We start from the raw sequence: 67,512 nt of genomic DNA on the forward strand, positions 1-67,512 counted from the left end.
CTGATTTTTAGCTTGAGTTTACTAAAGTATAGGTGAGCTCAACAAACAGGAATGATACTGGTTTATATGAAAACGTGACTGTACGTATAAATCGTTAACCAATAGGAGCTGAGGGTCAAAATGTGCAAAGCCAAAGGGCAGCATTGTACATCAAACTGCACGTGAGTCTGTGCTTCATGGGAAACATGGAGCCTGTTAACATGTAATTAGCTGTTACTATTTTGATTCTGCATCGCCCTGAAGCGGCACAGTGTTGTTGGTTGTGTGCCTTTTGCCCGGAAAGTATGAGGCTGTCATATGGTTTTTCAGCCTCATAGTGTTCTGCCTCTCTTTATTATTGAAGAGAGGACCCTTTTCCTTAAATGAATGACTTCTATGACTTGTGAAAAAAAAACAATCCTGAATGAAAAGTAAGCCTTCTTAGGAAGTGTTTTTTAAGATTATTGGCAATTTCCTCAAAAAGCAAAGAAGCAAAGGGAACAGTCATGCGGTGCTCCTTAAACAGATGTTGTTTTCATTCTTCAATGAAAAAATAAAAAATATGGGACAGTTGATATGATGGGTTTTTAAAAGACTTTGGCCAACTCCTGTACAGTAAGTGGAAAGCAGGACTGTCCTCCTTAGGGACCTCTCAGTGACTGTGAGGATAAAAGCTCATTTTCCTCTTCCCTAAATCCTGCTGCACTGAACATCATCCAAACTGCAAGCTAATGCAAACTCCTGGCAGAACTTCAAAGCAGGGAGGGCTGGTGTCTGCCTCACTTCCTTTGCCCCTTTTCCTCCCCTGCCCTACCCCCCTCCAACTTCAGCAGAGTAACAGCAGACTTAAAGAAAGTCACAACTGAAATCAAACTGATCCCTGACCTAGAATAGAGGAAGTGACTCTGTTTGTATAGGGGGTCAGTCATGTTTGCTCTAAAAATACAACTGCACTTGAAGGGCAGAAAACCTGAGGTGGATTGATCGAGTCCATCAAAAAAAAATTGTTGTGGTTTTGAATATTAATGAGTTTAAAAAAAAAAAAAGACAGAAGGCAAGTTTGCTAAATGTGAATGTTGAGATGAACTTTATAGCTTTTTAGTATCATTAAGTTTTAATGGTGATAGTATATTTCATCAATAATTCAGAGGTATTTTAAGTATGAGTGTATTTTAAATGCAAACAGTATAAATCTTCTTCAGTCCAAAATCACATTAAACTAGAAAGGCATTCAGAGGGTGCAGCACTCCACCAAGGTCAGTGCAGTTAATATTTTAAACAAAGTTTAATGGTTTAATGGTTTAGCCAAGTCTCCATCTCTCCAAGAAGCTTTACGACATCCAGCCTAGTAGTTGTTATATAGACAGAAAAACAGACAAACCAACATCGTTGAAACAGCCCAGTGCTTTATCCCAAAATTACTTTTATAACCAAGAAAATGATCTAGAGAGTTTGCCAAGATTTTCCTCCTTGGCAGTGCTCCACATCTCCACCAAGATTCATGAACTTCAGCCAGTTCATTTTTCCATAATATTGCTGACAGACTGATAAATAGTACTTAAAAATCACCCCTGCTGTGGCTACGGAACAGAAACACACAATTTCATTATCAAATCATAAATGCTTTCATTACTTGTTACTAAAAACGGTCATCTCAAGTCACTAATCACAGATATATTAAGAACTTGATTCAGATTGGTTAGATGGCTTCCTTTAATGAATTGGAATAAAAGTAATTCAGTGGCTTCCATAATACTGGGATGTACCACATTATACTGCTATTTTTGGGCCCAGAGAGCATGCTCAGCATCATTCTTAATAGTCGAGTCCATAAAGAGCATGGACCAGTTGGCTGACTTCCTGTTGGCTCCACGTAAACACAAACAGCGCTTAAATAAAATAATCAGTGACTCTTCGTTTCCAGATAATTTTGAACCCCATGGATCAATTTAAAAAGGTTGCTGATCCTAGAATATTTAATATTGTTGATGATCTGGATCTGGAGCCCCAGTCACACAGGCATAGAGACTAGTTGGCAACCACTTGGCAAACACCTGTTGCTAGGGGAAAATATATAGTCCCAGACTGATTGTTGGGTGTTTCTGGTTAGCAGACAAGTTAGTCTTCCATGCAAAATAGGAGACCACAGCAATCTGATAGTGACCAAAACAATCACAAGGAGGAAGCACGTTCTATGGGACTGATTTCACCTGGTAACTACTTGCCAACCAGTCAGGGAATACACATTTTTCCCTAGTAACTGGATGCTACCAGGTTTTTCTAACCAATTTCTAGGCCTGTGTGAGTAAGGTCTAAACATATAAAATAAGCATCACTGACTTTTGTCAGGGCACTGTCACTGACTGACAGTTTGTAAAGATGTGGGAGGTGCTAGGTCACATTTGCAAACATACCAGTATACATGATGTCTGATGATTTAATTTAGTGGACAAATGTGATCAAAAGATAAAACAAAACAATTATAATATATGGTATTTTATTTCAGTTAAGAAATTGACAAGCACTCATCAGTCAACATATTAAAACATTTGTGCCACGTGTGCAAACTCACACGACGGCTCCTTAAAATAAATACTTTTAAGAGGAAATAATACAGACAGAATATGTGAGGCTCAAACCACACGGACGAACAAATTCTCCAAATGTCCAAGAGACGAAAGGGTCTGAAAGTTCCCAAAGTCACCCCGACTCTCCAATGAAAGGTGTTTGTATAAAACAGCTAGGTACTTTTAAAAATACAGAATCTTACAAAAAGTTTTATTTTTTCACTTCTTTAAATCACTGGAAAATATCAGCTGGTATTATGACAAGAAATCAGGAAATTTTTCCATGTATAATCATAAAAAGACAGAATGTGCTTCTGCATTTTTACATTAGTATTCACATACATCGTGAGTCAACTGCATCGAGAAAGTCCTCCACACCTCGGATGGTGCTGTGATGGAGAGTGATGTTTAGCGCAGGGCCGCTCCCCATTGTTGCATTATGCATCGATCTTGCCACCTTTTCAAAATAGCTGCAGTATACCCTCAACGCCCAGGCTACGTAAAACACACTTCACAGCCAAGTGTTCATTGTCTTTATAGGTTATATTAAAAACAGTGTTCACATTTCTGTATATAAAAACAAACCAAAAAAAGTAAAAAACAATATTCTTTTCCACAATTTGTCATCTTTCCAATGGTCCAAAAGAAAGAGAACAGCCATCAACAGGAGAGGATTTTACAAGTTACAGTACAAAAATGTGATCCCGGTGGTAGCACATGAAGCATGCATGTGTTTATGTCGCCCTGCTCAGCCCTAAAACCCTCATGCGAAGACATACTGTATAAAAAGGCCACATGGCTTTTCCTTCTTTTTTAAATGCACAGGTACTCCGACAGCTGACCTCTTTGCTCTGCTCATCCGAAGACCAACAGAAGGTGAGTTTGTTTTTATCTTATTTGGGACTCCACTGTAGATAGGAGGCCTCTAAGGGTCAGTACGAGTGTTTGTTTGGTTGAAGCTACTCACACCGGGGTGGGGGGGGTGGGGGGTCAAACTAGCTAAAAATACAAAGTCATGGAGAGGTCCTGTGATGGGAAGAAGAGACAGACCTGTAATTTCATTGTTGGCAGGTGAAAAAACGCTTTGAGAGATTTTGAAAGCAAACATCTCAACACTGAAAAACCTTTGACACACCATATTTTCTCAATGGAAAGAGAAAGTTGTACAGTCGACATGACTTTAATGTCCTGAATGTCCTTTTTGGACTTTATAGTGATGAAAGGTTTGTGAAGAAGAACCATTTCATAATATATTTTTAACATTTTTTTTTTATAAAACAATCATTCTTAACCCGTTGCACTGGAGGCCGTGGTTGGCCTGATGAGCTTCGATGCTGTGTGGTTAGCGGACCATAATCATTTCATAACCAAATATGTCATCAGTCAAATGTTTGTATGAACAAAATCCAGAGATACTTGTCTGCTCTTGATAATCAGATCAATAGTTCTTGCTTTGCAAGAGACGATCTGACTGAACAACTGTTGCACTGAAACAACATGAGCAGGTCTGACTGGGAAGATAACGTTAATGTTTCAACGGCTTGCTGGATATTTATTGTTTCAGTGGTTTAAGTCTAGCAGTTGATAACACTCGTATCTTTTGTTACAGCTGGTAGGTAGTTAGCTTATCAAGAGGAAAAGCAGTTAGAAAGCGATGTATGAGTGGTTTACAGTTTCTGTGAGCATGCTAGGACTAGCTTGGTCCAACTTTACAGTACACCATACATACAAGACACCACACTGTCTGGCATTAAGGTGGACTTCAAAGAAGTATAATATGAGTGACTACTCCTCTGTGTTGTCTAAAGCCATCCACAACTGAGTAATCCCCACATGACTGTTGGCTACAGTTGCTTGAAGGCTAGCAGGAAGGCTAGCTGTTAGCCACGCTAAGATTATAAGCTATAGCAGCTGTATCTTTTCCAAAGAATTTATTTTCTTATTCAAGCCTAATCAAGTTGAGTAAGCTGGATTGGTAGTTCAAAAGGCTAACCTAGAAACTGTGATCCACTCATGCTTGCATTCACAACTACGGCCAATTTAAACTCACCAGTTAACCTAACATGCAAGTCTTTGGACTGTGAGAGGACACCGGAGCACCTGGAGGAAAGCCATGCAGAACAGCCAGCCAGAAAGTTCAAATCCAGAACAGTCTTGAATCATTATTCCATTAAAACATGAAAATGATCAATATTTGAGCTGGAAGTTTCTCACCCGTGAACACTGACCTGTTTGTGTGTTCACAAATCTCACAAGCAGTTCTTACTGCGTATTCAGGGTTCATATATACTGTATGAGCACATGTACAAAAGGCAGTTGGGCTTGAGCTTGAGTTCTCTGCTCCCACTTCTTTAGATCATCCCAGATAAAAATGGGACATCTCTAAAACAGCTTCTTTTTTTCCTTTTTTCCTACTCTTAGTGTAGAGGCTAATGAAGCCCTTCAGCTTTATTTTATATCTGTTCCATAATCTTTTGTATGGTAAAAACAAAAACAACAAAAGCATAACTTAAGATAAACTCTTTAGGCACTGTTTGATTTCCAAGGCTTTCAGTTGTAGACTGTGATTAAAGGTCAACAAACGGAAATTGAAAAAAAAAAAAATTAATAATAAAAGAAACAACAGAGATTGATGGCTCTGCAGACGAAACACTTTCTCTTCTCTGATATATCAAGGTCCTCCAAGTCCACTTGCACAGCCAGACAGACTCACTACAAGCTCTGTGGTGGAGAAGTTATAAGGGCAGAAAGTGTCTAAAGCAGGGGTCCCCAATCCCAGTCCACGAGGGCCGGTGTCCCTGCAGGTTTTAGATGTGTCCTTGATCCATCACAGCTGATTTAAATGGATAAATTACCTTCTCAACATGTCTTGAAATTCTCCAGAGGCCTGGTAAAGAACTAATCATGTGATTCAGGTGTGTTGACCCAGGGTGAGATCTAAAACCTGCAGGGACACCGGCCCTCGTGAACAGGGATTGGGGACCCCTGGTCTAAAGGGTAAGTCTGTATAAGTTCTCATGGTTAAGTTTCAGTTCCAGTCTTTAACGAATCTTTCTCCTTCATAAACAGAAAACAAAGTTTGCATCTCAACCCATTATCTTCTGGGGAATCTCTATAGAAGCCTTGATGAAGATGCAGTTGTCCCGGATGTAGTTCCTCTTCTTGATCTCCTCGTGCGAGATGAACTTGGGGTAACCGAAGCCCAGCGTGCTCTCGTCCAGCGAGTTACGGCTGCTGCAGGGCTTCTGGAAGTTCTTCCAGTTAGGGTCGGGGTTGAAGGTCTCCGTGATGTGCTGGGGTTTTGAAAGCGACGGGTCGCTCTGGTCCAGAATGGAAAACGTCACCTTGTAGGAGAAGGGCCACTCCAGCAGGTTGTCATATTCTCCGGGCAGCACGCGGATATAGACAGAGAGGTGAGAGCCCTCACCACTCCCGTTACCATTGAGGAAGGCTGACACCTGCAGCTTGTAGCCATAGCGGTGAGTGTAGAAAGGCGGGCTGAAGAACTCATGGTTACTTCTGAGTTTGGCCTCTTGGAGTTTCCGTGAGTAGTCACTGAGTTTCCAGATGAGTACGCCATCGTGGCTTACAGACAACTCCTCCATCTCCCTCCGCAGCTCCAGGATCTCCTGCCGCTGACGACCCACCAGGTTACACATCATGGTCAGGTGGGACTTAGTGGTGTCTTCCAGGTGACGACCAATAGCCAGTTTGGGGCACTGCAGAGAACGGGGAATCTGATTATAAAAACAAAAATTGGCTTCCCATCAGTGTAAAAGAATGCTTTTGTGCTAATCCTAGTTATTTATAGTATTTCTCCCAGGTTTTATACAGTAGGGGACACTTAAAACATCCTGTGTATCAATTAATAATAAAACAAACAGTAATATGATGAAGATGAGCATGCTCAGACTGCAAAGTGAATCTGCACTCTGCTTTTGTGTTTGTACTTTCCATCAGGCCATCTTTAAATAGAACAAGTCAAGCTCTCCAGATGCTTTTTAAGTCTTAACAGAACACCAAGCCGGAGTTTGGTGCTCATCAGTCACTCTTCCTCGAGCATATCCACATTTCTCCAGATTGATGTGGGTTTTATAAATAGACAGAAATGCACTGTCAGAGTGTAGAAGTGTTGATCTCATTAAAATAGACCCTACAGCCACAGCAGTGCATGTCGGAGAAGAGGAAAGGCAATACTTTGGACACATTTACCAAGGACCAGAAGTTTCCTTCTTGGACAACAAAGGCAAAACATTTGGCAAGTCATCTCTTAAGGTCAAATGATGCAGGTCTTACCCTGTGTTTGCACCCGGCATCTTTAAAGGGGCAGAGAACGAGGGCGCTACCGCAGTTGTCCTTCATATGGTTAGCAAGGTCCTCTCGGGCAATGTTGGGTGTGCCGCATTGGTTTGGGCACTGGACAGGAAAGCGAGGGCAGTGGTACTGATGGTTCTGCAGAGGACAGACAGCATGACCAGTAAGAACACAGACTGCACACCAAGGCTCAGATTAATAGCTGTACAGGGGAAAAGAAGCCCTTGAAAGTACCCCCCAAAATACACTTGGGTTTAAAAATGAGGCTACAGACATAAAAAGCATAAAATTATTTTTATTTTAGCTTCAAAGAAAAGAAAAGAAGCTATTTGTTATAGTAAATACATTATGGTTTTAGATCTACAGCTGAATAAACCAAGTAAAGCAGTGGATCTGGTTAATTGTGATTAACATTTTTATACATTTTCATCCGTTTTATAAATGTCGGCTGATCATTTCATCAACTGATTTCATTAAAACTAGTCTATAAAATGTCTTCCATATCTTCATGTGACGTATTAGATTGCATATTATTGTAAATTAGTGTATGTTGTCATGGTAAAAACAGCAGCTGTTTGAGATACCCCATTATAGACTAGATGGTGACATGAGGAAGCAGGATAACACCTATCTTTGTAAACCAATTAAATGAGCAATACTGAGAAAAGCTCTGAATATCACGTGACAACGGAAAAAGCTCTTCAACTCTAGTGTGTGCTATGACCAAGATTGGATTATTACATCTTGGCCTGTCACGTGGGGGAGGGTGACACTGACTGCTCTGCCTCTGGCCAGATGTGTGCAGCAGGAGGTGCCTTCCCCATAACAAAAGCCCAGAAAGAAAAAAACAGCAGCTTCACACTAAAAATCCAGCTGCCACAAGACAGAGACACCATAAATGGAAACATCCTTCAGCTACAGCAGGTTTTCTCTTTGCCATCGGGCTCCAATAGGCTGAATTACAGACAGAAGATAAAATGTGTCTCTGCACTTCATTTTGCCAAACATAATTATTTCACTAATAAAAAATAAATACATTTAAAAAAAGAAATTAAGGAGCTTTTTGGGGAAAATCACAACATCTGGTCATAAACTTAATGTGAAACAGACCTGGATTGTGTCGAAGACGAACTCCTTGCCGCAGTACTTGCAGGGCTGCGTGCGTTTGGGGCACTCGGCCATGCTGTGTTGGGACAGCAGGCGACGCATCATCCTCGCCCCGCACTTGTTCTCGCAGTAAACGCTCTCTTGAGGACATACGCCCTGGTGATTCTGGAATGAGAAAAATTAAAAATTAGATCGGGGTTATGACAAAAATCTATGATTCAGACATGGAGGTGTGCATATTTGATGGTGTCTTTTATTTAAACTGCATTTTAATTAACAAAATAATGCCTGTTAAAATTGGGTTATACTGAATGTTATTGCAGCAATGAACACAGCTCTCCATCCATGCATAGCTACTCTATTCAGTAACGAATCATGGGGATCTAACTGGATCTTAATCTAATAACAAAATGTTCACCAATTATATCTAATGGTGTCCAGCACAGAAAGCAAAACCTTTTTTTTTTTTTACCCATTTTATATTGCTAGATTTGTGAGGCAATTTAGTTCCATTTATTACCACTGGGGATACTTTTCCAGTAGCCACGGGAACTGAACTGAATTAATTTAATAAAAATAAAAACTGTATATTCAGTTTTAAAAAATGACCTAAATAAAACAGTCAAACATTCAAACTTTTTTTTTTAAATTCAAATTAAAGTGTTTCTGCCACTGAACATTTGTTTTGGCATTTTGCTAACTTTCAAAACTTAAAATTTCACATTACACATGTCAGAATTTTGACTTTTTCCAAATTTATGCATCTTGAAATTTCAACTCATTCAGAAATAACTCCTCATTTTCAGATAATAACCTAAAATTATAAGATAGAATATAATATAATAATAATAATAATGAATAATGGATTGCATTTATATAGCGCTTTTCGGGGCCCTCAAAGCTAACAAATAGATAAAATAGAATTAGAGATAAATAAGTCATATTTAATAAATGACAAGTTGAATGCAGTTGCTAAGAGTAAATGGCAACCTCGAGCTAACATTAAACAATGTGAGAAACAGTGTTAATGAAGGAGTCTTGAGTCCAAGGCTGCAAGGGTAAGATATTTAGTTATTTTATAAGTATAACCAACTTTGTAAAAGCTTTAACAACCTATTTTTTTTGTCTTGTGAATAAATGAATTGTCTGAGTACTACTGTTAATCTCAGCATCTTAAAGGCACATCCATACAAATACTTACAATAGATATTAGGATTATTGGTAAAGGTCAAAAGTGTATTAATGTTCCTGTAATATTGGGCAAAGGGGAAAGCAGAGTAAACAGAGGAGGGGCAGGCTGGCAGTAATGACAGAGGTGCTAGTGAGAAGCCTGGATTACTTCAGCTGTGGAAAACACTTTCAGCATGAAAGACACGGTTATATATTCTTTCTTTCTGCCAACACACGTGTTATTTCAAAATAGACCTAGACTCTCTGAGGGCTCTGACACACGTGCATTCACTTTTCCTGCTGCTTTCAACAAAGACACCTTTCATATAACCATGGAAATCATGTGTCGTCACATGAAGTTGTTTACAATGAGAGAGAAACCAATAAAAATGATTAAAAAAAAAAAAAAAAAAAGTGTGAGGTGCTTACCTCATAGGCTTCGCCGGTGAACTCGCTGCCACAAAACTCACACTTGACCTTGCGCTTGGGGCAGTCGTGCTGCAGGTGGTCGGGCAAGTCGCGGCGCGTCAGCTTGACTGAGCAGCGATTGGGGCAGGGTATCACATTGAAGGCGCAGGTGGAGAAGTGGCCCTGAGAGACACACAACGGGTCATCAGAATCACCCCACATGCTGGGTGCAGCAGTGGAGGAAGGAGGCATGTATCAGAGGGCATGGCTTCTTACCTGCAGCTGCTTCATCTGGCCAGTCCAGCGACAGCCCTCCTCGCTGTGGATGCATCGGATGGGCAGAGCCAAGATCTGCTGCTCCAGCTCTGGGTCTGGGTAGATCTAAACAGAAAAGCAGGAGGAGGTTGGTGTAGCAGATCCCAGGATGTGTCTCCACTGGTTAAATGCATGTGGCTTTGACAAGTTTTTGCTACATTTTTAAGCTTTGTCATTACTTTGAGGGTAGGAAATATGGGATAAATGAGACACTGGTTAAGTGAATAATGGGAAATCATAAACCAGAATACAGACACTCAGTAGCTGCTCAGTTACACACACTGGAGATTTATATTGCAAAAAGGGTAAATGCAGCCCTCATCAGACTGCAGCACAGTGACTCGAGCCAAGCACTGCAGTGATAATGAGTAAGTCTGTCGTTTTATGGGACCTCTGAAAGAGTCAGAGAGGGGAGAAAAGAGGAAAAGATTTATTTATTCTTGGTCACAGAGCGATAGGGATGAGTCAGTTTTCTGCCCAAACACCCCAAATCCTTCCCTACAGTACGCTGTCCAGAGGATTTACGGCTCTTTCGCTGCATCCCTTGTGCTGTCACACGAAGCACGGGCAGAGCACTGATCAAACAAGAAAAGCCACTTCCTCAAAATGTCACAACAGCCCTCCGAACAAATAACGGCTCCCAGAAAGTGCCCGACTGCGCTCACGTGTCTCTGCCATCGCCAGCAAGTTAAAAATTCATTTGGAAAACGATCGGCAAGGAAACCCTCGTCGTCTCTCTCATTGTTTGCAGCAGCTTTGTTAGGAGATAGACGCCTTTTCAAGTGTTTTAAAGTACATCTCTGAAGTGAAATGACATCCACAGAAAGCGACTCCATTTACACTGAAGGAGCGGTTGAGATTTCAGTGCCATGATCACATTCTCTGAGGAGAAACAAAGAGCAGAAAAAAAAGTCCTCTAAAGCACACTGAAACACTCTCTCATTGTTACAGTCTTGGAATTTGCAGGAGGACGGCAATAATGACCTTTTAATAAGTTAGTCGCAGGCATATCGGGGGGGAGGGGGGGGGTAATCTCTTTGGAGCTCCAAGTTGGGGGTTTATTCTGTCTGCTGCAGCAATTGTTGGCCGTGCACTGCTGCTACAGCAGAAACAGTGCAATCCTTTAATGACTGCAACACTGTTGTTTCTGTGGGAGCGAGGTTGTGTTTGTGCACGTTTTCGAAGGACAGTGTTCAGCGAGCGTTACAACTACCCTGACAGGGACCACCAGGATGGGGTAATTTACAGGCGACTGGGAGCCTTGGCAAATAACAGCGTCTGACAGGTGTGCCATGAGCACATCCTTCCCGTGGGGAGTCCCTGCTATTACAGGCGCCTTCATCGCTCTGAGCACAGCATGCAGACCTGCACTGCTGCCCCGCTGAGCCTGCTGCAGCTCGAGGTTAAACCCTGATAATTTCCTTCGTTTTTTAATGAGTTTTAAGGTCACAAAAATCATCTTATTCCTCCCCGCCTGACGGTATCAGCTTTCATTAAATCTTAACGATGATGAACTTCTATTGAGTGCAGTCATCTTTTTCTTTTTCCAGTGGCTTTGATTAAATGAGCTTTGTGCACACAGAACAAGATCATAAAGAGTAAAGCTAACAAACTGCATGGGAGACTTATCAACTGAAGCCTAACGCTGCACTGAAAAGGAGATGATCCTTTCCTGCCCCTTATCCTTGTCTTCCAGTCTCTCATTTTGCAGTGGGGGTGTGGGTGTGTGAGAGCCAGCCGCCAACTCTGAATACAGTTAGTCATTATCTTTTCCCCCTGAGCACAATCTGATTAACTGCATTTATTGTTCAGCTGAAATTTCTTCTGGACATAAAGAGATGTATTAAAAGAGGCGAGGGTGGGGTGGTACTAGTTTTAATAGATTTTCCACTGACTCTGACTCTCAGTTAAAACAAGGATCTGTAAACTTGCTTTCAAAAATTCAGCTTTTATCACACCATTATAAAGTCAAAGCCATCATCCTAAAGCAGTTTTTCTGATAATTTGCATTTACATCCGGATTCATGACTCCATCTTTATCTAATCTTTGTACTCGTCAGACATCTGATTTGCATTCGTTCCTAGTCAGGCCAGTGTAGCCCAGTTTATTTACATCCTAAAGCAGATGAATGCAAACAAAACAAAAATGCTACAAAGCTAGCATTAATTATTCTAGCATCTAGTGGCATGTTGTTACATTGATCATCTTCAGTCTTATCTGTACTCTGTGTTTAGTGCTTTGGGCAAATGCTAGCGTGCAAAATTTCTCAACCACAAGGGTGATCACAGTTAATATATCTGCTTAAAATCTGGTTGCTAACGTGGTAGAAATTCTGTACAAATGGTCAATTCTTTGATGTGGTGCACATCAGCTTGGTCGCACAAGCATTTTAGCACACTCACGTTACCTCACTGTGAGCTGTATCATGGCTATTATCACCTTTGGCCTTGCCAAATAGAACTCTTTGAAAACTTCCAGTGTACAGACATCCATAAACAAGGCGTAACTGAGTTTAAACATGTTCTGTTAAGTGTTTTGTTTAACTTAGGTAATGTTGTTCAGTTTGCACATGACACAAAAGACTGAGGTTTCAGGAAGATCTTTTATGCTGTCCATGTCTCAAAGCAAGTCATTCCCCATCGGCTTTTGGCAGAGGGTATTTTTGGTCGCTCCCTTATTTCCCAAAGGAGGTCATCGGAGTGGATGGATCCACACCTTTTATCTGACACAGATTTTATACCAGGTGCTGCTTTTCTTTTTTTTTTTTTTTTACATAACCATCCCATTTATCCAGACTTGGGACCAGCACTTGGACTACCATATGCCCCTCCGAGCCTGGGTTCGCATCTGCCCCTGGGATCGGAACCATACAAACCAAATGCATTAACCACTACATTATGGGGTCATTTGTTCTCGATAGACTTCCATGTTAAAATACCCCACTTCACATCAATTAAAAAAGGTTTACAACCTAGAACTAAATATATTTGACCTCTATGGATATTTTCCTCCTTCAAACCAACTAAACAGGGTCTGTTTTTTCACATACTGCAGTAGGGGGTGTAGCTGGTTTGATTGACAGAAGTGTAACCACTCAGTGTTTGCTAGGCCACAGCTGCTAATTGGAGTCAGTGAAGTGAACCACTCAGCTGCGTTTGTGCTGTTATTGCCTTTTGGAGCATTTTCAATGGAAATTATCGGGACTTGCTCTTTGGTATAGCCCGTCCAAGATATATCCAATAATTAGCATTAATTAGCAACTCCAACCTCTCATCTAAAATATGCTAATTTGCCCCTCAAAAACAAACAAACCACAAAAAAAAAAAAAAAAACATGGCAGAGGACAAAACACATGTTGAGGCTTCCAAATGTGGTGGGTTTGGTTCATGTTGTTACCGTGCTGATTTTTCAACTAAGGAGGTGCTTTTAAAAATACTCCTGCATGTGTGGGTTTGGCTTTAGTTCGGGATTAGGAGTGTCAGTCGTACCTTGGCATAGTCTAAGGGCAGCTGATCCTCCGGACACTTGAAGACACCCTCACTGCAACAACAAAAAGAAAAAAAACAGAAACAAAGAAAAGTTTAGTATTGAATGAAAAGAAGACAGAGAAAACAAGTTTAAAAGCAGACATTTTAAAACCACACTGACCCTTGGACAGAGCTAAAAGGCTCTTCCATAATAGTCTGAAAGAGCAGCGTTGCTCTGCCCTTAGTGCTTCTCTGTCTCTTCACATACACTTTAAAGCTGAAAAGTTCTCTGACTGATCATGCTGCGTGACGCACTCTCATGCACAGTGATGTCAGATCTGTGAGCTGCTGACTTTAATGACATTGGCTCTTCTGTGTTTGAACCCTCAGAGGACACGTCTGCACAGATTTATATGACTGCAGAGGACAAAACTACACTGTAGAGCTTCATCTGTTTTTCTCTAAAACATAAAGAAATGATTGTGAACCCCACTGTTTAGCTTCTTTTTCCATTTCTCTTTTTGCTCTAGTACCACAGCCAACTTAACAAAGTTCTTGTTTTAACAGGCTTCAGTTTTTCTCAGTATACAAACTGAACCTCGCCTTCATGCTCGAGGCTCATCCTCGGGACGATTTGCCGATCTGCTCCCGTAACAGTGAGACGACTATTTTCTGCATTTTTCCCCTGCAGTAGTAAAACCCCAAATAAGACTTGAACACCCACTTTACTACATACCCCCTGTGCAGTTTTTGTGGCGCCACAGAAGTGCATTCAGCAGCCCGTTTAAGGTCCAAATGAGTGAGTGCCATGGCTCATTAGGGCAGCCGTCTCCCAAACTCCCAGCCCTGATGTTGTCATAAAATATTCACACTTCTAAATAATAGAGGCAGCAGCCACTAGGGGTGAGCTGCTATACAGCGCAGAGGCTCACAGCTGCACAGCAGACACTTCTACACACACAAACTTAAACAGACAAAAAAAATTTTGAAAAAAAGGAGGCAATCATTGCTCATCTCCTGAGATTTGAACCCTGTTATGACTGTCTGGAGCCTCCCTGTTATTTTTGAGTCACACATGTTATTGTTGAAAGTCAGGCCATTTAAAAGATGTCACCTTGTGAATCTGCTCATGACAAACATGATCACACGATCATGCTCAGGCTTCACACTGCTATAACGGTTTGTTTTCACACAGTTTTTCTACTCTTTTCTCTGTGTGTTGTCAAAAAGGGGTGACCTCCGTAAGTACACACGTGCTCCCCCCCCCCACCTGCTATGTAAACCTTGTATTTGTGAAGGTCAGCCAATCAGACCAAAGCTTAAAACAGCAAATTTCTTACATATGAAAAAAGTGAAGGGGTCAGGATGAAATTATTTATTTAACTGTAATATATGCAAAGCTACTGTAGCTGAAGCTAATATTAAAAATACAGAGCTGGAAATCACTATAACTGGTCCTAATTTCAGCAGTGGTTTTGCCTAAAACTACAAAGAAAACAAAACGGCAGGGGAAATGTGTTCTGCACAAAAGCCCTGAAGCTTCATCTGACCTGTGCAGAAGCCTCTTATAACCCCGACCACGGCCACATTATGCTTAAACTAATTAAGGGACAATCGTATGCAAACAGTAAGTGTATGCCTTTTGGTGCTTTAATTTGCTTGGCAGTGTCACCTGACTGTAGCTCCCAGAGGCACAGGGACATGTGACAGGGCGGGAGTGCATGTGCACCCCCCATCTAACCAGCTGCCGTGAAACCAGAGAGTGAGCAGAAAAGGGGGGCGGGTGGAGAAGGTTAGGCCTGAGATGGAGGATGGAGGGAGGGTTGATGAAAAAAAAAGGGGGGAGGTTAATGCATGACGAGACAGCAGTAATTCTCTTCCATTAGGGTCACTGTGTCAGCAGGGAGCTGGAGACCAATTAACAAACCCACAACGGGCTGTAAAAGGAGGTCAATCGATTAGAGGCTTCGAGAGCCCAGTCAGCATCTCGTGTGGTGTGAAATTATTTACAGTATTCGTGGCCATCGCAGATTTAGAAAGCGCTGCCTGTCCCACAACTGTAAAGCGAGAGGAGATGGGAGGCGACAGGCTCTCCGCTCTGGACAGGGGGTGATGTAGGCGCAGGCAAGGGTGGTGGGGGTTTACAGCCCGAGGCCCCATCCAACTCGGGCCATGCATCTGACACACAGAGAGGCAGACAGGCGAAAAGAGCCTAGTCACAGACTGTCAAGATAATTCCTTCCCCGGTCACAGAGAAGCTCCCACAGCTCCCACACATTCATGTGTTCGGCCCCACGAGCGATAACGCTGCCCGACTCTCTCGGGTCGCTCTCGAATCGAACTGGCTGTCGCTCCATGACAGCACATTAGCAGTGAACAGCGGGGCTGATGTGAGACACAGCTCCGGTTCAATTCATCCATCTTCTCTGCCAAACAATTTCTCTGGCTAGCGAGAGCTTTCTAGAAGAAATGAAATATAACCCACAGATTTGGGTACAGTACAGAATACTCTGCTACAGGACTGCTTCGAGCGACAAGTTTACTACAGCAAATGATTATTTGGATATTGATACAAATTCATTTTAAGCATTTATCTAAGAGCACAAAGAAAAGACTGGAAAACTGGTAGAAAGATCAATGGAAAGTTGAGCAGGTTCTTATATTGTGCATTTCTACTCACTTGGAACACTCCAACCACTCCAGGATCAAACTACCAACCTCTAAGTTAGCAGTTGACCCGATCTACCTACTAAACTATAGCCACCCTAAGGTGAGATTCGAACCCAGGACTCTACATTATCCTTGTGATACATCTTGCTCAATCCAGTGAGCTAAAAAAAGCAAAAAATAGTTTTTTCTAAATGCTTGATGGTTCCAAATGTGGACAATTTTCCGTTCAAACAATTTTCTCTCGTATAGTTACAAGCACTGCTTTGGACAGATGTTTAATCCGACAAGCAAAGCAATCTGAGGACGTCACCGTGGGCTGCGGGGAATTGTGCACTTCTACTGGACCTTGACATTTTATAGCACTTTACACAGTAAGCAATTAGCAGATCAGTAGTAAAAAAAAAAATTGCACAGGACAGCCGCAGCCTGACTAAAGCTACTATAGGGTAAACATTACTATTAAGCAAAGCCTTGAGGGTAAACTTGAACTGTGCATGTGAGAACTCGCACCCCACAAACTTCTTCTGAAACGAGTTCGTCATAAATGTGCATAACAGTCGAGATGCTGGTAAACAGCGTTTCGGGGCTGTGTCGGGGAGTCACGAGGGAGCAGCTTAAGAGCGTATAGCATGCAATTTAACACAATCACTTCATTAAAATTTGATCTCCTCCTTCTGTCCACTCAGCTGCTCTCAGGCATTTTTAATATCACCTTAATTTCACTGGCAGGCGACACCGTCACATCATTTTAGGGGGTAGAAAACACATTCCCCCCACTGCAGGTGAAATACACCCACCCACCAATTAGCCCTTAAATCCCTCTTCCCTCTAATTGCCCTCTCTTTCTCTCCGCTGTCCTTAAATCTTTTCAGGCCCAGATTAAACAGTCGTTCATTCATCCAGCTGATACCACGAGGACAGCCGTCACAACATGCTTCGTCACTCTGCGCGCAACTCCCGACAGGCAGACGGTGAGGAGTACAAATCCCTCAGGTTTAATCTCACCGGTGCAGAGCGGAGTGGTGTTTTTCCAAGAGACAGCGACCGGCCTGCAGGCCACACAGAGAGAACATGTTGGTGACAGTCTGCCTCAGAGTAACCTTGAAGCCTGCTCTGTATTGACTAAGAGAGAAACTCCTAAACAAACCCTTCTGTGTTTGCCATTGTGGCAGGCAAGGGCTGTCGAGACGCACAAAACAAACTAAATCAAAAGCACGAGAGCTTCGGAGAGCGCCAGTCTGTGGCACATTAACTCGCTGAGCAGACTTTTGTTATTGAGTCAGATAGCTTCGGGAGCCTTGACTGAACTGCCCACTTATCTCTCGCCGGAGCTCGCTGCCAGCTTTTATGTTCATCCTTATGCTAAACCCTTTTGTCTTTTCAAGATATAACCAGGATTAACTTTAATATGCACAAACAAAACCTTAAATTCCACCAGTGCGCTGCATGAAGGCTTTGGGTGTCACAGCTGAAAATCTTCTCGTTTCCTCTCAGGAAGTTGAGGGAAAACAAGACCTTTGTTTTATCTCATCTAAAGTTACGATAATCCCACAAATCCATCTGGTTTTGGGTTTATGTGTGCAAGAAGTCAGGACTTCCTTCGTCCAAGTCTCGCATTTTGAACAATAATGAGTACAGATTTCACAGAGACATCAGAGCATGAGTTTTATGGTTCAACTTCATTTAAATGATCTCCTTTTTTGCAAGTTTGGGATACTTGATACAAAACAAAACATGTACCTCGAGTTTCACACTGTACTTTCTAATATATATTTTTTTGTTTTCTGATGTTTCAGTTGCAGGATTAGGGTTTAAAATCACAATCAGTCTTTCTCAATACAGAAAGACACCTTTTCAATAACCATTAAGTAATTTGAGAAGATCCGTTTCAGCTAATGTCTCCAATTGTTCAGCAGGCCTGGCCAAAATGTGCCAGCGGTACTCAATGAGTCACTCTGTCAGTAGAGGCGCAACCCTCTGGGAGCTGCCGGTTGCTAACAAAGCCCCAGAGTTCAACCGCACGACCAGAACTGCAAGCGAGGCAGCAGCATTCTTCGTTTCCAGGGTGTGTCAAACTATATGTGAGGCGGGCATAGCGCTTACATGTTGAAGTAATGAAGATACAAAAGAGAAAGTAATAAGGAAAAGATTAGAGTTAAGGTAAATCATTTTAACCTGGGTTTTTTTTCCCATGTGAGGGAAATAAAACAATCCAGCATGGACTGTGGACTCTGCATCCAACAAACTAGATAAAAACAAAAGTGCTAGCAGATTAAAGGAAAGGAACAACCTCCAAAACGCAAAATACAGGCAAAGATCGGACTGTACTAGAACGTCTCAACCATTTTTACACGTGGACTCCAGTGCTGAGCCTTTTCATAGGTTAGATGTGAAAATGCAAATATCCCTGCACAAAGCCTGCGTGATATCCGAGCGTGGAGGAGGGAATAGTCTGGAGAATTCATAGCAAGCGAGTGCCTCCACCAAGTTTTACCCGTGAACTTCCCCTCACCCAAAGCAAACAGACTATTTCCAGGAATTAGAACAGGAAGGACAACTACCTGTTGTTCGTTACATGTGGGCAAGAGCAACTTGGGACGCTGCCAGGACCCGATAGTTGTCATCACAATATATGGAAAGCAGAAATCTACACACGCAAGACTATCAGGGAAATTACAAGTGTGACAGCTACTACCAGTTTAATGAGAACTTCACACAGAGAATTCTAACCGTTTTTCCAGAGATTTAACAGTTCGTTCTTATGTTTTTCCAGCTGCCTCTGAAGCTGTCTGACCACAAACCACAATCGTTGTAATGTCTTCCAAATAAGAGTGGAGGAGCAGCTTTGCAACAGAGCTTTTAGAACAATGGGATCAACATAAAATACAAAAACCAACGACAGTCAAAAGGTTACACTGACATCCTTCTGCACACCACAAACTCAAAGGTTACAATTAGTATTGTTAGTGCTGCAGCTCAGAGGTCTTCCTGAAAACATCCTGCCTCTAGCCGGGTGTTCTGTCCCTCTGCCTCACGATTAGCTGCGCATCCCCTGAATAAGCCGGGTGATGTTTCCACCTGTGGAACCTGATAGACTTCGCCCACAGCTCATTTGGCTTTCCGCCGAGCTCTCTGCGGCCCTCTCATTTGTCTGAAAGAGGAGGAGCAGCTCCTACTTTCACAGAGCGCGATGACACACCGGCCTACAGGTGGATTGACGGCTCCTTTGCAGACTTTCTGTGTGGCATATCCACACATGAATGACGCCGTGACAGCTGCTTGTGTAGCGCTTAATTCCTACAGGATAAGCTGTCCATACCTGTGGTTTGTTGGAGATTATATTGTGCATAAGCCCTCTGACGCTTCTGGAAGGCAAAACTATTGCCTACTAGGAAGCACGGTGACCTTTTCACATAGTATAGCAATAATTAAAAGAGGTTCACACTGAAACGTCTTGGTGTAGAAAGTTTAAACTGAGGCTGTAGAACATAAGTGTGAAATGACTAGTGAAGTAGTTATTTTATATAAAGTAAAAAACCCACACATTTCTTTGTTTACAATTTGTAAATGTGAAAGTTGTTTTTTTCTTTCATTTGACATTATCAGGTTTTGGACACCTGTCTGCATGATAAATAAAGGCTTTCAAAGAAAAATAGCAGCAGATTGACTCAATTTTTGTAGAGAAAAACTAAACTAAACTAAACTGGATACCAAACAGTAAAATCTAACATTTTACACAAATAGCATATAGTTTTTTCTACCACTATTGTTGTCCTTCAGTCTGTTATGCACCTGACATTTTAGTGTCCAATTTATAATGCTGCTATTATCGTCTGAGCTAAATTTGTACAGTTTTCTGTTCCGTCTTTACTCTGTAAAGTACAGATATTATTACTGAACCTCACGCTGAGGCCATCTAATCGCTGATAGCTCAGTGATATTTACTATTTATCAAAGGAGTTATAAGACAGTCAGTAAATTTTGGTCAAACACAGTTTCTTTATCATATGCCCCGAAAACTAAACTATAGAGAAGAATGGACGGACTATTACATTTTGCACTACTGTTTTTACCCTAAAATTATTCTTACAGTTTTTGACAGATCTCAGGAGGCTTTTTGTTGAGTTTAGCAGGATCCAGTCTGGAATATGACACCTGTAAAATCCTATCTGACTTCCTGTGTTGGTCACTAACAGCCACTGACAGCTGTTTAATATGAAGCAACAATGGCTGACAGTCTGTAGGTCATGGTCATCAGCAAGAGAGAAATAAACCCCATGTGACGCTGTGTCAGATGGCGCTTCAAATAAAGGCGGAAAATGTAACCGTTTTCAAAGATTTGTTGCATAATTCCCTGTAAATTGAACTTTCACACTTTCAGTTCTCCATGTTCCTTATCCAGAAAAGGACTATTTTTGTTGCGTTACTTTGCTGAAGCAGGAATAAAATGATGCAAGTGGAAGAAAGGCACTACTACTACTACCGGAGAGAGTGTGAGTGTGTGTGTGGGTGGATGTCTGGCCTCGTTCCCTGGCTTCATCTCCTGCACCCCATGCAACACACTCGCTGAGAACAAATGTGTACCAAGATAGAAAAACCATTAAAGGACGGTTTTACTACGAGCTACACAGACGCCACCTACAAAAACCTGAACAAAAGAAGAAAAGTGGATTTCGACGCTACTGGGAATTTGTTTCGTGCCTACACGCAATTTTCTGACCACACACAAAACAGTGGAGATCAGGACACCTGAGGCCATCCCTGCTCATGCCGTCATCGCTTATGCAATGTTATTAATTTCTCTGTGCAGTTCACCTCACCGCGTTGACATTTGTGAACACGGGCCATCTGTGAGAGAGTTCGCACATGTTCTCACAGCATCCAAAGGTTGACAAAAATCTGTTTTTTATTTTTTTTAAATGTCAGCTCGGCAGTAGCACCGGAAGCAGATAAAGGTGAATGTTGCCCTTGTCATCTAAGAGCTCTGACTGAGCGTACTCAAAGTGTGACCCAACAGTAAGAGAATATTTCCAGGGACTATCCTTTAAATTTCCAAAACACAACATCAGATGTGATGTTGTGTCCTGAGAAGGCCTGCAATAAATGATCATAAATATGCACCAATAACACGTGACCTATGTCGCCACTTCTTTATTTTTCAGCTGCTCCCTTAAGGCGTCGCCACATTGGATCATCTGTCTCCATCTCACACCATCCCTAGCATCCTCTTCTGTCCCACCAACCACCAACAATCTTTGTGGTTTTCCTCTTTGTCCTCATTCCCGGTGGCCCCAACATCCTTTGTCCAATAAATTTAACTATTCCTCCTAACGTGTATCAATAAGATACTTCATTATGCTATAAGCACCATGTTGGTTATGTCAACGCATGCATTTGAGCAGGATTACATTTTCTGTATGAATAAAGGGGATAAACTGAAGCTAACACAGGTTTGCCATTAACGGATGAACTTTCATTGAACATATTTTGCAGTTCATAACATAATTATTCTGCTAACTTCCTTAATTTTGATGTATTTCTACACACAAAGACCTGGTTGTACTTGTAGCATTACACAATAAAGCTCCATTGATGTGTTACTGGTTTCCAGAAAACACACACCTACATCTCCTGGACAGAATTAACCTTTTGTGCGATTATAAAAAGTAGAACTCAGTCGCTCGAGAGGTGAAACCTGGCGGTCGGTCTGAATTTGAGAGCAATTAGATGACGATGACTCATCTCATCATCCAGAGGTGTAGCTCAGACACACAGCCACGAGGAAAACACAAAGAAGAAGAAGAAAAAAAAAAAAGAAAAAAAAAAACACCTTTCAGAGGGCAAGCAGGAGAGGGGAGGAAGGAAGACCATATATGGAGGGCTGAAGGGAAGAGGAGGAGTAGTTTTCTGAAAGCTGAAGGCAAGCTTGTGTGATGCATAATCCATCCTTAAGTGTGTGAGGAGGGGAGACGGCACATACAAGTAGTTATAATCCCCCCCACACTGTCTCCTTCCATCAGCGTGATCAGGCTCTGACATGAGTCTTTAACAGAAAAAGGAGGGGGGGTATAACAGAAACTGAATTCCAGCTCCTCCACTGACACTATGAATTTATAGCAGTCATAAACTCAAGACGCCCTCCTAGGTGGCACCTTGGATATTATGAAAGGAGCAAGGGTTTAATGATTGATAGCACTCATTTCCAGGTTAAATATGAAGTTAGCTGCAGCAGCTTGTCAGTTTAGCTCCGGATCAAAAAATGAAAGAGCTATCTGAAGGTTTCTGCACAGTTAAATGATAAAAGGTAAATCAGGTTCAAGAGTTTCAGGAGCCTCGCCTCGCCGTCTGTTAAATACCTGCAGGCATGTGCACAACACCGATAACTTCAAAAACACTCAATTATAAATTACTCAAGACAAGATTGATTAGGATCTAATATTCTAGAGAGCAGTATCACTCCTCTATCTTGACAAAGAAGCCAATAAGTGCATTTCCCAAATGGTCCAACTCTTCCACTAAAATGCCTCAAGTCATATGGATGTCAGTGCCAGTTTTGCCAGTTTTATACCAACGCAGACTGTTTTCTAAGGAACTTGGCAGGCAATCAAAGACATAATATAACAGAATGCAGTAGGATCTTTTGTTTTCCTGGTCGATTTCATCCCCCAGATTAAACGTTGGATGCAGGAGGTACAGGAAAATCAATCCACTTTCATTAACTGCTGCTGATCTGGGAGCGGGGTGGTGGGGGAGTTGAGAGAGAGAGAAAAAAAGAGAGGTCCCATCAATTGTACCGGGAGCTGAGCTCATGCATGCATGAGTGCAGTCACCCTCACCCACTCAGTATACAGCAAAAGTGGAGGAAAAAAAAAAAAAAAAAAAGGAAACGAGAGAGACCACCATAACGGAGGCGTACCCGCACGAACAGAGCCCGCACTGCGTACATGAAAGGAAAGCAGAGCTTGAAAGGAGATGCTTTACGTTTGATCTGAAGGGCGGTTTATGGAGGGGCGGGGGCGGGTGGAGGACTGCATCTGGAGATCAATGAAAGTCCTGAGGTTTAACATGTCACACATGTGAGAAGGACTTACTGGCCATTGAAGAAGTGCTAAAAGCTGCATTTAAGGTTGCAGCAGGTGAGAAATACCCCACTCTCTGTTTTACTATCCACTGTCACCAATTTGTGAAGATTCAAAAGCTACAAAGGAGCTGGAGAGTGATCAGCTATAATTCAGCAACAAATGGAAGCAGCTACATGCTCTACATTTCTCCAGACGCGTGCGATATTTAGCAGTTTTAATCACAGATGGCTGGTCTAATTTTAGTTCAGAAGGCAGATTTCTGCTCAAAAGAGCAATATGCAGCGATGACGGCTGGCTTTGAGGAGCCGCAGTTAATCTCGTGGAGCGCCTACACCGGACGGGGAGGCAAAGCCTGGCCCACAAGCCAACTGTATGCATATGGCAGCGGAGACGCAGTAGCAGACAGAGTCACCTCATTTCCCCCCCTCAAAACAGCATTAATGAATCAGCTATTGGAGCCACAATCACGGAGAAGCACAACATGAAATCGCAGCACTAATGCAGATTAAGTGTGGAAGCAGCAGCGCGCTTTGAGCTATTGTGCAAGCCGCCTGTCAAAATAAGAGCATTTTCAATCAGTTTGTGACGTCTGCAATAATAAGGCATGAGGTGTGCTGCTCAAAAAAATAAAGAAAATGTTTTCATTCAGGTGTTTAGTTTGAGGCAGTCAGCTCAGTTTAAAGACTGGAAACAGGGAATCAGTCAGCCTGGCTCTTTAAAAGGTCTCTGTATCATTGTGGGTGGATTTTTCTTACTCTAGGACAGAGCTAGGCCAGCTCCATGGTCTCCCGTTGCAGCTTCATAGAACACATTAGTAGGCGCAAAACAGGAGGGGGGGCTCAGCTAGTCTGGCACAGTCCAAAATCTGCTTACTAACACCTCTAAAGCTCACTAACTAACCACTTTATATCTTGTTTGTTTAATCCGCACAAAAGCCTTCGCACAGATCGGCCTGTGCCCACTTCCACTATATTGAGCTGCTAGCTGCACATTCATATTCAGCAGAAATAGCATCCACACTCTTTTTCCTTTGCAAACCATTTCACATCTTCTCATAAATGTCTCTCTGAGCTGGGACACTGCCGCAGGTCAGCGTATCTGACAGATGGTTGACAGCGAGGTGAGGAGGTTAATGCCCAGTAAATCCAGAGATAAGCATATTCTGCATCATAAAGCATTTTACTTTGAACACAATTTCTCTGATTAGTTGGGACACTGGATGGGAAAAATCAGTCCTTCACACAAATACTGGATTAACTCAAGATTTAAATGCAAGGACAGTTCAGCGAGTAAGACGAACTGCGATTGGTCACGATGGAGCATCTCTGCTTCGCACACAGGAATAAAAAAAACCCATCAAAACACAAAACTACATTTCCACACAGAGGCGTAGGCTTCTATATTCTATTAGGCTAAACGCATGTGGTCAAAATGCCTTTAAAAAACAAACAAACAGATAAAAAAATCAAGACCTTTTTATCTTCTCTGGAAGAATGACGAGGAATATGCCAGTGATTTGTTAACTGGTCGAAGCAGAGCATTTTCCCTGCGTAATGACCTCGTTTTGCTCTCTGTGGGGTTTGTTTTATGACTTTAAGAACCGCCAAGATCTGTTTCGCCCAGACGCCAAGAAGGACATTTCAACTTTAAAGAGAATTTAGGACAGACCTGGCCACCAGAGGCACGGCATCAATCAAAAGCCACTTAGAGCTAAAATTTCACCATTTAGTACCTATAGGCGCATGAGCTCATGGCAGAAGAGGAGGAGAGGAGGAACTGCTGCTGCTGCTTTGCATGCTCTCAGCATAAATCACATTTTATAGCAATTCGTAAGGAGAGTGCTTCGGTTTGCTCGTTTATTATGGAGTCGACTTTCAATGCCAAGGCCCTCACCAGACAAAGAAGACTGTTGTTTTTACAGCAAGCAAATGAGCCGTATACCCTCAAGGAGAGAGCCTCAGAGAAACACAGAGCTCATCACTCATCAGTTAACGCTATTATTTACTGCAGACTGACTGACAATCGCTTTGGAAATATTTAGAGCAAAGAAAAGGAGCTCAGATTTTTTTTTAAAAAAGTGAACAAATTCAGACCACAGACAATCAATCAAGTTCAGGAAGCAAATGATCAGTCTGCAGATTATGTCAAAGAACTTCTCCATCACAACTCCACTGAGAGACTGCAGCAGGTGGGCAATGCAGATAGCCTCTCCCACTTGTAATAGCTTATGGATCGTAGCAGATCTTTTCACTGATGTGCACCTGTTAACCTTGGAAAAGCAGGTGGAGAAGCTATTATACCTTATTCTTAAAAACATCAAAAATGTGAAAGTAAATGTAATGAAAAAAAAAACGTTAAAATGAGTCAAAACATGAAAACAATCTCCTTCCGCTGTAATTCATATTTGGCAGTATGGCTCTGCTTTGAAAGAAGCAATGACAAGAGCATTGTTACAGGTGGAGGCAGCCTAGAACAGTGGGCTAAAGGATATCAGCTGATCCATCAGCTGATGTGCGTTAGTACTGAGATCGGTTAGTCTGCTGAGATAGTGGCTCGGAGGCCTGAACTATACGAGGCATCTAAATGTCACAGGTACAAAAATAGGAGGCTGGTACGAATCATAAATGCCATATTTGGCATATTTTCTGGTAGAAAAGCACCCCCAGCTGCTGATCCTGGATAGCATTAGTTAGCATTTTAGGAAAAAGAGTCTGACTTGTACACAGAGAATAAATAAGCACTGTTGTTTCCTCTCATCGGGTCAGTATAATGAGCAGCAACTTCCATTAAACAAACTAGATACACCAGAAAAAGAAGCCCTGTCTTCAATAAACAGCTGTCTGCTCTTCCCAGGCCTTCAAAGATAAGTACTCCACACACACTCCCTCACAGCTGGTCTGCTATGTGTGAGAGAGATAGGAAGAGATAGCAGGTGTGGGTAAACCATTATCAGCTTTGCTGTGTGTTATTTTGGTCCGACCCCACAGGAACAACACAGAGGAAGAAATGTGAATTGGCCTGAGGTGGACGAGTCTAATCCGAGATAAAGAAGTTTTTATGTCTGGACCCAATGAATTTCCACAGAATTTAGTTTTTAGATTGCAACTTTGCCACAGTGTGTCTGAGGTCACAGCGAACTGAAGACTGGGGCGAGGATAACGACTTGGATTTCCTCTTGTCAGAGTCTGCGATCTGCGTCGTTGTGATTCACTGTTATCGCAGCAGCAGAGCGCGGGAGGCACAGCCGCGAGTCTGATGTGTCATGAGTCACTTGTGTTCCTCTCAGGCAGAAAAACTGAAAACTTTTGCCTCTCAGCGCCGTCTTAACTCTCCTCCTCAATGCTGCTCACCTTAATGCCTCGCTTTACTGTCAGATATCGAAGAAATCAGCGTTACGTAACGCGAAACGTCTGCTTCCGGCTCGTTTGAATTTCCACTGAACAGCGAGCGGAAAAGCTCCTTTTTCCTGATGTGTCAGTAAGCTGATTTGGGCCTGAGAGGTGTGCACATCAACGGCAGGCAGTGACAATTTTAGGTCCTGTGCTTTTGTGTCCATGGTAACTGGAAGTAGGGGTGTGTGTGCGTGTATGGTTGACAGTGAGCACACACACACACAAACACGTGTGCACTAATTCGCAAAAAACACACACACACACACACACAATCCCTTCTCGCTGCCCTTATTATCAGCTACTGGAATCACACCTCAGACGGGCTGTGGCTCTGGCTTCTCCTTATCAGGCTCAGTCCCTACCAACCAACACAGAGAGCCCCCTCCCCACACCCCCTCCCACGTGCCTGATCTGTGAGGCACCTCAAAGCTGGGCCTCCTGCAGTTGTCCACTTCTCTGCCTGCTCTGTGGACGCGGTCTCTTTGTTCGGCGAGGCGAGGCGCTGACGTCAAATCGCCTCCTTTGTTTCAAAACGCCTCAGTTTGAATTGTTCCTCGAGCACCGAATCTTCAACCTGCCCCTGTTGCTGGGAGCAACAATGAGATAAATGACAAGATTTTTCAATCAGCGCATAAAAGAAGAGGGGGAGGAAAAATAGAGGAATTAGCAACAAATACAGATGTCATCCATTACTCATAATAAAATCTTGTTTTTTCAGCTGGAATATAAGCTGCACTGCTTGAGCTGCAGTATTAATTGGGGCGTCTGTATGGCACTTTCTGAAGCAAGACGTTAAATAAGTAGCCTTGTTACTGCAGGGCTTCTTGATTGTCAACAGTGAAATTAGCATCATTTGTTTGTCTGCTGCTTGTTGGAAACAAATAACTAATAATAATCTAAACCCACAATCAGCTGATCTAGTCTTCTTTCTATAGTCTCTGAGCTGAGGAAGTGAAGTAAACAAACGCTCTTTCATTCTGAACAGGGTGACTGACCCATCCGGAGGTGCACCTGATCGCTTCCTGCGCCACCCCATCGGGGGTTCAAAGTTGGCCCGTTCAGAAGGAGGAAGGAGGAGGCCAGGCACAATAATGCTGCGTTGACGCATCAGTAAATGAGTTGTGAGAAAGATCCTGAGGCAAAAACACAAGGGAGTCATTGAGCGGTTTGTTTAAAGGGCCACCACAGAAAAATAGATGAGAGGAAGATGTAGAGCCTTGGCAGGAAGGAAGCCCTCGTCACTGAAAAAAAAAAAAAGAGGGCAGGCGGAAAGGCTGAGGGCCAATGGACAGTGACCTTAACATTGACGGAGGGCCCTGTGAATAAATGACTATAATTCAGAGTGTGTTCACTTCAAGCGAGGGGCTTAACTGCTCTGCAGACACCTGTTCGGCTCGACAGAGGAGCCTTTCACTGAGGACAGGTGCCTCGGCAGCGAGCCGCCAACTTCCCGATCCCAGCTGCTCCGCTTTCAGACCTCGAACAGAGATTCCTCACATGCCTTCCTGTCAGCCCCGAAACCCTAAAGAGTACTCCCTGGTGTAAACAAGAGGCATTGAGTCGACAAAACAAGAGCATGTGGTTTAAGGCGCATAAGCTGCACGCAAAAAGCTGCATTAGTGCACATTTCTCACTCGGGCATAGATTACAGATGTTTTATCTAAAAGTATGTGCAAGTTTCACTTCCTTCATGAATAATGAGACGTCACCTTCAATACAAAGAAGTCTGACGAAGATTCAAGTAAAATAAACTCTGCTGGCAGATTACTTCACCGATTATTTGATGAAATTTTGGTGAGAACAGTCCAAACAGCCCACTGCTGACTGTTAAATATAAAAAACTAAATACCAGAGCCAGAAAACATCATAGTTCAGCTGCTGAAACTAGAAAATGTTCAGTATTTTTGCCTGAAAATGACTCGTTAATCAGCCCTAATTTGAGGTTTGATGGCGTCTGCTTGCACTCTCCAGATGCGATTTCAGCCTTACAGCTTCAAATGAGAAAGCGCCCTGCTGGAATAATCTGTGTGAGAATCGAAACACGTGTGTCGGTGCGCTGGGTCCGTCAGCTCGGTGACCTGTGCACAAGACAAACACGCTGAATGAGCGGCGAGTCGATTAGTGCGAGAGGGGAGCAGATGGAGCCGGGCTGAACACTCAAACCTTAAAGTATCTGCCGCTGAACCCTAAAATCAGCAGCAGGAACAGGCAGAGAGCATGTATGTGGTTTCATATACACATATTATTATCTGAGCCGCTTCACATAGTATGCATACTCGGGCACATGTAAGCACTAGTCACGCTTTTCAGATCTGGGCCAGTTGGCTGTGGTCCAGCATCAGGGCTGGGCTGAGCAGCTCGGTCCCAGCATGCTCGCTGTGCGAGGAGCAAGGTGCTTCAATGCATAGCAGGAATGTTTTCAGCCTTTGTTTGGGCGCAAAGGGCTGCGGGATTCATTTTAAAGGAGCTCTCATAGGCAAGGGCAAGTCGAGGCATGTCTATAACGGCCTCTTATTGGGCCTCACGAACACTCAGGAATATATTCACAGGCATATTCGCATGGTTACATGCAAACCAGGCATCTACTGGGAAACATTACATCCCATTTACACAGCCTTGGCTGCCACCTCTGTGGGTTAAGGTAAAAGCAAGCCAGTGGTTTTTCTGTTTGTTTGCCTTGTTTATCATGTTTTGGGTGAATAAATAAACAAATAAATAAATAACTCAACTCTTTACCCTTTAAAAGCCAGCTAGGACTAACCCTTGAAGCTCTCTTCTGAGCTGAACAGTTTCTGTCATATTTCAGGCCTGCATATAGACCAGATGACTCTGTGTGCATCACAAGTTAGTGAGGGTGGTCTCTGCTTGGATAACCCTGAAAACTATTGTTAATAAATCTTTATCGACATATGCCGAGGTTTCAAAACTCATCTCTAAGGGTACTGGGAACGTCATCGAATGTCGTCTTTATGAAGGAAATAACTAAACGCCAAAACCGGTCCATGCATGGTTGGATTTTGGGCTTCCCGTTGAGGATTTTATGCAGATCCTTAAGGGTATTAGCGCATAACAAAGCATAACATTCAGAAACCATAAATCAGTGTTATCTGAAAAAACACAGAAGATTGGTGAAATCAGTTTGATGTAGCAGGAAAATCAGCCAATTATATGGGAATTGAACAAATTTCTTCCGAAACATTTCTTCAGTTCTTTGGAGTTCTGTTGAGACAGCCTCGTTTGACCTGCTGTGACCATTAACTTGCAGTTGCTAATTTTCACTAAGCTTCACACCAACCTAGTATTGTTATTAATGAGTCATTTAGTTGAATTTGTATCTCCCTAAGCCTGTTAAATTACTTTAAACTACCGCCACATAACTGTCAGTTACAGCCACGATGTAAAAAATGTTTTCTAAAGAGCAACTAATCCGTTAATTATCACCTTTAGCCCTAATTTTACCTACAAATAATCGTCCTGTTCGCCCACCTTATCTGTTTTTAACCCTACTTACAGAGTCAGTGACTACAGTCTCATGACAGCCAATAAAAAACAACCACAACTGCGCAACAAAATCTATATTGTAACAAACTACCTCTTCATTGTAAGTACTATGAACCAAATCGGCACTTGTAATAAGCCGCAATTTGCTTTTATCCCAACAAACCTGTATTTCATTTTTAGGCTGTTATACCGGCACTTCATCAGGTAACATGAATCCATGATTTGAAGTCATTCAAGTGGATGGAAGTTGACTTACTTTCCCTAAACCACAAATTAACCTTCATCTAAACATTCTGACACAAACCACAAACAGCAGTGGAAACACTGTGTGTGGGGTCAGGTAGTCAGGCTTTATGGAGAAGTCTGTGAAAGCCTCCGAAGTCATTCAGGATGTGTTCCTGTCTGAGCTCGCATAATCGGTTCCAGGGGCCTTTCAGAAGAGAATTATTATTATTATTAAAAAAAAAACAAATAAAAAACACATCCAGATGACACAACCTGAATGCGAAACATCTCCATCAGAAAATCCACCCAAGAGCCCAAAGTGGCTCCGAGTTTCATCCGAACTCGAGCGCACGCTCTCGTTTCTTTACATCCGTCAAAATATGAATCTCATAATGACATCTTTTCTCTACTGGAGGGCCTCTGCAGCTGTGTGAACTGGCCGGGGCGCTTTCTCTCAGCAATGTCATCATCACAGCTGCATCTCTAAAGCCTCTCTCCGCTTCCTCCCAGGAGACAAGCGTCCTATCCTGAAACAGCCTCGGCTCACATCTATCCGTCAGTCTCAGGAGTGAACGACTTCCATAAACGTATTTTTGTTCTCCCTGCTGCACTTTTTTTTCCTTCTACTTTTCGTGGGGGGGAAGAAGTGGGTTCGCATGGTATGTAAGCAAAGTCACGTGAAGCCCGTTGTGGTCGCAGCCCAAAAACAACAAATTTAATCTGACTGTGTAATAATTCTGTCTGTTTGCTGTTTATAACAAGCAACATTAAAGTTGGCTGCAGATCATTTCATCCTCTCCTGTCTAAACATGGATAATTATGGGCTATTAGATGTCAACATCCATTTCCTTACACCCATGAGACATGGCAATTTGAGGTTGTTTTCTTTTATTTTTCGGGATTATATTCTCAGACTTAGATCTTCAGCTTATGTGCAGCTAAACTGAAATAACACTGGTTGCAACAGAAATGGGTGCTTGGTTCGTACAGACACAATTATGAATCAAGAACATGCGTGAAGCCACCGGGTGTAGTTCAAAAAGCACAAAATGAACCAAACTACACTGGTTGAGGATCTCCACTTTCATGTTGCGCTGCAGCTGAACTCGATTGCTCGGGCTGTAAACTTGGTCCACGTTAAACTTTAAACATCAGTGACTTTCCATGCAATCATTAATTTCAAAGTCCAGCCGTGTGGTGAGCTCAGGGACTTTCAGTGACTAACTTCCTTGTCAGTAATTGCTGCTAGAATTAGAAAGGTGTGGGTGTCACGCCTTCACAGCAGCTGGTGACTGCTGCTTGACTCTGCAGGTACATTTAGGTGGCATTCAGAGCACCAACTGCTCTTTTCCCAGACAAAAGCTGCAGTGTCCCGCACCGTGTTTTTTCTCTGCACGCCTCTTTATCCTCCGACTCCTTCTATGCATTGATGTGTTAAAGTTTATGGGACCCTTTCCAGCTCCATCACCCCGAGTGCAACAGCTGACAGCGGCTTGATTGCACAGCTCTGATAGGCCTTCACAGACCCCAAAGTGTAGAGCGGAGGCCTCGCCTGAACACAGCATCTCTCTGTGCGCTGCTTGCTGATCACTGTTGAGTCTCCGGATCTGGACCCAGGAAGTCTGTGCAGTGTTGGGACACCTGCAGGGGGACTGTGAATGTCTCTGTGACAGGAACACAGGATGGAAATGGCAGCGAACACGCAGTCATTCACCAGTCATCCATGGCTGTGCTCCCATTCAGACACAGACACCCACTGGGGCACAAAGACCCAGCTGCCTCAAGTGGCAGACTTACACACAACATTGAGCACTAATACAACACAGCTCCATTAAGCCCTTTAAGAAACGTCCTGTCACTGCAGCCAGAGTGCCCCTCTATACATCCCTTTGGACAGAAGGGAATTCATCACAAAGTTAAAAGGGGGACACATTTAGATCATCGTGTGCCAAACAGGCCAAACGCTCCGAGCTCAGATCACACCTGTTCAGTGTTTTGGTTAAATCCAGAACTAGTTTAAAATTGCACAATCCATCTGAATCGTGCCTCCAAGCTTAATAATGCTGGCATTGTGAATCTGACAGCTGTGCATTACAAAGGCAGACGTCAAACTCAAACAAGTGGAGCTTTTACACACCTGAGTCACATGCAAACTTTGTTTTTCTGCTCTGTTCCTACAGTCTGTTCAGGCTCTGATGATAAAACCTGCATGTACACTCAGAATATGGATGCAAAACCAACGAGGGACTCGATAAAGAATCAGACCTGTGAGGTGTATTTTAATCAATATCCATCCCTAGTCTTAGAATCACATCCTAACAAACCAGCTTCAGTAAAAGAGCAAATACAGTCTTTATAGAAACTTTATAAACCACTGATTAAACAGCTTTGAATGAGGAAATTTTATCAGTACAGAAATTGTTTTCTTTTTTGGGAAATTAGCTGAAAACTGAAAACTGAATGAGAATATCCGAGACTCACAGCCACACCTATGGCCTATTAAACTAACAAGCATGTCTTTGGGCTGTGGCAGGAAACCGGAGCACCTTCAGGAAACTTATTGAGCTCCACACAGAAAGATCCCAGGAACTCAGAACCTCTCAGCTATGAGGTGACAGTGAGGTAACCACTGTACCATAGTGCCGCCCACGACCCGACCAAGAAGTCATCTGGCAAATAACTCACTTCCATATAAAAGGGCTGGCTTACTTTTTTCACATAAAGACAAAGGAAAGTAATTTCATTATAGATTTATGTTTTGAAAATAAAGGGTTTGGCTTTTTAACAAAGTAATAAAAGAGTTGTTGACTGTAGTGTTAGAGCAATTCATTAATTTATTGAAAAAGTAGCCAATCTGACAATCATTATAGCAACAATTTAGCCGTTTCATTAATCATTTAAATAGTTTATTAAGCAAAAATGCTCATGCTAAGCTTTTAATAAGTCCACTTGGCTTCTTGGAAACACTTCCAATCGGGCGACTTATCAGTTTTTTTTACTACCACACTGCCCACATATTAGATTAGACAGATGCTAGAGGAAGGAGAGTGAGGTACGAGGTGTTCTGTGGCTGTGCATCAGGACATCCACAGTGTAAAAAACGTGGGAGAGCACAGCTGAAAAAGCGAGTATCACCTACATCAGTGAGGAGAGGGGAAAAATGCTGTGCTACAGACAGAGGACATGTCAAAGTTAAAACGAATCAAGGTCTGCTGCGAAAAACACTGGCCTGGCTTTCGGACAGTGAATAATCAAGCCGTGAAAAATTCTCACATTAGCCCACTTTGGAGCCACTCGTGACTCCGGGTAAGTCAGCAGTTGTGCTGTACGAATGCGCGGAGGGCCTGTAGGAAGAGATGCTCCCGAGCTGAACAAACCAATTACACCCCTGTCAAGGCCGTGGCGCTGCACTGCATCATCCCCACAGAGGCCCCACAGTTACACTGTGAGGCTTTACTCTGGCTCAGGAGTCCCGGCACTGCCGAGCCGTGAGGCCCGGCATGTGTGGCTCGATCATAAGCCCACCTATTAAGTGTTTATTCTCCTTTATTAGAGCCTCAGTGTGGCTAAAACAAAGTCTGCCCTGGTCAGTAGACACTGAGCAACTGAGGCATGTGACTCCTATTTGATTGCAGTGTGTTAAAGCTGTAGGGCAGGGCTGCTTTTACCCCATGACTCTCCCTTTAGAAGAGTGTGTGTTGGAGGGGGGGGGGGGGGGGGGGGGGGGGGGGGGGGGGGGGGGGGGGGGGGGGGGGGGGGGGGGGGGGGGGGGGGGGGGGGGGGGGAACCTCCAAGACTGCTGCTGCTGCACATTCCTCCCAAAGCGGAAACACAGGCCATTAGCATCACATGCTAACAGAGGCTGCTCAGACACAGTAGAGCCACAACGCTTCATGTGTTTCCTTGAGTGCCTCTCAGGGACGTTTCACTCCACTGTGACATTCTTTGAAGTGGAAATACAGGATTAGCCTCCTCGTGGTCCTTTAAATAACACTACATGGCATTTATAAGCTGCATATGAACAAATAAATGGTTTAAAAGGTGATAGAAAACTATCTGAACACGCATGGCTTATATCTGCGTAGAGGTATAATACAAAATATTTATATAACATATTAGCACTGTTGCCTCATAATAAGAATGTTCTAGGTACAAATCCTGCCCCGAGTGAAGGAGTCTCCCTGTGCCTGCGTTGGCTCTCTCCAGGTATTCCGGTTTGCTCCCACACTCCAAAGACAGGCTAATTGCTGATGCTCAATTAGCCCTAGGCGTGAATGTGAGCATGAACGGACCTGCGCAGGGTGTACTCCACATCTCACCCTGTGACAGCTGGGATAGGCTCCAGCCTAGGATGTCCTCACATCGGAGCTTATTACAGCTTGCACCTGACAAGTACTGTCACATTAGGACTAAAAGTGAAACCAGAACACGGAGGAGACATGGAGCATGACTAACAGAAGAAGGCATCGCATCGCGGTGCAGATCGGGATCAATTTCCTTAAAATTACAAAGATGGTGCATTAACCCTGGTAGTTGTTGCTCTCTGCATGCCCTCGTGCCATTACTGTCATTTGTGATCATCTTCGTTCTTCTCATGAGGAATTTGGTTATTAAGCACGTATCCCTCACCACATAGCGTGTTATAACCCAGTTATATTGCGCCTTATAAATTTCTAAATAAATCGGAGGGATTATTTCGTGAGAAAGGATGATTAACGCTCCAGCAATGTCATGCATTTGCTTACTTGCGGCTTATTGTGACAGAGCAGTGGGTCTCCGGAGATGATGACAGAGCCGTCCATGTGAAAGCGGGCATACTGGCCAAGCAAGCCTGGACTGGATGTGACATAGCCCTCAATAACTTCAGAGACAGGATCAGCTGAGTTGCACAATGGGCAATGCATTAGCTAACTACTGACTGTCAGCCTCAATAAACTTGAACCGTGCTCACAAAAGGCGCACACGCTCGACGGCCTCGACTGGCACACTTCGTTAATTAAAGAGGTGAGAACGAAGCCTGTCGGCTGTTTCATGACGGCGGAGGAGCTGCTAAAACACTATTTGCTGTTCACATAGATGTTTATTTACGCTTTAATCTACCTGGGAAGTGAAGCAGGAAATCTCCTTTGAAGCACGATCAGAGTTCCCACTGAGAAACAGTGTGACCTTGTACGTCATTTTGATTCTATTATTATAAATCTGAATGTGGAAACCGTTTATTTAGACATCTTAGTGCCACTATCACACATCTCTCTTCATGAAAAGCTCAGAAAATAGCTTTTTTTTTTTTAAGTGGCTCGTAACAAATTTGGAGACATCAGGATCAGAGGTGCAGTTTTAAAAGTTTATATACATGATTCTACAGTTTTTAGGCCATTAATAAAGAGATTTAATTATCTGGTGTAAGATCATATTTGTTAATAAGTTGGAAATAGAGTTTTAACCTTGTATACAATGGGTGCTAAAAAGTCTAACACCTAAGTTTACTGATCAGAGGTGTAAATACTTTTAAGTATTGAATGATGTTCTGATCAATGGCCAACAGATGACCAGTAAATATTGATAAAACGACCACCCACATTTTGGCTCCTTTACTCAGGATGTGTTGTTAAAGAGGAGATGCACTTCCAGTAAGGCTCTCCACTCACTTGATGTAGGTCATGTAAACTGTACAGGGAGGAATCATATTATGTGACATCTCTACCACGCAGGGGCACAATGTTACTCAATTCAAAACTTTAACAAGTTGAGAAACTTTAGTTAAATTCAGTGAGTCTGTGGGAGTTAAAGAAAAAAAAAAAAAAGAGCGTAAACTGGAGGACGAACATGGAGGCGGACGGGATGAGGCAGACAAAGCGTCGGGCCAAACTCATTGATCAGCAGCAACACTGTTCCTCCCGCGCTCCCTTTGTTCAGCACTCTTTCTGCTTTTCAACCAGATGCAATCTACTGCTGTTTAGTAATCCAGAGGAGGCTTCCCGATGACTCAAAACACTGCAAACCAGCAGCTCACGACAAACTAGCTAATATATTCATAGCGTCAATCCACCTCTGTGCTGTCAATGTGTTCTGACACAGGAAGCCTGACTGAATGATCACCAAAAAAGACATCAGTCTTTCCTGAAAGCAACTGGAGCTTACAGAGAAGTTATCCCAGTTTCCCTCGGGGTGTCTTCGTGTTTCATCAAGTAAAACCGAAGACTGGGCTCAGCTAAATAGCTGATTTTATAAGTGACGTTAAACTGCAGATCAGCTTGACAGGAAAAATGACAAACCAAGAAACCGCAGCATTTTTATGACTCATAAAACTACATTTGAACAATTATAATGTGACGTTTAACTATAGCAAAGCATCAGACACTGCAGACAGTCGTCTTCATTGTCTCAAACAAAAGCAACTTTGTGGTTTGTCTTTCTCGATTTATCTTTCCATTTAATCACTGCAGCTCAGATTTGAATCATCACAGCAGCTGTCACCCATATCCCATCCAGACTCCATAACATAAAAACAATAGAACAATAGTCTGAACGAAGAGACCAGATCTACTTTTATTCAAATCTGATGTGTGAATTTAGTTTTCAGCCTACACATGAAACAACTAATGATCATATTTCCAATAATTCAAATATTTAGCACAAAACACCACAAATGTTCTTCAGTCCCATTTCATTCACTTGAATCTATTACGCCAGCAAATTCTCAAATCGAGGAGGAATCAAGTTCTGATGGTACTTTTGCTCAAAAAAAGAAAAGAAAAATGTGGTAATCATAAGACAGCTTTTCCAAAACAGTGTGAGTCACATTTAGACCACACTGTACAGATTTAAAAAAAAAAAGAAGAAAAAAAAGAAGGAAATAAAAGCCAAGCTTATGAATGACAACTCCCACAATCAAGTCTTTAGACCTTCTAGTGTGGAAGGCAACGCAACTGTAATACACAGATCAGATCTTTTATTTAATCGGCTACTCTCTGTTCAAAAAACAAACAAACAAAAAGTTCACAGTGTCTCAAAGTCCACAACCAACAGGGAAGCAACACAAATGGAGTTAGTGTAAAATGAGATAACACAAAGAAAAGCAGGAAATTTTAAACCATTTAAAAACAGATATTTTGGTCAAAAATTAGATTTTTCCCTATCATCATCATTATTACTATTATTACAACTACAAATTGTACCTATCAGTGCACCAAAATATTTCAAGGTTAATTTTAACCTTTAAAATAATTTTTTTCAGCTTATAAAAAAAATATTTAAGTATTAACTAAATTTGTTAACCTGTTTGTTTCCTGTTTTAAATCTTTGTGATGTGGCTTTTAGGGCCATTAGCGCTTTTCTGCACACATTTTAATGCAACTAAACATCACATAAACACAAATCAGAAGTCAACAATCTGAACTCATCTACTACTTTACATGGTGACACTGCAGCCAATCAGGCTGGAGAAGAAGCTCCTGATGCAGGTGTGTGTGATCTGCAGGTAAGCTGTTGGGGGATTCTGTGTATTGCTTGAGAGTCCTGTAGGTGTAGTGGGATAATTAGCAACAGGGCCATCTTTAAAAGGAACAAAAAGACTCTGTTTGTAGGGATCTTAACACTGAGTCCAGTGTTGAACAGATTAAAAGGTGAGGAGGTCTGCCATCCTGCTGACCTCTCAGCGAAAGGTCCCTCAGCGGCCCCCAGATGCCCCCGACCAATGAACCACTGTCTAATCCTGGACTCAAGAACATACTCAAACGCACACATACACAACCCACGCAGACTCATCCACCCCAGCCCAGAAACACAGACAGGATGGGGATGCAGGGGCCCTCTGCAGGCCACAATCACCACAGCATGAAAAATTAATGTAAAAGGGGGGAAAAACCCCAAACTTTAACATAAAGATTACACTCGGAGAAAAAAGAAATCTGCGCATTAATGAGTCTAAGCGATAATTAACAATGACGAAATATTATTCCAGGCTAAAGCTGCACATGCAGAGAGAGAAAAAAAACACACCTGACATCAAGAGAAGGAGGGTTAAAGCCAGGCATTGTTTACCAGGCCTCATATTGTGTTATTGCTCTGGGCAGCAGCTACACAATAGATCAACATTAATGCAGACCCAGGCAAGACGGAAGAAAGGTGAGCAGGGCACACCTATGCTTTTATTTACTGCTGCTCGACCGAAACTACGCCAGTAATTTCCGGTGTCGCCTGCAAAGAGGTGGATCCCTGTGCACACAAACACACAGCATACCTCAGAAATTCTTGCAGGCAGGTGTCACAGAAGCGGTGTCCACAGGTGGACACTTGGACGGGCTCCCGCATCGCTTTGCTGCAGAGCGGACACTGGAAGCGTCTCTTTGGCTTCTCCAGGAACTTGTAATCAAACCCGGGCATGGCTGCAGGTTCTGTCGCTTTTGTCGGGCCTTCGGCTGCAGGTTAAAGGTACAAATGTCCTCTCGATCCCCCCGCAAACGGGGCTGTCTAGCTGCGCTGCCGTGAAGCCGATGAGGGGTTCATATCACGTCCCTTCCGCCGCCGACGGATCGGGCTCTGCAGCTTCGTCCTCCCGCAGTGCTCAGCTGTCTGACGGCAACAAAGGCTGGACGGTCCGAGACAGACTGGAGAAGCGGTTCTTCCTCCGCAGTGTTTACGTTGGCCGGCAGAGCTGCTACAGCTGTGCGGATGACTCCTCTGGTGATGCAGAACTGACACACTGAGAGCAAAGCAAGAGCCCTCCGTCTGTTTAGGTGCACCGAGTCCCGCCTCCTCCTCCTCCTCCTCCAGGCAGGAGGAGTCAAGGAGCTGAAACGCTCTGTTCACACCATTTTATCTCTGTGATCCCCTCTTTATGAGGCTTTAATCGAGCCTTTGTCCGGCTACAGTGGGCTCTCATCGTTCTTTCATTTCACATTTAATAATTATCAATGTTTATTTATCAGCTTAGACGCCATCAGGGGTCCACATAAAGTGTCGGAGAGTGATAATAAATAAATAAAAAATACTAAACATACACAGTGCCAGCTGGTGAAGTCACACGTGAGAGAGGTTTCGCAGTAAAGATGTAAATTAAATAAAGAAAAACTGAATCCAACTCAGACACCTACAGCACAGTCAGAGGGGAGAGGCGCCCCCTGGCGATGGAGCAGCACACCAGCCTGGTATTATTTCGTTTCGGGCTTAAATGTTTCATATAAATGCTTCATTAAAAATAACCCCTGACGTCTGGTGTTATACTCATTAAAAGAAATAAACATCCGGATGTCATTTCGTTCACGGGGTCACTAAAGCGCACAGCTTCACATCTGGATCGGTTTTCACCTGCTGTATTGCCACCGGATTACATCACCATTACATCATCACACAGGACAACAAAGGCAGCTGAGCCATGTCCCCAGAAAAGGTGAAGAAGTCTGGAATAATACTCACTGATTAAAAATAACTCTGTGTGTTTATAGTATTAAACTACATATTAATGACAGCGTAAAGATGAGGGTAGAGGAGGTTAATGTTACATTTTTTGCTCACTTGTAATAAAAAAAAGTCTGTCTTTTTAAATGTTCTCTACTGCAATAAAAGCCGTAACACAAGAAAATGTCACTGTGAGTCAAATTTAATGTGAATGTAAATATAAAAAACACATGCATATTTTTAAAAAAGCAGCAGTGGAAATGAGCATTTTGAGGTGCTTGTACTTGAAACTGTTTTCTGTGATTATTTTGGTTTGTTTATATGGATATATATATATATATATATATATATATATATATATATATGCATTAAAATCTTTATCAGAGGTGAGTCTTGGCACACACTTAGAAGCGACTACCTGCTTGAAGTGGAACTAACAGTTAGTTACAATAGATCAAGGAATTTTTGGAACGATATTTCAGCGCTGTGAGACATCTGGTGTCATCAGAAATACCTATCGAAGTAAAATCAGACATCACCTTGATGTTTACGAGAAAATATCACAAACTAATCCAGATGCAGATTAGTAAGTAAAATTGATTTATATAGCGCTTTCTAAGAAAAGGAGTCACAAAGTGCTTACAGAGATATCAGGAAAAAAACAAAAAGAAGAGCAAAATGCACACAATACAAAAACACCCAAATCTCTGTCTGAATAGAGAAGTTTAAAGCTTTCTAAAGAATGCCACAGAGTCAAGCGTGTGAAGAAAGAGTGGTAAGTTGTTCCACAGTTTTGGTTTTAAGAGACAGTACCCCCTTAGATTTTACACGGGTACGGAGAACCACAAGAAGACCTCTATCAGCCAGCCTAAGGATTTGAGTAGACAGGTGATGTAAGTGAGGGCCTCACCTCATAAAGCCATGAAAGTAAGAACCAAGATTTCAAGATGATACCTAAACCTGACTGGATGCCAGTGCAGATGCTGTAATGATGGGGTGATATGAGAGAATTTGAGAGCGAGTTACAATCCTTGAAGCAGCATTTTGGACAGATTGGAGGCGATTAATAAATGCTTTGGCGGACAAGAAAATAGAGCACTACAATAATCCAAGCAGGAGGTGATGACCTGAACGAGCATCTCTTGTTCACTTTTTGAGCATTTTTTCTTACAGTGAAAAAGCAAGAGCCTTGATGTGAATATCAAAAGTCAAACATCAAAAGTGATCTCAAGATTGTGTGTGTTAGCTTTTAGGGGGAAAGAGAAAGAAAACGGATATAGAGGTATATGCTTTCTGGAGCGGGAAATAGAGACATTTGTTTTGTCTGAGTTAAATTCAAAAATATTTATTTTTCATCCAATCATTAATTGAATTGAGACAGTCAATCTACCCCTCGTCTCAGCCTAAGCTGAGCTGTGCAGTCTCAGACTGCTCTCTGCCTAAATACAGAATATAATCATGTAACTGCAGATGATCTCTGGATTTACTATTGGAAATGAAGCCATGCAGCAGCATATAAAGCACTTCAAACTGACCCCACTTTGCATTATTAGGACTTCAGGTTCTGTGTGCAACTTTATTCAAATCGTTCATTATTACAGGTTCAGGTTTACACTGACTGGCCCAAAAAAGGTCCTCAGCTGTGACATTTATTTCCCAATATCTCATATTGATGAGGGGAGATCCGCACCGCTGTGCAACATGTTCTTCAGCACATCCCAAAGATTCTCAGTGGGGTTAGGATCTTACTGAACCTAGACCTTCAACCCAACGGAAGACCCTTATTTCTTTAGTTAAATTGAGGCGGTGTATTTGGTCTTTATTTACTACAATGGGGGCTTTTCAACATTGTGGTATTTTCATTTGTTGTTAACCCTTTTCAGCATGGTTGTGTCTGCATCAGAGTGAGGCATTGAATGAAATAGTTACTGTACTCTGAACACTTTGGCAGGTTTTGATTTTGGTCATCACATGAACAGTTTTCACACTGTTCTGTACAGCAACATGATTTCAATGAGTTACAAGGACAATAATGATAAAACTGTGAACTTCATCTGCTGTTCAGAGTCCGACACTGGAATGAAAACAGCCCAGCATGTGCACCACTTCCTGCTGCAGTCAGTAAACAGTCTGAAATCTCCTTTCACTCCTCTCATTGAACTGCTGTTTATCTTACAAAAGTGAATGAGCGAACAAGCGAGTGGTTTCAGACACAGCTCGGTCCGTCGTTATGTGGTTCGAACACCGCTGTAATCCAATAAATCGCAAAGTGACCACTGACGTGGTGCTGACTTCATTTGTCTGATGAACGCTCAAGTGGCTTCATTCTTTTCGTTTCATTCACCGGCTGCTTGAGAGAGCTCAAACCAGTTTGACCTTTTAATGGTCTTTCTTGTGCTGACGCTGCACATGAGAGCGCACAATAGCTCACTGCATGAGCCCAGCCTAATGACTTCCTGTAATCTAGCTACAGTATCTGTGTTGCAACATTCCTTTCACCGACCTGATGTGAGATAAAACCTGTAGCAAGGCTGTGACCTTTTTTTGTGCTTTGCACCATGAAATCAAACCATTGAATGAAACACCTGAAAGAAAAATAGAGAGAGAAAGGCTGAGGCTGCAGCTGGGGTTTGAAAGGAAATCTTTCTAAATTCGGCACAGATGGGTCTCTAGGAGGAAGCGGTCCTCCTCCACAGTCCGCTGTCGGGTCTCACGATGCCCGCAGAGTGGGTTATTTTTCAAGACAAGATCATCTGGAGATGGCCTCCTCGAGCAGAGCTGAAGCAGAAACAGAATGGCAATGTCAGTAGAGCTGAATCAGGTGCAAGTGTTTGACCTAATTGGGAACTGGTTCTATCTTCTCTCCTTTAAATATAACAGTAAGATAAACAGCTTTTGGTTTTTGTACTGAATTAATCATCCCACAAAGAAAACAGGTTAATCAATGAATGAATTGAACAGCAGCAAACAACTCATCTGTTGTTGCACAAAAAGTATTAACCCAATATATCAGTGGGCCAATAATGAGGCTGACAGTTAAATGAATATCAGTACGAGCTTGTCATGTTTTACAGGAGGTCTGGTAGTCCTGACTAGTCTAATGGAAATTTTAACACTGCAACAGAGTGATTCTTGCTGTCCAGATGTTCCGCTCTCTTCTTTCTCCATCTGCTTTTTCACTCATGACTAATAAAGGCAAAAATAGAACTTCAGGTCTTATTTGTTTTTAAATTTAGGATCAATATTACAAATTTTGGAGAAGTGGTCTGCAGTACTGCATTTTCTTTGGTATTGTTTAATCACAATTACTACTACTGGCTTACTGGACCAGAAAAACATGTTTGCTTTTCACAGTGACTCCACAGCTACATCTGCACACAAGTATCTACATTTTCTCTGTTCATTGTTTAAAGTAATTAATAATTAATTAATTCTGTCTTCAAGTAATTGTTGTGAAGACTTTTGCCTTCCACTCACAATTTAAAGCTCACATTAAGAATTTAAGTTCCTTTCAGAGGTTTGTGAACTAATTTTGTGTTCAATTAAATGAATTCTTTCCTCCTTAAGGAAAACTTGGTGATTTTGTACTTGTGTGTTTTAGCTTTTGGCCTTCACATGTGTGTTTCCTAATGTTCACCAGATTCTGATCACTGAAACACTGTTCAAGCATTTGTCACATCATCCACACACATCAGGTCACGTAGAGAAAACACTGACCTACATGACGAAACATTCTTGTTGTCCAAAAAAACTATACAAACAATTTTATCTCTCGACTCTTTTAAAAAAATAAATAAATAAATAAAAATAATAATAATAATAATAATCAGCTTTGCTTGATTCAGAGCTCAAAACAATCCTTTTTTATCTTTATACTGGACCTTTAGGACCACCCTCCGTTTCTTTCTATTTCTGTTGTTTAATGTTGAAGCGTTTGAGTTAGAAGGGTGAAACTCACTCACTTGGGCACTTGTGCAATGGTCTGTACTGTAATCTAAACCTCTCACAGTGGTTGGTCTCTATATATCTGCTGCTCAGCTCAGGCCTGAGAACCATTTAAACAGCAGCCCTGCAGCCTGTTGCTGGATTACCAGCATCTCTGTTACTTATTGAATTCTGATGCAGTTTAATCTTCTCTAATTCTGCAGCTGTTTTCAAATATAAAGTGGAATCCAAGCCCTCAGTTTTGCACCATCACTGTTTATACTGCCATTTTCTGTTCCACTCCGTAGACCTCTGTGACCTACAGTTACTTTTAGTGTGCAGATAAAAATTATGTTTGTAGCATAAAAACGAGTTTCTTGTGTAAACAAACCCCCTGGCACCCTGTCTGTAAAAGATGGAAGTACTCCACATTTTTGGCCACAGCTGAGCTTTCAAACTTACAAATGAGTCCTTTCACTATTGTACACAGACGAACATGCAACTCTGCCGATGTTATCGGGGGACCTTGTCTCGAGTTAAGCTTGTCTTTCATCTGGGGAGTAGTGATATTTCACCACATCCCAACATCTCACAGAGTTAGTTAACAGAGGGTAATGAGTGAAATATTACGTTTCACTGCTAGCAGGGTGTTGCCATGACAACAAGCCACCGATGTCACCGCGAACGGGTGACTTTCATCGAGCTGCACTGGCTTTGGTATCCCAGAATCCTCTTCTTTTCTTCCCAGGCGGCCACGGGCCCCCTTGCCCCACGTGTACACCTCCCCTTCTGCAGAGAACAGAAACAGATGAAGAAGAGGATGGTCACCAAATTGAGAGTCACAACCCCAGCATGCATTAATTCACACAGGTCTTCAGGCTCCGTCTCTCCTGCAGTGGCAGCACAATAGTTCGATCTGATGGAAATCAGAGTCGAACAAAGCCCGTATTCCACAAAGAAAGCACGGCTGGCTTCTTTCCAGGGAGCCAATCACTAATATGACATTTTACTGTTTTACCATCAGCTTTAAGAGCAACACACACAAAAAACTGTTACCTACCACTGTGTTTAAGTAACGCTACCAATATAATCTGTGTTTTTCTTAAATATTAAAGTTTTTCTTAGTACAACAATCAAGTATATCATGGGTTTATCTTTGGGATGGCGTGAAAATAATCCTGAAGAAATGTGAAACTTGCTGAAGAATCTACCGCAATGATCATCTTTATTGGCTTTATTTCGGAGTTGAAGCTATAAACCCACTTCTGACAAACTTGAGATGCTGTCCAAAGAGAATCCAATTATTTGCAAATCTCATAAAACCTATATTTTACTCATAATAGAGCATGGAAAACATATCAAATGTTTAAAGTGACAAAATGATGATATTAAGAAATATATTTTGAATATTTTTAATTTAATCATAGAAATGCATTTCAAAACAGTTGGCACTGGGCAAGAAGTGGCTGGAGAAAGTAAGTGGTACTAAATAGAAACGGCTGGAGGAACAGTACCGGTAGTTGTTTGCAAATCATTAGTTTAATCGGCAACAGGTCAGCAACTAACTGGGTATAAAAAGATCATCTTAGAAAGGCAGAGTTTGTCACAAGTAAAGATGACCAAAGGTTCACCAATCTGCAAAAAACCGCATATACAAATTGTAAAACAATTTCTGAACAAAGTTCCTCAAAATTAAATTGTGAATCTCTTGTAATCTGCTGTAAATAAATCATCAAAGATTTCAGAGAATTTAGAGAAATCAATACGGAATGTTTATGACTGTCGAGCTCTCAGGCTACCAACTCCTAGGTCCCAACTTTTTCAGAAATGGTGTTGTACATTATAACTGTGTGGTGACACAGCCAGTCAGAGTTAAACTGAGATATAATAAAATGCCCATTTAAAGCAGCTAAACAGCAGCTATCAATGAAATGTGGTCTCTATCAGATTAAATCTAATGTTATCCATTTCAAAATCCCAGGTGACTTCCTTCTCAAGTTATCGATTTGAAGTCACCTGTTTTTTTCGTTGTTGTTTTTTTATAGATATACCTATAGTATCAATTTGAAACGCCTATGTCAGTTACTGCATTCACAAACTTGGGACTCCACATCACCCACCCGGCAGGTTGATGATAATACCCCATCAGTCTTTTACAGCTGAGGGGTAAAAAGAAATTATATACATACAGTAATTGTCATGGTCCTGGGTCGGTGACCCAGCGCTTTGAGTTTGTGATTATTATTTTCTAGTTTATTCTGATTTTGTATTGGTTGTTGGGGTTTGGTTGTAGTTTATTTTCCCTACCTGTGTCTCCCTCTGTGCTCTGTACAGGTCCCCGAGTTTTGTGTTGTGAAACAGTCTGTGTGTTTCCTGTTTTACTTTGTAGGTCTGTGTGTCGTTATGCCCATTAGTTCCAGCTGTGTCCCCTCCTGTGTGCCATTTCCTGATTACCTGGTGTGTGTATTTATAGTTGGTGTCTGCCTGTGCTTCTCGTCGCGTCGTCTGTGTTCATTCCCTGTGTATCTGCCGTGTATTTAATGTTGTTCCGTGTTTCTCCGCGTCTCTCTGCTCCTCGCTCCATGTCCTCCTTTTGTATTAGCTTTTCCAGTTTAGGTTTATGTTCAGTTCTGCCCACACCTTGGTTTTGTGCACTGTAAATAAAACCCACTTGCACCTCCGCCATTGTCTGCTATTGGATCCTCCTTTCTCACCCTCCACACGACTGCCGCCCCAGCCGTGACAGTAATTTATAGTTTCGTTGACTAATATTATTAGACATGGTAGTTCTCACAGTTTATGTTTCTCTGGCATACCAAGCAACTCTCCCTTGCCAGAAAAACAGATTTGGCCTGATTGCAGCTTAAGCTATGTGTACACACACTTTTCTCCTTCTTATTAGTTCCAGTAATCCAGTCAACTCTCAAACTGTACTACATCCCCAGCCCATCTTCAACCTGAACGGCAGCCAGAAAAAACTGAAAGCCCCTTTGCAGGTGTGCAGGGTCTTCAAAAACTTCAAGACGTGATATTTACTCCTTTCTACTCATAAGTGTATTAACCTGATATCACACTTTACTTAAAACTATATTGTAGTTTTATCCTCTGTCAGCCATCCAACATATTTTGAGGATTCTTGTTCACAAAACTCAAGTCTCAAAAGAAACGTGGTTCAAAAAGAAATCTGTTGCAATGTTACAAACATAACTCAATAAATGCATCTACTCACCAGATCCTATGGCTAAGGTGAAGGCATCACCACAGGCAGCCATAGTGATGCCCTGCAGGCCAGACACTTTGCAGGGGGCACGGCTGCTACGTCGGGAGCTGGAGCCAATTTGACCGTGCTGGTTGCTGCCAAAGGTGAAACACTGACCATTTTCTGAACAACGAAAACGTGGAGACATAAACCAAGAAAAAATTTAGGAATTACACTAGTGGTGGAATTACTTTGTTTGCAGCTTTTCCCTTGTGCAGATAAGAAAAATTTACGTTTTTCATGAATTGTAGTAATATTAATTTTTGTACCGCAGTTGCCTGACAAGGGTCTGCGGGGAAAAAAAGAAAGAGGTCACAGACATTATTCAGGATTCTTTGTTGCATCCCACTAAACCCAATGCTGTCAAAAGCAAGGGAACTACTGCAATTTTGTCAGGGCTAATCTCTTCAATCTTTCTGGAAAGCTTTCTGGTTTCTGTTTTTCTAGTCAGCTTTAGTCTGGGTGCTAACCAATCACATTTGAGCAGGTTCGGGATGCAGATAAACAGACTGCGTAGATGCAAAAAGAGGAAAAGCATTTGCCGTTAAGCAATCTCTAACAACCACCTATTTAAAATATCTGCTCCTCTCTCTATTTAGTCTTTCTGTGTTCCCCTCAAATTAGTTCATTTATCCTTTAGTTATGTCCTTGATTAATTTCCTGCTTTATTCTGATACCTAGATTTCTCTTGTATCCTGCTTTGGATTTTATCCCTTGTTTGTTGATCATCTTGATAGTTTTCACCTTTGTCTGGTTTCCCTTCTGTTTCTCATTTCCAATCAGCCCTCTGTGTATAAGTAGTTCTGTCTTCCTCTTTGTCAACTCATCTGTTGTACCACCTGCTTCTCTCATAAGGTGCTGCTTCTAAGTCATGTGCTTGTTGGCAGTTTTTGTACTTTTGGATTAGTCACCCTTTTTTCCTCCCTGGAACTTATTGTCAGCATGAAAGTAAAGCTTGCTTTGTGTATTACTCTGTGTGCGCGTCTGTATTTGGGTCCACCTTTGGACTTAAACTTAACACACAAAGGCACTCACAAAGAAATGCTATAATAGCTACAAACGAGACTCTTTCCAAAAAAGAGAATAATATTGTGAATTTCTTGAACCTGTAACAGCGACAGAATGCGCCGTTCCAATGTCAATGTAAACAATCTTCTCAGTGTTGAGTGGGGCTGATTGGACTGGAGTGTAAGAATGAACTTCTTCCACTTGATTCAAGGGATTTGGTTCCTCTCCAGCTGTGATCGTATCCAGGCCAAGCTTGTTGAACCTGAGTACAATAAAACAACAAAACAAACATTTTTAACAGACACAATGCTGTAGTATTCGTCCAAATCTTTAGTGTTTGTTTAAGCATGCATACATTTGAGAATTTAAGACTGTTTGTTTCCTGTAAACAAACACATTACCAGCACTCGCTCATAAGTATCGTTTCTTTTTTGCCTTTTGGCCAAAAGCTGCAATCGGTGAAATCAAGAAAACAAATCTGACATTATGTAATATAGAAAAAATCCCAAGTGGGCGGACGTTCCAGTCTAGTTTGCTATCATGTGTATCAAGTTTCCATCCCGTTGGCTATGAAGTCTGTTAAGTTTCATGGTATATAAATAGTTCCACCTGCTATTTTTGGAACACTTTGATGAATATCGTGCAATAAAGTTCTTCTTACCCATCAATGAAGAATAATTATCATTTAATGCCAGTAATCTTTTAGTTTCATATTTATCAAGTATTCAATACATGTTTAAGGTCTGGAGCTGAGTTCACTGCTACTGTGTATGTATTTCATGTCTGTAAGCCACAGAAGTGTGAACAAAGCTGTTTACTACTCCTGCCCTCTCCTATTCACACATACATCCTCTCTGAGAGAGCGGGATTAGTGCTGAGTGAATGCAAAGGCTTTGTCATTTTAAGAGAATGCTGTCTCACAGGTTGTGCACTAGGAAAGTACCTCTCTGAACTTTTAACCTACAACCATCAACCCACATGATCGAGTTTATAGAGTGATAAAATGTTAGCATTTTCTACGGAAAACATGGAGTGAAAATGTCGTCTCAGCGTTATATAACGCCGCTCATCACTTCCTCATTTTTGTCACACTTTTGAATCAAGAACCAAAATAGTCACCTGTTGCTTCCACATGCCACAATGCTGTGCTGGTTGCTGATAATCATGGAGCAGTCAACTCCACACACCACCCTCTGGGCTTCAAAGTTGCCAGGTAAACACACTTGCTGCGGAGAGTTGTGGGTGTCCTGGGTGCCGAGCCCGAGGCGACCTTTCAGACAGAGACCCAACCATTAAGCTCTGTGTTGAGATGCAGCTGTCATAAACCACACAAGCAAACACCAAAAAGAAGAAAATAAAACTGGTTTGTTTACTATACCATTGTCTCCTCTTCCCCAGGCAAAAACTTCTCTTTCATTGGTCACAGCGAGAACATGGGAAGCACCGCAGGACACCTGAATGAGCTCGTAACCAAGCAGAGCCTCCACTATCTTGGGCTGAGAACAAAAACAGTGTCATCAATGAAATGAAAGCTTTTTATCAAAAATCTGTAGGGACGTTGCGCCCTCATAGCATTCATTTAACTGTATAAAATGAAACCGCATCATTCTTGGTTGAATTCACTCCTCTCTCTCCCTTTGTTTCCTGTCTGCTTCTGTACTATCAAGTGCCTAATAAATTTTAAAAATGTCTTTTTAACGACCATCTCTTTCTATAAAGTCTTTTAATTATTCATTCATCCATTATTATTTCATTGTTATCGATTCATTGTACATGTTAAGGCACGTCTGCTTTTAATGTGTGCTTTTCTGTAAAAATATGAGGGAGAGCACATCAAGCCATGAAAAAAAGACATTATTTTAACACTGTGAAATTGCAAAACACACACAAGCTTGTGTAGAAGAGTGTGGAATGAAGTCTAACCTGTCAGCTTTTTAGGACGACATCTGTATTTTTTTGCTCCATTGTTCCAACAACCCAGCTAATATTCCAGCACATTCACCACTAGCTAGTGGGCCTCATGTGCGCTGCCTCCTGCACACTAGCTCCCTCACCTAAACCACACAGTGTTTCCAGTAGTGCACTGCTGATTAAATGGTATTATAGACTAACTTCAGGGTCACAGAATTTCTACTGATTGAGAGATTTCTTTAACATGTAATCTACCTTTATTAATCTAAACAAGTTGATTTGAGTGGAATTTACAAAGAAGCTGTTGCCTTTAACTGTATTACTTTTATTAGGGTATACCTAATTTCTTACACTGGCAGCTATCATTGCATTTACTAAGGCATTCAAATAGTGTACCTGTGTTACATCATTGAAGTTCCCGTGTCCTAGACAGCCGTTGCTTCCACTACCAAACGTCATGATAATGCCCCTGTCTGCAAATTGGAAATGAAAAGAAGGGATTAACAGGACTATTAGTTGATGAGTGTAGGTGTATTCTTACAGAGGCCAACAGAATGCTTCTAATCCCCATCTAGGAAACACTAATCTGCAACACAACAGTGAAAACTGATGAAAGAGACATGAGCTAAGAGAAAAGAGTCTTTAATCCTGTGTTATTGGCTTTGTGATGTTGGATGGGTTGACAACACCCTTCAAAAGCATGCTGTGAGTGTACCACAGTGTGAGAATGAGAGAAACAACCATTCCTAACTGCCAGGCAAGCATGAGGGTTATGTTCAGGTAGATTCACAGTATGAAGATAAAGAGATGGCTGGCTGTATCCAAAGTTTGCACTCAAACGCCGGTTTAGTGTTTTAGGGGATGAGCATAAACAGATTTTCTACAGCACAGCTCCTAACTAAACTGACTGGCACGGCTGTGATCTCTCTGATGGGTATCTAAAGACAAATGGCCCACCTACCTGTCATGCAGGTGGTAAAGAGATCACCACAGGACACAGACTTGATGGTGACTCCAGACTGACCCTCGAGGAAGCGAGAAATAAACTGAGGCTGGATTTGCTCCACCACACCAGGAAGACTGGCCTCAGAGGACCCCACTGATGGAGCCTGTGACAAAAAATGTTATTAGACTAAAGTGAGCAGAGAGTCTCTTTATGGCAGTAACAGAATAAGAGGAAATCATGAGTCTGCAATATTCAAGCCTTCCAGATGTTACTTTTAAAGTATACAAAATACCCATGTAGAGAATTTATGCTTTTCCAAGAGTATCTTAAAACTCAAAATATGGATGAAAAAGTGTTAAAATCCTTCAATCTGATGTTGTCTGTTTAGTACTGTAGCTTCTCCAAGCAGCCATAACAATGCTGTCCTGTAATATTGCTATTTGAGTCTTTAAAACTTCCTGGGATTTTCTTGTTTGCTACAACAAGTACTGGCTCATAATTTCTTTCAGCTATATTTGGACGTTTAACAGTGGAAACATCAGCAAGGCTGAGGAGAGCATATCAGATCAAAGCTGCTCCTTTGCACTATGTCAGAGTTACAGGGAACATTTGTACTTCAGGAAAAGCAGTCAAAGTTAAAAAAAAAAGAAAAAAGAAAAGAAAAAACAAAGAACACACACACACACAGACCTCCCATGTAATCAAACGGCCAGTCTTGGTCACACCCATCTTTTGAGTGCGGCCCAGAGAGACCTGAAGCACTTCCGTGTTGAGCATCGGGAGGCGGAGAGGGGTCGAGAGACCACTTCCCCACGTATACACAGAAGACAGCGGGAGGGAATGCACCTTTCCTGGTCCTAAACCAACTGATCTGTCTGTTTCAGCCCAAAAAAAGCAAACAACAAGTTTTGTAACTGACGCTCTCAGTCTAGACCAGCCAGTACTATGGTCAAATAACTACATGCTTCACCTCTTGACCTGTTGGCAGGAACTCTCCCTCCTGGTCTACCTTGAGGACCAGTTTGCACCGTAGACAGAGGTTTCTCAATCCTGGAAGAAAAGAAGATATTGATAAAGATAGAAGTCATTACACAAAACATAATAAATCTCAATCTGACATCAAAACTCTTGTAGTTAAAATAATCTTATTTTATTATTAATTAAGCAAAAAGACTGTACCTGCGCATTTTTACATTTCCTATATCTGTGTAGAGGTTAAGCAGGGGCCTGATGCATATGGGGAGAGCCATTATTTCATTGAGTTGAGGCCGTTTGGATGGATCCAAATTGAGCATGTTGAGAATTAGCTGTCGGAGTTCTGGGCTGTAACGGTCTGAGATCGGCGCAAAGGTACCGCTCATGATCTTCAGAACAAGGGCGGGGAGATTCTGAGAGAAAAATGAAAGAGTGAAATCATAAGATGCATCACAGATTGATGTGAAAAGAATAATCTCTCATCATCTACCCTAAATCCTTGTCAAAACAAGAATCTTTCACAGCACTAAACCGCAGTGTAATCAGTAGTGAAAACAGACTTGAGCAAAAGAAAAAAAGATTTGAATGAATTATTGATCTGAGTGGATATCAGAAGCAGTAGCAATCTGTTTGTGCTTTAAAGTGGGACAACATGTAGGTGTTTTTATGAAATATTCTGAGAAATTTTAAGAATCCCCCATTGTGTAAACAGAGTAGCTCTAATGGTTTGAATGCCTTTGCACACAGCAAGAGTTTATAATTTATACATTTAAGGAGAAGAAGAGTAATGTAAAAACAATAATGCAGTATTATCATCACACCCAAAATGGGACACTATAAAGTATATGCTTTTATTACAGCAGCCTCAAAGGCTCTCTTGAGGCTTGCTAGCTCATACAGCACACAGCCCAAAGCCCAGATATCACTCTTCTGGTTATATGGCTTTCCCTCACACAGCTCTGGGGAGATGTAGCAAGGGGTCCCGACAACCTGTAACAGGAAATAAAGGAGGTTTTAATTCCATTTCGAAATGCAATTTAGAATTCTAAAAATTAAGGGAAAGAGGAAGATGATTCACCGTGTAAGCTTTGCTTTTGCTGACGAGGATCTTGGAGATGCCAAAGTCTCCGATTTTGACAATCATCTGGTGTTTGTCAAGTAGAATATTCTGAGTCTTGAGGTCCCTGTGCAGGATGAGCTTGTTGTGAACATGGTACAGGGCGAGCAAGATCTGCACAAAGAAGTGAAGAATGGTGTCTTCGTCCAGCAGGGAGTTACAGCGCTTCTGTATGTAGTCAGCCAGCGTCCCACCTGCATGGAGAAAACATGAAGGAAAGAATAAACAACACAGATGATTTTGGTTTGTTGGAACCATAATGGAAGTTACTATGTTGGTCTGAATAATGACCATAGTTAACATTGGATTTTAAAGGCTTTTTAAAGGCTTTAAAGGGCTTTAAGATCACAGCAGGTGATCTTGTTGCTCAAGTGAAATGTTACTGTAAGCATAAGAGAAAATAAGTAATCCAGCCATGTAAATAAATCACATCTACACTTTTATCTGCAACAAATAGACTTTTGGATGTTTACAGCCTCAAGATCTAAACTTTAACAAAAACTAAAGTCTATGTACTTTTTCAATAATTTTCTTTCATGTGAAAAAATATGACAATAAATCCAGGCAGCATATATTTACCAAAGAAATCAAACAAACTACTGCTAGAATAGTTGGAGCAATGACAAAGAAAAGATAATGAGTGAAAAATGCTCATAAAAACACCAAAATATGTAAGGCTTTATATCTGAATCAAAACAATGTACGTGCACCAATATCTGTAAGCTATGGCAGTTCCACTGGCAAAACAAGCTACTTAACCAATCACAAATTGAGAAAATGTCATTTTGAAATGCAATGCAGAACTTTAGAGGCCTTAGCAAAGTCCTCGTCTTTGAAGTATGAAAATATAAAGATCCAAAAGTAACTTGCCTCATGATTTTAGGTTTTTGTGTTGGTGCATTTTTGCAGAAGGCTGGCCTCACTGATGGCAATCTACATTTTTTACATTATAGATAAACAGATTTCTGAATTGTAATACTATCACACAGCCTCATGTGGTATTCCCAGGCCTAACATGGTGGGAACCAGCAAAGGTATGGAGCCCTGCAGGACTATATCATGGGAAAATAACATGCTGTACAATTAACAAAAGGGAGATGTGTAATAAGATATTATAGCGAGGTTACCTGGAGCATATTCCATCGCTATCATTAGGGCCTTGTCTTCCAGGAAGTTCTCATAGTACTCTATAATATTTGGGTGGTTGAGCAGTTTCAACACCTGACACTCGTTTTGTGCTGCCAGACGCTCGTCTCGTGACATTTGCTCCACCGGGATCTCCTTAAGGATGACATAGGCCGCGTCGCTGCGCCTGCGGCACAGGTGAACAATCCTGACAGCAGAGCAAAGTGAAGAAGAATGAGAGATACTGTTTCCTGAATAAATATGAGCAGGGTGATTTGCTGAAGTTTAGATTTGACATTGTTAAGCTTTGGCACTGATTTATTACACGTTACTCTCTGGGGAAGCGATAATGTGAACTAAATAAACACAGTAACACAGTAAAATAACCTCAGTATTTAACTTAAGATTTTTAAGCTAATGTGATACAAAGTTGTAAAAGAATAGAGAATCTGAAAAATCTGACCCTTTCACAGCATTCTGTACTAACCTTTAAGAACTACTCCCACACATGGCTGGTACAGAATAAGAAGAGAAATAAATGGAAGGGACACCAACACAGTGCATGTCTTCTTAGCATATAACCTGACTGGATTCTTTTATGTAGAAAAATGATAACACTTTATCAGCCGATTTAACATCTGGGCTCAAAAAATAATTCTGCCATGCTGTGGGATCAGCATTGTGTTCTATTCAAATAAAGTACTGACATAAAAGTACAGCTGTGCAGATCAGGACCTTGTGACTTCCCACCTCTGATGGATTATTTAAGTAGTTATAAATAAACTGCAAAATGAGCAGAGCAGCTCAGGCTCGGGATAAATCCACTTGATGTGCATTATTTATGAAATGTAAGCAGCACAATCCCATGTCTCATTGTGCAAACATCAAACAGGCCATCTTTTAATGACAGTTTTATCATTCAGATGTGAAGTATGACCAACACCAATTCAAAGTGATATGAATGTACAGGTATGGAAAGCAAGATTTCTTTTTCCTGCCTCTATGATATTTTGATCACAAGTTGGAATTCAGACAAATAGAATGAAAATAATAAATTTCAATGTTACAAATGAAATTTCTGCTATATTTTGGATAGATTAGTTGATTTTGTTTCAGAAGACATCAGAAGCTTTCTCTATCTGTGTACCTGAAAAGTATATTTGATTTGTGTTACAGTCCTGAGGTTTCTGAGATGTTACTGAAAATTGATTTTTTGGAATTTGTTGAGTTTCGGTTCCTGTTTTGATTGGATTGTTATTCTAGTCTGCCCCGTGTTTCAGTCTTTGTGTGCCCCTGTCTCTATGATCATCTTAATTGTGAGTCTTTTTGTCTGGCTTTATTTATTATATTTTGAATGTTCAATTATTTTCAGTTTTGCTTTGACAGTCAGATTACTCATCTTGATTCAGTTTTTTACCTCCTGTCTGTCTTTACTTGTGTTTGATTACCTTCAGCTACGCTTTGTTCCCACTGCCCTCTCATCTCCAATCAATATATATATATATATGCTGTGGACAAATAGTCCAAAAAATTCTTCACCTTGACCTTAATGGTCAGGTGTAATGGACACTATAAGGAAAAGAGAAGCACGGTCCTCAAAGAATCCAACTTTACTTACACTATACACAGCTTCTTTAAAATGTGATGGCAGATGTTGTGGATGTTCAGAAGAGTGAAGACAACAAGTAAATCTTAAACATGTTTGTGTCGTGTTGTTTCACGCAGTCACATAAAAAGAGACCCACCCCTAAGAAATACAGTAAAACTTCATTAGCAAGGCTGGACATTTAAATGAACAGGGACATGGAGCTCATAAAGTGTATACCATACCAGTCAAAATGAGATTATTTACTTCAGTCATATTTTCTGATGATCTAGTGTAACTCAATATAGCTCATAATCTTTATTTATGGAGCTTTTCCTACTTATAAAGCTGCCTTCTTCGTGTAAAGCAACAACAAGCAGATTTTATGACAGTAGCATAATATTGATCATTTAAAAATAAGCTATAAAGGTTTAGCACATAAAATGGAAAATCACACGTAAATATGCGAATTGCTTTTTCTTAGTACTTAGAGAATTCAACCAGCTCCGATTATGCCTGTCATGTTTATTCTTCCAGGTCACTTCATACAGAAACCTTCCTAAGCAAAACCGACTCTTTGACCATCTTTTGTTTTTTATTTTGAAAATTAATATTTATTCATATGTGACATGGTAGTGTTTTTGTCATTGGCTATAAAGTTTGTGATTGGAAAAATATTTGTAGTGTTTTATGACCTCTTGAGGTTTTTGTTTATCAGCTAAAATTATATATCTTCATGACACTAAAAAGATTAAAAGTTTCATTCAATTTAAGACTTCAGTGCCTCCTTCTTAAAAGACTAGCCAACACATATTCTTTTTCACAACTCCAGACAAAGTCATTAAATTAGTTGAAGTTTAATAATAAAATTTAGAGTTAAACTTTGAAATTCAGTTTGTAGGCTGGTTACAAACTATTTACACTCATTTGTCATCCTACCCTGTCATCTGGGCCAACTAACACTATATTACCAAAAGTATTCAGTCGCCTATCCAAATCACTTCCATAACCATAAGTATATAAAATCAAGCACTTTGGAATGCAGACTGCTTCTACAAACGTTTGTGATAGAATGGGTCGCTCTCAGGAGCTCAGTGAATTCCAGCGTGGTACCGTGATAGGATGTCACCTGTGCAACCAGTCCAATTGTGAATTTCCTCACTTCTAAATATTCCACAGTCAACTTTTAGTGGTATTATAATAAAGTGGAAGAGATTGGGAACAGCAGCGGCTAAGTTGCTTCCTGTTCCAACATGACTGTGCACCAGTGCACAAAGCAAGGTCCATAAAAATATGGATGAGCAAGCTTGGTGTGGAGAAATTTGACTGGCCTTCATAGATTCCTGACCTCTACCCGACAGAACACCTCTGGGATGAATTAGAGCGGAGACTGGGAGCCAGTCCTTCTCGTCCAGCATCAGTGTCCGACCTCACAAATTAGAGGAATGGTCTAATATTCCTATAAACACACCCTTAAAGCTTGTTGAAAGCCTACCCAGAATAGTTGGAGCTGTTATAACTGCAAATGCTGGACTAGCATAAAATTAAACCCTATGAATTAAGAATGGGATGTCACTCAAGTTCATATGCGTGTGAAGGCAGATGACCAAATACCTTTGACAATATAGTGTATGTAGGGTTTGACCGAGGGTGGGAAACATTTTTGGTGACTTTGGCAGACTTTAACACTCATCTGATCTCTACATGCCTTTTAGATAGCTGGTTTTTAAAGTAAATAAATCGTGTCCAGTGCTCTGTTACTTCTGCTAACACGTCCTTCTCCGTCGTCGTCTTCTTCGCACGTTTGACGATTTCCGTTACTTCTTTTTAAGGGGCAAAATTGTTTTCCTCTTTCGCTCCTGACAGCGCAGCGTTTACAGACAGGCTGATGTGTGTGACATAAAAGAACTTTTATAAATTACATATAAAGTGTAAGTATAGCCAGACGTTACCCGAAAGCTCCTCTTCCAACAACTTTGATTTTCTCATACTTCTCCATCGCTGCTGCGCCCAAACGTTTCCGCCGTTTCCAGGCAACCCGTCTCTGGCACCACGGCAGCCAGAGAGGGACAAAACAGACGGATTCCACACAGTTAGTACAAGAAGATACCAAACGGACACCCCGTTTTTTAAAATTATTTTTTCAGTCACGGTGAACATTGCTTTAAATTATGCTTACACGTATACTTTAATACAACGAAATATGGTTATATTTTATTTCTATTTTATTGGAAGTACTTCATAATACCTACATAAATTGTAGTTTCCAAACATTTTCGATTTGCTGTATGTACTGCAAAACAAAGGAGTCACAATTTGCGGTTTAAAAGAGAAGAGGAAAAAAACTACACTATATAAATATTTGTGTATTTTAAAGTAATAAGTAGCATGAAATCTTTAGAAACAAAGAAATTGAAAATAATATATTATTTATATATTATTTATTTGTTTTTGTTTGGTTTTCCCATTAGAGGAAATTGTCCTTTAGAGGAAACGACAATGTTTATCCATCTTAAATGGTGATTATACAGTCTTTTTAAGCACAACGGCTGTGTAGTGGTTTCCACATTTCCTTGACAAGCAAAAGGTCACTGGTTTGATTCCACTTGAAGACACAAATCACCTTTGGGGTTTTGTCAGGAAGGACATCTTGCATAAAACTGCAAAATCACACATGTGGAGCTACCAACTGTGGTGACAACTGTTGAGTAAGGGAATGGTTGGAAGTAGCTGTCAAGTGCAAGAAATGTATTACAGGTTAGCTCAACCTGCTGTTATTACACTGTAACTACCTAATATTTAGGGTGAACCTGAGTTATACAGTATTGTATGTTACATGTTGATAAGTGCTTACATGTTGATAAGTGGTTATTACTGATTTCCCATTTTGTTTATTTTATTCTTTAGGCTACAGGGTATGACTCCACAAAATTCCAGGTCTCAACCGTATTGTCCCTCATGTCCCTTCAGAATAAGATGGCACACTCCTACAAAGCTCCTCACTTTGGAAGCTATACCTACATCTGTGGGGTTAGGGGGTTAGGGTACTTAATAATACAGACCACGTAATGATAATACGGTTAATTACAATGTAAGAAGTCCTTTCCTCCAACGTATCTCACAGGTACTCATTACTCAAAAACACTTACAGTATAATTTGTTTCTTTTTCTTTTCTGTTGTTACTCCATTGTCTAACTACACCTACCAGTAAAAACTCACACTTAATTTAAACATTAAAAAAAAACATAGTAACACTTGGGAAATTATACCATAAATCGTGGACTGTATTGTGAAAACGCAAAATGCAGCCAGAGCTTATTTTCTGTGAAATATCCGGCCATGCACTTGTGCCAGGAAACAAGTAAATTGAAATGAAAGTGAAAAGGAAATGGGAATGAGAACTAGTCTGACGGATGAGATTAGTAGAGCTTCTTGAGCTTGGACAGCTATTGCACTCTTACATCCAGACACCTGGTGATTATAAAGCGCCTTTCCCTTGCCTGAGACAAGCAGGAAGGGAGCTGTATCAGCACTGTTTCCCCTCTTTGCCTCAATAATAAATGCTTTGTGCTGTGACAAAGCTTGCTCTGTGCTAAAGTACATACCTTCACTATCATCGTCAGTCTGAAATAATGGTACATTACCACAAACAGTCATCTGCATGTAACTCAACCTTACCCTGCAATTTCCCTGCAAGATTTTTAAATGACACTAAAGGTGGTGCAGAGATAGGTGAGTAGAGGGTGAGTCCAAAAAACAATACCTCGCTCTTTTTCAGGAACATGATATCTCAACAAAGCACACATAAAGCAGCCCTGAAGTGTATATGGCATTCCTCAGACCAGCTAAGTGACATATTTTGCCTTCTGTCAGCTGATGCTTGAGAGTCAGTGTCCAGGAATGCACGGTGCAGGACAGTGAAACTGTTGCTAAACCTCAAGTATGAAACCTCACCTGAAGAGCATTATCTGTTACTAATCTCCAAAGATCTCTCATGACACATGATAAGAAATTGTGGGGGAGTAAAGTTGTTTTTAGAGATATCTTGAACATCCAGCCCTTTTTCACACCTGGCATCATTGGCTTTAACAACAGATGAGTCAGGACTGAAATGTTGCCTATGAACGCCTGATGTGAAGAAGGTTATGTTGACATGTTTCTTTGCGTTTGTGTAAAAACTTCCTTAAATTTTTAGGAAAGGTAATAAAGGTAAAGGTAAGGAAAGGTAATAACTATGTGATAAAAAGGAGGAACTGCTTATGAATACTCATCTTAATATCTTTCTTTATTATTTTTAATGGAACGGCAAGAGGAAGTCAGGAGTGGCAGTGAAGAATGTGAAGGTTGTGCAAGACGTGTGAGGACCGAGACAGTGGTGAGATGTGTGGTAGGAGTGACAGATATGTTCAAGGTGGGACTAGGATTACCTCAGGTATCAGCTCTGAGCTCTTTGTTTTCAGTGGTGATTGACAGGTTGACAGATGAGATCACGCAGGAGTCACTGTGGTCTATGTTTGCAGACAGCATTGTGATCTGTGGTGAGAGTAGGGAGCAAGTGAAAGAGAGCCTGGAGAGGTGGAGGCATGCCCTGGAGAGTAGAGGAATGAAGGGCAATAGAAGCAAAATAGATTACATTTGAGTGAATGAAAGGAGGCAGGTTGAAAGGTGAACATGCAAGGAGAATAGGTAGAAAAGGTAGATGAGGTTAAAGAAGAGAGTACATGCAGGGTGGAGTGGGTGGAGGAGAGAGTTAGAGGTGATTTCAACAAAAGGATAGCAATAAAAGTGAAAGAGATGGTAGTGAGTCATGCTATGATGTCTGGTGGCAGGGTGAGCTGGAGGTGGCAAAGTTGAAGATGTGAGATTTTCATTGGATGTGACCAGAATGGACAAAATTTGAAACGATTAGCAGTTTGGAGACAAGACAAGTCTGGGAGAGGCAAGGAGGGATAGTGGATACACTGGACAGAGGATGTTGAATATGGAGCTCCCAGCGGAAGAGCACAGAAAAGATAAATGGATGCATGGCTCGCTCGCTCTGTGGGCTCGCTCGCTCTGTGGTATAGTATCGCTTCCTGTTCCTGCTCAAACACAGTGGTGTTTCTGAGTAGCTTATTTGCTTAGCAGTTTAATTAACAACTTTTAAATACATTCTTTTTTCACAGTATAATCTTCACGTGCTTCATCCGAAGCACACTTTCTGTGTACTCACTACCTAATTTATAGTATTCACTCACTGTCTCTGTACTGTTTCGCTAGCTTAGCTCGTAGCCGACCCGTTAGCACCATGGCTACTTCACCTGTCCCTTCTTCACTTTCTTGCTCATTGTGTCAGATGTTTAGTTACTCCTCGGCCTCCTTTAGCAGTAATGATATCTGTAACAAATGTAGCATATTTGCAGCTCTGGAGGCCAGGATTACTGAATTGGAGACTCGGCTTTGCACCCTGCTCTCACCCTTAGCTAGCCAGGCCCCTGTAGCTGGTGCAGCCGAAGATAGCGTAGGCCCCGCTAGCTGTTCCCCGGCAGACCCCAAGCAGCTGGGGAAAGATGGCTAGGTAACGGTGAGGAGGAAGCGTAGTCCTAAACAGAAGCCCCAGGTACACCACCAACCCGTTCATGTGTCTAACCGTTTTTCCCCACTCGGTGACACACCCGCCGGGGGTCAAACTCTGGTAATTGGTGATTCTGTTCTCAGACATGTGAAGCTAGAGACACCGGCAACCATAGTCAATTGTCTTCCAGGGGCCAGAGCAGGCGACATTGAAGGAAATTTAAAACTGCTGGCTAAGGGTAAACGTAAATTCAATAAAATCATAATTCACGTCGGCAGTAATGACACCCGGTTACGCCAATCGGAGGTCACTAAAATCAATATTGAATCGGTGTGTAACTTTGCCAAAACAATGTCGGACTCTGTAGTTTTCTCTGGTCCCCTCCCCAATCAGACCAGGAGTGACATGTTTAGCCGCATGTTCTCCTTAAATTGCTGGCTGTCTGAGTGGTGTCCCAGAAACGATGTGGGCTTCATAGATAATTGGCAAACCTTCTGGAGGAAACCTGGTCTTGTTAGGAGAGATGGCATCCATCCCACTTTGGATGGAGCAGCTCTCATTTCTAGAAATATCGACAAATTTATTAAACCCCTCAAAACATGACTATCCAGAGTTGGGACCAGGAAGCAGAGTTGCAGTCTTACACGCCTCTCTGCAGCTTCTCTCCTCCTGCTACCCCCCCAAAAACCCATCTCCATAGAGACTGTGTCTGCTTCCAAAAAGACAAAAAACAAACTAAAAACCAGCAACAAACAACTTAAACAATCACAAAGAAAGAACAATACAGTATCCACATCTGAACCAAAGAGTAAAACAGTGAAATGTGGATTATTAAATATTAGGTCTCTCTCCTCCAAGTCTCTGTTAGTACATGACTTAATAATTGATCAACAAATTGATTTACTCTGCCTTACAGAAACCTGGTTGCAGCAGGATGATTATGTTAGTTTAAATGAATCAACACCCCCGAGTCATTCTAACTACCAGAAATCTCGAAGCACAGGTCGAGGGGGCGGTGTGGCAGCAATTTTTCACACCAGTCTATTAATTAATGAAAGACCAAGACAGACTTTTAATTCATTTGAAAGCCTGATGCTTAACATTGTCCACCCCAGCTGTGAAACTCAGAAACCAGTATTACTTGTTATCATCTATCGTCCACCTGGGCCTTACACAGAGTTTCTGTCTGATTTCTCAGACTTTATATCTAATTTAGTTCTGAGCTCAGATAAAATAATTATTGTGGGTGATTTTAACATCCATGTAGATGCTAAAAATGACAGCCTCAACATGGCATTTAATCTGTTGTTAGACTCAATTGGTTTCTCTCAAAATGTAAAAGAACCCACCCACCACTTTAATCACACTCTAGATCTTGTTTTAACATATGGCATAGAAACTGAACATTTAACAGTGTTTCCTGAAAACCCTCTCCTGTCTGATCATTTCTTGATAACATTTACATTTACAATAATTGATTACGCAGCAGTGGAGAGTGGACTTTATCAAAGTAGATGTCTTTCTGAAAGCGCTGTAACTAAGTTTAAGAATATAATCCAGCCACTGTTATCATCGTCAATGCCCTGTACCAACACAGAGCAGAGCAGCTATCTGAACGCTACCCCAACAGAGGTCGATTATCTTGTTAATAATTTCACCTCCTCACTACGTACGACTCTGGATACTGTAGCTCCAGTGAAAACTAAGGTCTCTAATCAGAAGTACCTGACCCCGTGGTATAATTCTCAAACACGTACCCTAAAGCAGATGACTCGTAATCTGGAGAGGAAATGGCGTGTCACAAATTTAGAGGATCATCATTTAGCCTGGAGAAATAGTTTGTTGCTTTATAAGAAAGCCCTCCGCAAAGCCAGAACAGCTTACTACTCATCACTGATTGAAGAAAATAAGAACAACCCCAGGTTTCTCTTCAGCACTGTAGCCAGGCTGACAAAAAGTCAGAGCTCTTTTGAGCCAACCATCCCTTTAACGTTAACTAGTGATGACTTCATGAACTTCTTCACAAATAAAATTTTTATCATTAGAGAAAAAATTACCAATAATCATCCCACAGATGTAATATTATCTACAGCTACTCTTAGTTCCATTGATGTTAAGTTAGACTCTTTTTTTCCAATCGATCTTTCTGAGTTAACTTCAATAATTACTTCCTCCAAACCATCAACGTGTCTTTTAGACCCCATTCCTACAAAACTGCTCAAAGAAGTCCTGCCATTGATTAATTCTTCGATCTTATATATGATCAACCTATCTCTAATAATCGGCTATGTACCACAGGCCTTCAAGGTGGCTGCAGTTAAACCTTTACTCAAAAAGCATCTCTAGACCCAGCAGTCTTAGCTAATTATAGGCCAATCTCCAACCTTCCTTTCATATCAAAAATCCTTGAAAGAGTAGTTGTCAAACAGCTAACAGATCATCTGCAGAGGAATGGTTTATTTGAAGAGTTTCAGTCAGGTTTCAGAGTTCATCACAGCACAGAAACAGCTTTATTGAAGGTTACAAATGATCTTCTTATGGCCTCTGACAGTGGACTCATCTCTGTGCTTGTCCTTCTTGACCTTAGTGCAGCATTCGATACTGTTGACCATAATATTCTATTAGAGCGATTAGAACATGCTGTAGGTATTACAGGTATTGCACTGCAGTGGTTTGTATCATATCTATCTAATAGACTCCAATTTGTGCATGTAAATGGAGAGTCCTCTTCACACACTGAGGTTAATTATGGAGTTCCACAGGGTTCGGTGCTAGGACCAATTCTGTTTACATTATACATGCTTCCCCTAGGCAGCATCATTAGAAGACATAGCATACATTTTCACTGCTATGCAGATGACACCCAGCTCTATCTGTCCATGAAGCCAGATAACACACACCAATTAGTTAAACTGCAGGAATGTCTTAAAGACATAAAGACTTGGATGGCCACTAACTTTCTGCTTCTTAACTCAGATAAAACTGAGGTCATTGTACTCGGCGCTGAAAAGCTTAGAAATATGGTATCTAACCAGATTCTTACTCTGGATGGCATTACCTTGGCCTCCAGTAACACTGTGAGGAACCTTGGAGTCATTTTTGACCAGGATATGTCCTTCAACGCACATATTAAACAAATATGTAAGACTGCGTTCTTCCATTTGCGCAACATCTCTAAAATTAGAAATATCCTGTCTCAGAGTGACGCTGAAAAACTAGTTCATGCATTTATTACTTCCAGGCTAGACTACTGCAATTCATTATTATCAGGATGTCCAAAAAACTCACTGAAAAGCCTTCAGTTAATCCAAAATGCTGCAGCAAGAGTACTGACAGGGACTAGAAAGAGAGAGCATATTTCTCCTGTTTTGGCTTCCCTTCATTGGCTTCCTGTTAAATCCAGAATTGAATTCAAAATCCTGCTCCTCACATACAAGGTCTTAAATAATCAGGCCCCATCTTATCTTAATGACCTTGTAGTACCATATCACCCTATTAGAGCACTTCGCTCTCGCTCTGCAGGCCTACTTGTTGTTCCTAGAGTATTTAAAAGTAGAATGGGAGGGAGAGCCTTCAGTTTTCAGGCCCCTCTTCTGTGGAACCAGCTTCCAGTTTGGATTCAGGAGACAGACACTATCTCTACTTTTAAGATTAGGCTTAAAACCTTCCTTTTTGCTAAAGCATATAGTTAGGGCTGGACCAGGTGACCCTGAATCCTCCCTTAGTTATGCTGCAATAGATGTAGGCTGCCGGGGTATTCCCATGATGCATTGAGTTTTTCCTTTCCAGTCACCTTTCTCACTCACTATGTATTAACAGACCTCTCTGTATTGAATCGTATCTGTTATTAATCTCTGTCTCTCTTCCACAGCATGTCTTTATCCTGTCTTCCTTCTCTCACCCCAACCGGTCGCAGCAGATGGCCGCCCCTCCCTGAGCCTGGTTCTGCCGGAGGTTTCTTCCTGTTAAAAGGGAGTTTTTCCTTCCCACTGTCGCCAAAGTGCTTGCTCATAGGGGGTCATATGATTGTTGGGTTTTTCTCTGTATCTATGAAGCGCCTTGAGGCGACATTTGTTGTGATTTGGCGCTATATAAATAAAATTGAAATTGAAATTGAATTGAATGCAGCAGGAATAGGGTGGGATGAAGGCAGATGACTCACTTTGGTGACCCCCCTAAACATGGTAGCGAAAAGAGGAAAATTATTTTTAATGAACATTGGTACACCTAACATATATATATATATATATATATATATATTGTAGGCAGCTTTTAAAGTCAGAAAATAAGTCAAAGCAATATAGTTGTATTGCCAATGTTGATTTGATCTACTCAACAGAGTAGAGTAGAGTAGACTTTTATAAAGTAAATCACCTTGCAGCTGTTTATACAGTATAAATATGGCCTCAAGTTTCCAGCAGTACTCTGCTAAGTAGCATTATGATAGTGGGGTACATGGCATCAGAACTCAGCAGAATGTTAGACTCTGAGCAAAGAGGCACTTTCACAGTGTCTAATCTCGTGTATGGCACTCTAAAACACTTTGAAATTGCATCAGTTTTCTCACAGTCAGGCGGAAGAAAAAGTAGGCACCAGAAGACAAGTGAAGCTTTGCTCACTGAGAGGAAGAAAAACATTTTCCTCACACAGGCAGATTTTTCAAACACAAGAACAAAAAGACTCCAATCAGCAAAAGCACAGTCAAAAAGAAGGCTGTGTGGACTCAGAGGACAAGCAGCATTTAGAACAAAACCAAATGCTGTGGGTGATAGAAGATACTGAGTGATGATGAGATCTGTGGCAGTAACAAAAGGGTCTGCGTGAGGAGACAAATGGGAGAGAGAACGATACCACAGTGAGTTAAACACATAGTAAAACATTGCTGCAGCTGGACACAGAATGGACTCCGCCCTGAGTAAGAAGAAGCAGTACTCCATTCTTTAGAGACATGCTCCACCCTCTGGTTTTCATCTTTGTGTAGAAGAATTAGTACTACAGCTGAACACTGACCCCAAACACACATCAAAACACTGAAAGAACTAACTGAAAACCAAAGAAGACCAAACACTACTGAAGCTGTGGCTTTCCCTCCACAGTTGTGTGACTTGACCCCAACTGAAAATTTACTGGGACTGAAAAAAAGCACTCCTGACATAACAAAAAGCTTTGTTGGATCATGCTAAGGTGCGGATTACCCGCTTCTGCTCAAAATTTTGTAATGTAACAAATGTAAACTAGTATCTCAGATATCCCCCAAACTACGTCAGAAAGTCAGTACAACTATTAGAAATGTAATGAAACATTAAAAACCCTTACATTACCACAAACATTCTATTTACTAGACCCTTCAGTGCCACATTCAGGCTCAACAGTGAAATTAAATCTTTCTGATTAACATAGACCTGCTTTTGTTTGCTATTCACGATGCAATCGCTGGATTCAGCTGACCTCTAGATTTTCTTTCTCCTGGCTGCTCACAGTCTCCACTGTAGCTGTTTCTCAACAGCCATCAGGAGAAAGAAAATCAAGATCAATATGGTTCAGCTCTGAGCCAGACAGAAAGATTCTCATCTAAAACAGATCACATGACATTGGGAGACCTTCTCAAGACCTAAATAGCAAAAGAGCAGCAGCAGCTTCTCTTGTATGAAACCAGGGGCTTCTGCATCTGCAGGCTGAAGTATTTTCTCTGGAAACCTGAAGCTGTGAGGAATTAAAGGTTCCTGTGCCTAAAAAAACTCTGAGAGCAAAAGGATTCCAGCATCTCACACTGCAAAAGAACAAAAAAAAAAAAAACTACAGGGAGGGGACCAGGAAACACAAACAGTGGTGTTAAATTACATTTCTCTCTCTCTTTAACTCCAGGGTGTCTGGTTACAGGGAGCTTTGCCCTCTGGATATAAGCAGATTAATTGTATTGTTCATCTTTCACATTTGAAGTTTGCTTTCAAGAGGTAAAAAGAGAATTTCGTGGATTCAGATGCATCCAGGCATGCCTTTTATTTACCAGAAAGACATGTGTCGTTTTGGAATAATTTTATTAATGCAGATTATTAAAGACGAATTTTTCAGGATGTCTCAACGGCCCTTCTCCAGGGTAGAGTTTAGAGAGTAAGGTACCCCCCTGGTGGTCTTATAAAAAACTGAGTGACACATAATTGTTGGTTGCGATGTGAGGTCATCGTGTAAGGTTTTGTCTCCATCTCCTGGTGTGTTTTCATGCTAGCGCCTGGCTGTATTTTTTTTTTCTAAAGATGGACACGCTCTGAAAACGCTAACGCTTATTTTTAAGTCGTTGTTTGGACATATTTACGTTAATTTGACAGCTGCGGCTGAACACAGCCAGTAATAATATTACTAACAACTGTTCATGGTGCTATCAGTAAAGAGAAATGCGCACTCTTCAATGAAACCACTGTGAATATAAAAAGGACAATGATGTAATAAGCTCTAATATAAGGGACTATTTTAATATTGTGCTTGGATTTTGCTAGAATTGCGATTTGATAA

General features: G+C 41.5%; 2 protein-coding genes across 3 annotated transcripts; both read right to left on the reverse strand.

The window, feature by feature from the left end:
- Positions 1-2,459: 2,459 nt before the first annotated feature.
- On the reverse strand, positions 2,460-39,904 carry traf4a (tnf receptor-associated factor 4a). Its single transcript, XM_085184574.1, has 7 exons — positions 38,441-39,904; positions 13,350-13,401; positions 9,822-9,926; positions 9,567-9,728; positions 7,971-8,132; positions 6,843-6,998; positions 2,460-6,265 (listed from the first exon to the last, which is right to left on the reverse strand). Exons 1-7 carry the CDS (start codon positions 38,581-38,583, stop codon positions 5,633-5,635), a joined length of 1,413 nt encoding a protein of 470 aa, XP_085040700.1. The 5' UTR covers positions 38,584-39,904; the 3' UTR covers positions 2,460-5,632.
- Positions 39,905-40,661: 757 nt separating this feature from the next.
- On the reverse strand, positions 40,662-57,516 carry nek8 (NIMA-related kinase 8). Of its 2 annotated transcripts, XM_085184571.1 has the most exons (15): positions 57,400-57,516; positions 53,865-54,070; positions 52,699-52,931; positions 52,479-52,610; positions 51,825-52,033; positions 51,616-51,695; positions 51,336-51,520; positions 50,661-50,808; positions 50,096-50,172; positions 49,167-49,284; positions 48,908-49,058; positions 47,887-48,050; positions 46,751-46,903; positions 44,152-44,310; positions 40,662-42,375 (listed from the first exon to the last, which is right to left on the reverse strand). In XM_085184571.1, exons 1-15 carry the CDS (start codon positions 57,444-57,446, stop codon positions 42,347-42,349), a joined length of 2,091 nt encoding a protein of 696 aa, XP_085040697.1. In that variant the 5' UTR covers positions 57,447-57,516; the 3' UTR covers positions 40,662-42,346. The 2 variants fall into 2 exon arrangements, with proteins under 2 accessions (XP_085040697.1, XP_085040699.1); XM_085184573.1 differs by lacking the exons at positions 40,662-42,375; positions 44,152-44,310 and adding an exon at positions 44,942-45,156.
- Positions 57,517-67,512: the final 9,996 nt, after the last annotated feature.

The sequence above is a fragment of the Neolamprologus multifasciatus genome, chromosome 14 (assembly GCF_963576455.1).
Source record: "Neolamprologus multifasciatus chromosome 14, fNeoMul1.2, whole genome shotgun sequence".
In the NCBI taxonomy this organism is placed as follows: domain Eukaryota; kingdom Metazoa; phylum Chordata; class Actinopteri; order Cichliformes; family Cichlidae; genus Neolamprologus; species Neolamprologus multifasciatus.

What these genes read in the sequence shown, in the direction of transcription:
- traf4a (XM_085184574.1), bottom strand. Translation starts at nt 38,583, where the DNA reads ATGCCCGGGTTTGATTACAAGTTCCTGGAGAAGCCAAAGAGACGCTTC. An exon ending in GCCAGATGAAGCAGCTGCAG is followed by an intron (nt 9,729 to 9,821) that starts GTAAGAAGCCAT and finishes TGTGTCTCTCAG; the next exon opens with GGCCACTTCTCCACCTGCGC. An exon ending in TCACCGGCGAAGCCTATGAG is followed by an intron (nt 8,133 to 9,566) that starts GTAAGCACCTCA and finishes TTCTCATTCCAG; the next exon opens with AATCACCAGGGCGTATGTCC.
- nek8 (XM_085184571.1), bottom strand. Translation starts at nt 57,446, where the DNA reads ATGGAGAAGTATGAGAAAATCAAAGTTGTTGGAAGAGGAGCTTTCGG. An exon ending in GTTGGAAGAGGAGCTTTCGG is followed by an intron (nt 54,071 to 57,399) that starts GTAACGTCTGGC and finishes CTCTGCTGTCAG; the next exon opens with GATTGTTCACCTGTGCCGCA. An exon ending in ACTTCAATGATGTAACACAG is followed by an intron (nt 49,285 to 50,095) that starts GTACACTATTTG and finishes TTTTGTTCTCAG; the next exon opens with CCCAAGATAGTGGAGGCTCT.